The sequence below is a fragment of the Phasianus colchicus genome, chromosome 1, assembly GCF_987193195.1.
Source record: "Phasianus colchicus chromosome 1, bPhaCol1.hap1.1, whole genome shotgun sequence".
Taxonomy (NCBI): Eukaryota; Metazoa; Chordata; class Aves; order Galliformes; family Phasianidae; genus Phasianus; species Phasianus colchicus.
The window spans coordinates 52911670-52983758 of NC_143436.1; the positions used below are offsets into that span (position 1 = coordinate 52911670).

The 72089-nt window shown below is 41.5% G+C and overlaps 1 protein-coding gene across 1 annotated transcript; it reads right to left on the reverse strand.

Annotated features, from left to right (window-relative positions):
• Window positions 1–16845: 16845 nt before the first annotated feature.
• On the reverse strand, window positions 16846–42807 carry ISX (intestine specific homeobox). The gene is made up of 5 exons (XM_031599999.2): window positions 42550–42807; window positions 36330–36572; window positions 23202–23353; window positions 18435–18551; window positions 16846–17729 (listed from the first exon to the last, which is right to left on the reverse strand). Exons 1-5 carry the CDS (start codon window positions 42716–42718, stop codon window positions 17502–17504), a joined length of 909 nt encoding a protein of 302 aa, XP_031455859.1. The 5' UTR covers window positions 42719–42807; the 3' UTR covers window positions 16846–17501.
• Between the last annotated feature and the right edge of the window lie 29282 nt (window positions 42808–72089).

Below are 72089 nucleotides of genomic sequence, written 5' to 3' on the forward strand. Positions count from 1 at the left end.
ATTCCTGGTGTGGCAAGTGCTAGCAACAGAAAATAGCACACTGGCAAACAGAAAACAAGAAGTGTTATGGATGTGAGCACAGATATTAAAACCTCTCATTTGCAAGGCTCTTCGTGTTGGATTTCCAAGGAAACAGTTTGCATGGGTCAGTTTAGCCTATGAAAACGATCTCCCTCTGCACTCTCTGTGGAAGGTTTAGAGCACTTAAAATGGAGTCCATGCTTTTGTACGGTCTGTTGAGGGGGCCTGAAGTTTTACCTAGTATGTGAGGTTAAGTGACGTGCCAGCCATAGCACCTCCAGGAGTCCTGGTGTCTTGATAAAAAGCAACCAGATAAATGCATACAAGGAGCATCACACATAAATAAAAAAAATAAAATGCTTAGAATGCACTGTACAGTTCTGCTTCCTGGGAAATTAGAAAAAAAAGTCCCTTTCATCTTTATGTTTACATAGACACAGAAATAGAAGTTGGAAAAGTGAGTCGGCTGACTATTATCTTCACTCTGGAAAGGGGCTGAGGAGTGTTTGAATGGCAGAAGAATAGTTCCCACTGAGGCACTTCAGGGTTAACCCTTATGGGCCATCTCATTTTTTCCTTATTTAGCTTCATGCTCCTTTTCAGCTCTGCCAACACCCCTGCCTGGTTTATGACCTCTCTCAAATAGTGTCTTGGGACTCTGGAGCTGTTAGGAGCCATTGTATAATTGTAAATGACTTAAGCTGGTAGGGAGCCTAATTGCTGCTAAACGACTCGATTGTCTTGTACAGATAGCAAGGAGATCTCTTTGCTCCCATCACAAGTGCACAGTACAGGACTGGGGTCATACAGCAGGTGGCTGATAAAGAAAATGCAAAGGCAGCTGGCCTGCCGGGTCGGTTGGACACCTATTTCCAGTCTGGGGAGTTATCTGTCCTCCTCGGCTGGACTGAGAGAGATCTGGGTCCTCCTGAGCTGGTCCCACGTAGGAAAGCCTGTGCAACGAGCAGTTTGCTGTTGAAGAGTTCTGTTTCCCTCACTGGATCGCCTAATTGGCAGGGTGGGCTGGTGCTGTCACATGCAGGAGCAGTGGGCAGCTAGTCATCCAGCTCTGATCTTTGTATCTACTGTTTTCACTACTGGCAACTGGGAAAAAAATACAGGTCTGATCTATGGTAGGGACACAGATTTTAAGTGGTGCTGCCACATACCTGGCTCAGGGAGTCAAAAAGCAAGGGCTTTTAGGATTTACATAATGGAACAGCAGTGCTCAGGGTGTGGGGCTGCACCAACCTTCCCCAATGGCCATCAGTCTGCTTTGCCTCACCAGCTGAGATATTTAGGAACAGCATCTTTTAAGAGAGAGGATCAGCATAGGCCAGGCTGTATTATGAGTTGGCACGTGTATTGCATTTTCCTTCCACTCAGAGTCAAATATAAGGCTGAATGGACTCTAAAGGCAGGAAATTGAAGATACAGGGCAACACGTGGTAAAATACTGAACTCCACCATTCAGTAAACCCTGGATTTATTTTATTTCTCCATGGCATTTTGTGAGCATTGCCACTGTGTTGGGCAGTGCAACCACTGCTTAGAGCATTTCTTTTAAATGTGAATTTTGTTGCAAAGGAGAAAAAAAAAGTGACGTAAAAAGAAAGATAAAATTTCAGTCTGTAGTAGGATAAATGAGGTAATGTTTAGATTAAACTATATTACCGAAGCAGCATTGATTCTGAGAGATGTTTCTGGGTGTGAGAACTGCATGCTATTACAGAGCTCAGCAGCAGAAAGGCAGTTGTGATGCCTTCAGTTAATGAACATATTCCTGCTATCATCATTCTGGATGCTGGCTTTACATTATCTGACTAATACACAAGGTTGCCTTGAGTTTTAATGTGGTTCCCACCTAATGTATTGCTTCCATCTGAATTTGGCTTTGATTTTTGTAGCCACAGAACAAAACATTGGGGTTTTGAAATCATTCCTGCTTGGGGGAAAAAAGCCCATTACTGCAGTCTTGTGCAGGAGCCTGTGTTCAAGAAGAGTGGTGGCATTGTGTTCAGTGTGATACTGTGAGATGTGGCAAGATAAATCATTTTAATCACAGAGCCAGCACAGAATGTTGCTTTCTCCCTTCAGATATCCAGATGACCCAGGTGTAAGAATGAAGGCAATTATCCCTTGAAAGGACTTGTAGCTGCTACAGCAGCAAGATTTAAAGCACCATAGAATGGAAATACATGGGAAACATCTGTCAATGCATCGGCATTTTAAAACAAGGAGAGGAAAATAATAAAAAACAGCCAACAAAGAAACCCCCAAGTGGACAAAATGGAGTCTGGCTGAGAAAAGAGAAGGACCAGCCAGGAAGAACGTTGCTTTGCTTTTGCTGAGATTTACCAAGCCATAAACTCACTTTGTTGTCCTTTAGTTCTGTGTTTCCTCTGCAGTACTCCCAGGGGACTCCACCTAAAATGTCAGAGGTATATTTACAGCAGGGAAATTGGAGGTTTGCAGGAAGCTTTGTAGAAAGCCCTGAAAGCACCCCAGTGGACTTTGGGTACTTTAATTATTTTCTTTGGTAAGGCAGTGCTGTGTGAAAGAAGGCACAGAGGGATGAGTGCTGGTGTCGCTCTGCGGAGCCCGGGTGCTTTGGGAACGCTGCCATTTTCAGGGGTCACAGAATCATATAATGCTTGGGTTGGAAGAGAACTTAAAGCCCACTCAATCCAATTTCCTGCCATGGGCAGGGCTGCCCTCCACCAGCTCAGGCTGTCCAGGGCCCCATCCAACCTGGCCTTGAGCACCTCTAGGGATGGGGCCCACAGCTTCTCTGGGCAGCCTGTGCCTGTGCCTCACCGCCCTCTGAGTAAAGAATTTCTGGTTAACATCTTGTCCTGGTTTCAGTTGGGCCAGAGTTGATTTTCTTCATGGTGTCAGGTATGATGCTTATATTTTGATTTTAGAAGAAAAACAATGTTCATAACAAACCAGTGTTTTTGTTGTTGCTTAGCAGTGCTGTACAGAGCCAAGGATGTTTCAGTTCTCAGCTTCTCATGCTGTCCTGCCAGTGAGGGAGGTGAGGGGGCACAAGGAGCTGGGAAGGGGCAAAACCAAGACAGCTGACCTAAAATGGCTAAAGAAATATTCAATACCATATGACATCATGTGAAAAAAAACCTGTAAAACTGAGGGGAGTTGGTCATGGGTGGAGGTGGCTGCCACTGCACGTGGACTGGCTGGGTGGCGAGCAATTGTTCTGTGCATCGCTAGTTTGTAAATATATATATGTAAATTCATATATGATTATTTTTATTTCTCTCTTCTTTTTCTGTCTTTGTAAATTGTCCTTATTTCTATCTTTGAGTTGTTATTTTCTTTTTCCAGTTCTTTTCCCCATCCCGCTGAGAGGGTATGTGTGAGTGAAAGACTGTGTTGTTTAGCTGTTTGCCAGGTTAAACCACAACACGTCTAACCTAAATCTCCCCTATTCTAGTTTAAAGTCATTCCCTCTTGTCTTACCACTATTAGACTGTGTGAAAAGTCAATCTCCCTTTCGCATATGAGCTCCCCTAAAGTACTGGAAGGCTGAATGAGGTCTCCTCTGAGCCTTTCCCTCTCCGAGGTAATCAAGCCCAACTCCTTCAACCTTTCTTCATAGGAGAGGCGCTCCAGCCCTCTGATTTTCTTTGTGGCACTCCTCTGGACTCTCTTGAAGTAGCTCCTCATCTTTATTGTACCAGCGTCCCTACGCCTGGATGCAGTAGTTCAGATGGGATCTCATGAGTACAGAGAAGAGGGGGACAACCACCTCCCTCTCCCTGCTGCCACCCCTCTTCTAGTGCAGCCCAGAACACTGTTGGCCTTTTGGGCTACAAGCACACACTGCTGGCTCATGTCCAGCTTCCTGTCCACCAGGACCCCCAAGTCCTTCTCCACAGGGTTGCTGGATCACCAGGAGTAGAATCCAACTTTTAAATAGTTAAAAACACATCTAACTTTGGGTAGCTGGTTGACTTTATTGATGAAGTGTGAACTACCTGACTGTAGAAAAGAGCTGGTGGGAGGAAACTCTTGCCAAGCTGCCCATGAAATGCAGTCTGAAGTGTGCCTCTGATAAAAGGCTCCCCTTAACAGAAGGATGGCTTCCTGTGAAAGTGAATGCAAACCAGGTAATAATAAGTTAATAGGTGGGAGTACAGCCAGTTTTCTGTTTAGTACATGCAAAGTAGCTTGCCACACCTGAAAAATAAGGTCCTTTGGGGATCAGCCAAGGAAAAAGGCCTTTGTTTTCTGTTAAGAAGTTACTGTGGTCTGAACACACGTAGAAAGATTTCTTCTTGATACGTATTTAGCAGCAAAGATCACCATTACCAGTAGAGAAATTCGGAGGCTTTTTTCAAAGTGATTTTTATTGTCACATAGATCTCAAAATTGATAGCATGTGCAAGGGAGAGATTTTATTCACTTCAAGTACAAGCAAGAAATGAGTATGAAAGCATGCGTGAGTGACACAGAGGTGTGCCAGCACTGTCTAGGGAACTACCTGGGGCCATCTGAAGAAAGGAGATGTCTTTCCTTAGATACAGCTTCCAGGAATATGGTTCAGTAGTGGACTCTATGTTGAAACTGGCTGGTGACTCAACAGATTATTTGTCTACATTGGCTCTAACTAGATGTATCTTGACTCTCATCATAGTATCATAGAGTCGTTTAAGTTGGAAGAGACCCTTAAAGGCCATCAAGTCCAACTCAACTGAAATGAATAGTGACACCTACAGCTAGATCAGGGTGCTCAGAGCCCCTCCAGCCAGAGGTTAGGTATCTACAATGATGGAACAGTCACCATGTGCCATTTTACTGCAAGGTGACATTTTGCATGACTGGTGCCCTGTGATCCACTCTGTATAGAAATGTAGGCATGCCAGTGATATTTCTGAGCTGAAATAGGTGCTATCCTTGGGAGAGGTAAGTTATTTGATGTATTTAGCACTTGCTTTTAAATTTTTTTTTTGCACTGGGAGCTTGTAATGATCCTAGTGAGTTAAAATCAGATTTTCAGGGGTGGCTCTTCACTGCCAACAAAAGAAAAAAATCATCAAGAGGTTCTTTGCTGCTAAGAAATACTCACCCCTAGGGAATGATGCCAGCTGAGGACTGTGAGTGATTCTGGAAGCAGTAGGCAGGCAAATCACTTATTTTATTAGCTATATTTTGCAGCCCAGTATGTTTGTATAGTAGATACATATTTTGCATAAAGTCTGTGGCTGATGTTGTGCTTTTTATCAGGGAGTGCTATTTTTTACAGCTGCTCTTTTAAGTGTCAGCACTGAGCATTTGTTGATGTCATCATCTGAGCTTTATACTGCTTTTTAAAGCAATACGACTGTTCCAAAGCTTTGTACTTTGACAGGGAGCTCACAGTTACTGGTGAGACATGCAACCACACTTGAAATAATTTTCACTCTTTGCATGGCCACATTTATGGCATTTATAAAACTCGGTGCAATTTTATGGCATTTATAAGGCAGTCCTGTTTTATGGCAGTTGGGAAGAACTTTGTTTTCTGTGAAAAATGGACTACATTTGTTTCAGTGGGAGAGTGTTTCAGTGCCACAGAGGTATGAAAAACACACCCAAACTTTCTGGGCACAACAGAAAACTCTTTTGAGGATAGCAAAACTAAAGTGTTCTCTGCCTTTGGTGTACAAGTGATTATTCTTTCTGCGGTAAACAGCGTTTGCTGCTTTGCATGATATGTATGAGAAAAGAGTGCAGCAAAAGAACCTCTGTAGTTAAGAATTTTAAAGCAGAACCTCAAGAAAAATGTATGTTTATACTCACACACGTATGTGAAAATGTGCAATCATATCCAGAGACTGGTAATACTCTTGCACTGACACTGGTAAAACTTACTTCTGTGCAAGGAGCCAGAGAAGAGGCTTTGGAACTTTACTCTGCTTAGTATCTCCCACATTAACTTGTTCCCTATTTGCAGGATGCTAATGCTCTTTGGTCAGAATTAAACAGGAGTGCCACTGAATACCTCAGTAATTTTTATTCTTTGCAGCTGTGTAACCTTCAACACCCATGGACAACTTCCCCCCTACTCACCTCCCTTCTGAGGGCTTCACCCTTCGCCTTAATTGGAGAAAAAATCTGGAGAGGGGCTGGAGGTGAGATTTCTTAGAGCTGCTAATTAGCTGATGCCATCACATTAGAATTACAATCCAATTCCTTGGAGGGCTCCAGAGCCTCTTCTCCCCATCTCTGAGACACATGGGAAATTTACCCTCAGAAAACAGGGACAGATGATTAGCACCAACACTCTCAGTTCCCTGAACAGTCTGGTAGAAAATGGGTTGGTTTAAGGACCTTGACTGGAATTAAAGAGGCTCCTTTCAAGTTTCTTTTTTCTTTTTTCTTTTTTTTTTTTTCCCATATCCTTTTTTTTTTTAAAAAAAATAATAATAATAAAAACAGTTCACAAGCTAACTGAACAGAATGCAAAATTTGATGAGAGAAATTTCCTCTCCAGAGCTTCTCTGTTTGGGAGGAAGGGAAAAACAACAGCAGCTCTGCTGACAATAAAATTCAATTAGAGTTGAACTACCATTGATTGTTTTGATTTCATTTGTGTTTATCTTTTAATTAAGCCTTCTTCATCTTATTATTTTTTTTTTTCTTGCTTTTTTTGGTCCTCTTTCTTTCTGTGTCATTCAGGGGCAGCTGTCTGGTTAGCTGGAATGAAAAGACATACGTCTTTTTTTGCTTTACTTGCCATGCTGCATGGTAAAGACAGACTTCTAAAAAGACAACTATCAAGTTGGAAGGAAGTGTTGATCTGCCTGAGGATAAGGAAGGCCCTGCAGAGGGATCTGGGCAGGCTGGCTCAATGGGCTGAGGCCAATTGTGTGAGCTTCAACATGACCAAGTGCTGGGTCCTGCACTCTGGTCACAGCAACCTCATGCATCATTATAGACGTGAGGCATGGCAGCTGGATAGCAGAGAGGAGGAAAAGGTTCTGTGTTAGTTGACAGCCAGCTGAACATGATCCATCATTGTGCCCAGGTGGCCAAGAAGGCCAATGGCATCCTGGCTTGTATCAGCAATAGTGCAGCCAGCAGGAGCAGGGAGGTGACCGTCCCTCTGTACTCAGCTCTGGTGAGGCTGCATCTTGAGTGCTGTGTTCAGTTCTGGGCCCCTCACTACAAGAAAAACATTGTGGAGCTGGAAGATGGGGCCTGCCTGAATTAGGGATTTAGTTCCCCTGTAAATTCTGTGGGAAGAACTAGGTGCATTTATAGACCCAAATTCTCTGCATAAAGTGGGAAGCCTACTCAAACATTTCAACATGGCACATGACCTGTCTCAGAGGCAGAAGCAGGAACTATTGCTGAAGGTATCTGTCAATACCAGTGTTAAAGGTGAGGCAATCGCCACTGCTACAGACCCTAGGCAAAAAGCCATGGCTGCACCTTAGACCCACTGTTTACAGCTGTTCACCAGGATGTGAGTTCTTCACTTCTGTCTGGAGAAAGATGGGATGCACAGCTCTGATTTGGGGGAGGAATGGTTTTGGGGATGGAAGGGACCTCTACAGATTAATTGCTTTTCAGTCTGTGTCATGGTGCTGACAGGAGTGCCGAAGTTGTGGAGTGAGAAGGAGAGCAAATGTGAAAGAGCCTAACCAGGACCCAGTGGCCAGGACAGTGCACTGAGAGAAGTGGGACTGGGGCTTGTCTCCTGGTTTGACATCCCTTCTTCTTGGAAAACCAAGGCACAACATTTTTTCTTCTTTTTTTTTTTCTTCTTGTAAATACTTATACTGAGCAAGAATTGGTTATTGTGTAACCGTATGATAAAACATTTCCTGGGGTAGTGTTGAGTGCTGCAACAGGTCCTACAAGGGCTTAGAAGATGTTTCCCGGAAGAGAAGGAACTAATTTTCATAGTTCCTTCAGTGCTATTGTTTGCTGTAACACAGAGTACAGATTTAATGTTATGAAAGCAACATTGCTAAGGTAGCTCAGCTAAGCATACAGAAAATAAAAGATGTGCTACTGTGTGCTGTTGTTTTTGTACGGACAGCAGCTTTAATACTGGAGAGCAGTAAATTGCCTAGAATGATATTAAGTCTTGGAACACTGTGCTAATGCCAGTTTGCTCTTAAATAACCCCCAGTGCAACATCAACAGGCCGATGGCTGTAGTTCTGTTCAGTAAGTAGGTATGAGAAGTTTTTTTCCATCATGCACCTATGCACCAGCCTCTGGTTCTGCCAAAGATGATGGAGATTTTCCTGTTTTCTTGTTGATCTCAACAGGGACTGAGTCAGACTTCCATGGTCACACTTACAAGCTTTCCCAGAGCCATCCCCTGCACACAGTTACAAAGTGCTGAACAGCAGATTTTTTACAAAGTGTAGACCGGGTACAGTGTTTCTGCATAATACCTTACTTGTTTTGTGACTGGTCATATAAAATTATTGGTTATATAAGTAGTTTGTAGGTTTTGAGGGTCAGTAGAGGTTCATGAAACCCAGGGAATGTTTTGGATATTTGAGGGTTGAAAAATCATAGAATCACTAAGGCTGGAAAAGACCTCTAGAATGCCCAGTCCAACCACCAGCCCATCCCCACCATGCCCACTGACCATGTCCTCAGTGCCACATCCACACGGTTCCAGAACACCTCCAGGGATGGTAACTGCACCATCTCCCTGGGCAGCCTGTGCCATTGCAGCATAGCTCTTTTCCTAATATCCAATCTGAACCTGAAATGGATCTATTTTTTTCAGAGCTTGCATCCACCTCAGATTTCAGTCAGTCCTCAGAGAATCTGAGTGAAAAGTGGGTGTGCCGTGAGTACCTTGTAAGGCAGGTGCTTGTGTGGGATGAAGGGAGGCTCTGCATTTTTGCTCTGGAATAGGCACAGGCAGGAGACTGTGACTTGAAGGCATTACATAGAGGAGGAAAAGGATAATCCTGGTCATGGAGGGTTTCTGATGTCAGGGGATGTATCACAAATAGAAGTTGATGCCAATGACAGAGAAGCTGCTGTTGAGAAATGTTAGCAATTCAGGTTGCTTGTGTGAACTGGATGAAAGCACAAAATGGACTTGATGCACAACAAGGAATAGCAGTGTGACTGACGCATGTACCAATAGAATTTATTCTTTAACCCAGTAGACTTTAAGCAGTTTCATTCGAGAAACACGCATGTACATACACACCCACGTTTACAAACACACATACACTCATCAGATACATACATTTATATAACATCTTATTACTGCCTTTCAGTAAGTTACTACATAATTGGGTAATAAAATGCCTCCTGCTCTAGTCAGAATCTTTCCATCAGAGTCAATGAGAATTTTTAGCTTTGTTCATAGCGCAATGAATTCTTATCCTCATCATTGTTTTCCCCTCTCCAGTGACGCTCTGTGCAACACCACAGGCTGAAGCTGAGTAAAGAAAAAAGTAGCTAAATCGAACAGTATAAGGCATAGGAAACCCCAAGAAGGTGGAGTGAATATTCTGTTCTGCCCTCTTTTGTGCTTGTATTGTGACAGTCCTTAATTAAGTGATTGCCGGATGCTTTTTTCCCTGTGGGATCTGATTTTATTGAATGCATTGGATGGAAGGACTCACTGAATGACAGGTCTTATGCAGGACCTCTTCATTATTAATTGTGAGCTTTCAGCCCTTATATGCTGCCTGCTCTGGTGTTAGAAGGATTTTGAGACCCCTGAGCTCTTCTCAGGGGCATCTGAGCCCCACAACATTCAGGTGAGGGAATGTAGTCTCTCCAATGCAGGAGGGAATCAAGAAAGGCACAGGTGGAAAAAGCTGAGAGCACTCCTGAGCTTTGGACACTGCCATCAAGTAGTGTCAAGTAGAGCTGTAGTGTGACCCAGACAAGAAAAGCATGAGGAGGAGCCTTCCACAAGTGATCCCCAAAATTCAACCACCAGCTAAGTATTTCCTGGGAACTCAGTGGCACAAACGTGAAACTCATCACAATTCAGATCAACTCCTGTCTCTGGTTCATTGCTATGCAACTGCCCTATCTTGGCTCCATGAAACTATAGGTGTCCTTGCTGGTAGCACCTCCTTGGCCTCCCATCAGAGCATCCTCAATCAACAAGCATCACTCTTCTATTTATACCATTTCTGTTTCCCCTCTCCACTTCCCAGTCATCCTTCAGCCACAACTTCTTGCCAGCCCCAATCTCCTGAGGGATTTTTCCCCACTATTAGGTAGTGTGTTGCCCACAGCAAGCTGAAAATTGAGTCTGTGGGGAAGTTGTGCTGAGCTGTCAGAACAAGCATTGCACAGAGCATCGACTCTGTGCCTTTATGGCACTGAGGGACATGCTTAGTGAGCATAGTTATGAGGGATTGACGGTTGGACCAGATGATGTTAGTGGTTTTTTCCAATGTTAAGAATTTTATGATTCTTCAGGGAATGTAACTGTTATAACTGGAAGGACTGGAAATAAACCTGTGTGAACTGATTCTCTTCAAAGACTGATACTTTGCCCAGATGACAGTTGTCGGTGGCAATGACAGCAAAAAGAACAGTTGACAGAAAAGACTGCCTCCGTGCCAGATTTCAAGCTCCTGCTCTAAGCACTGTTCCCTTTTGAAAGGGTACCAGAATTTTGTCACAATGAGCAAAACAGCATGTTTTCCCCAGACTCTTTCTCAAAGAAGACTGAATCACTTAAAGTTAAGACATCGGCCTGAGGCAGACAGGTAACACAGAAAACTGTTAACTTGAAGGTTAAAATTTGGTAGAATTCAAAGTGTCTGAGAGTGCGGGAATTGCACGGAGGAGTGCTTGTTAAATGCCATCAATAAAAGATAGCACAAACACCTGCAATGCAGACTGAGATTTAGGACTCCTTGATGGGAACCTACATTTCTTTAAATAGAGGAGTGGATAGCCCTGGCAGTCATATGGTAGACCATGAACACTAGACACGTACCCATGGAGTTATAGAATCATTTGAGTTAGAAGGGACCCTTAAAGCCCATGTGGTCCAACTCCCTTGCAATGAACAGGGACACTTACAGCTAGATCAGGGTGCTCAGAGCCCCTCCAGCCCGACCTTGGAAGTAACAGGGATGGGGTATCCACCATCTATGAGGGCAGCTTGTGCCAGTGCTCCACCATCTGGATTGTAAAAAACCTTTTCTGTATATTCAGTGTAAATCTCCCCTCTTTTATTCCTCCTTTTTTTGGTGAAAACTGGGGAGAAGGCCTCTCCTGAGTAGCTTCCTACACCATCAAGTGTTTCATGGCAGTAAGGAGGTACTTTCCATTGCCTGGTGCCCTTACAAAGAATGTGCACCCACTCTTGTCCCAGGAATCCTGGAAGCATTGTGAAGGATAGCCCTATGTTCAGGGCAGTAAAAAGAGATTAGCCAAGGAATAAAGCAAAAGTAGCAGTAGTGTCTGTTCTCTAAATGCATATAGGCAGGCAAAAGAAAGGAGAGAGGGAATAGCAAGGCTTCAGAGAGTAGAAAATTAGAGACAAGCAAGGTTGATGTTGCTGCAGGCCCTAAACGATTTCTTAGCTTCAGCAGACACAAACAAAGCAAAAGGTACCATCCCGGAGTCAAGAGTGTGTTTTCTGCAGAGAAAGAAAGAGAAGTGTTAAATTAGCTCCTTCTATTGTTGAGGAGCAGATGCAATGGCTCTTTCTGCTGTTGGAAGTGTTTGAAACCATTAAAAGCTGACAAGGCCTGAGGGGTTTGTAAATAGCATCACCTACATTTAATTGAGGATGATGAAGAATTCGGTGAGTTTCTGCCCTGTAAACTTGACATCAGCTGCATGACAAAGATGAGGAATGCAACGGCAAAGAATGTGATTATTAGAGACATTTGAAATGCAGAAAAAGGGGCAGCTGCTATGAATTCATGGCACTTGGTTGCTGGCTGATACTCTTTAATCCTTTAACAGGCTGCAGATCATTTAGGTGGCCATCATGTATCATGTGATGTCACATGAAGGCACACACTCTCCCTGAAATGACTGTGAAAACAGCTATTTGGGTAATTAATTCTTTGCCAATTTAAGATGCAGATATTTATTTTTTCTAGCTGATAAAAAAAATAAATCTATTTAGGTTTTCTTCTAAAACGTTTATTCGAAAACCCCTTTGCAACTTTGACACCGGATTTATTTTTGATCAAATGAATGAAACAGCTCTGGAATCTTTTGAGAATCTCCCAGCTCTGAAGAGATGGAATGAAAGGCTCTTTCCCTTCTTGCCCTTTCCATTCTGACAGGCTTTGGGAGGCCAGGGGGGAGCTTTTATTGCTAGTCCCTTGAAAACAACATTAGTCTGCGCGGGTATGTTTGGATAGACACTATAAAAGATGGATTTCAGCAAAAGTAAGAATGTGTGAAATGGCCTGAAAGCTCAAAACTGTCCCAGGGGCAGAACAGGTTTGCCTGAAGACACAAGCAAAGAGGTTGTACCACAAGAAACATTTTTGGAAAGAAACAAGATCTCCTGGCTGGATGAAAATCCACCTGAATTAATCCACTAACCACTATGTTTCGAATTAAGCTCTTATTTGCATCCAGACTTTTTGGTTGACCTCCCTGAGGTCATGTGGTTCCTGAGTTAAACCGGTATAACTTTTTCAAATACAACAACACACAAAACTATTGAGAGTCAAAAAGGGAAGAGAAAAATAGGTGAGACCTGAAGACCAAGCTAAGGGGAGATGTGGGATGATGGAGGAAGGGCACGCTGCAGTTGCTTAGCAAAGTCAGGTCAGAGCATAGAGTGGGAAAAGGATACAGATCTTGCTCAACAAGCATGAAGAACCAGATGTTTAGCTGCTTTAAATCACAGTTTTTTCTGACCCTAGGTCTAGTGCGTACCTGTTTGGAATTGCAGAGCAGCTGCACTCCCTCTGCATGTTCTCTTTCTGACTGTGGTAATCACAGAAAGGAAAAAAGAACAAACTCTCAAAAGTAAACAACTCCTTGCAAACCTTAGCTCTTTTTTCCAGCCACCCCCACAAAACAACAGCAGCACTGATATCAGAAAAGCTTTCTAGAACCCCCTGGGGTCTCTTACTATGGTGTTGGTAAAAGTCTGCCAATTGGGAAACTCCAGCTATGAGAAAAAAAGAAAAAAAAAAGGAAAAAAAAAGCACAACAAAATTACAAAATTAGCTTTTCATCAAAAGAGCAATCACTGTATATTTCTCCTTGCTCTGCCCAGTGATGTCAATTTCAGTCTCATATGTAGCCAGTTTTCCACATTAAATAGTCTAAACAGGAGTTGGGCAGCCTCCTAGTCCAGTTTCTATGTGGTATTCAAATTTCCTCCTGTACAGCCGTGCCCTCTTCCCCTCCAGCAGCACAAGGCCACCTTTCCCTATTAGCTGATATGTGAACAAAAGCTGATCCTGATCCCGCCAACTCACTTGCTCTCCCCATTCCCTTCTCCCTGATGCATATTCACCAACTTCTTTGGACTTTGCTCCAGTCTCCACCTTCTTGATTGGTGCTAATTTACGTCGGTTCTCGGACCTTGGTCATTCATCTAATTGTTTTTGATCCAGTTGAGAATCTTGCCCTCAATACCTATGACCCTAAAGGATTTACATGGAAAGATCAAGGACACAAGATAGGTGAAATAAGCCAGGGCAGTCTGAAGGCTCAGAGATGTCTACGGTGTGCAAATATCATTGACAGGATTGTCTTTCTTGTGCTGAAGAGGGCTAATTTATCTGATATTGGTGGCCTGGCTCATTGAGACAAGTCAGTGTGAAAATCAAAATCAGGGCCATAAGGCAGAGGAGGGGAATTGTGAAGGTTATAAGGGGTCTTAAACACCTCCAGCGATGGGTACCCTCAGTTTCTCTGGGCAGCCTGTGCTGTGCCTCATCACCCTCAGTGAAAAACTTTCCCCGATATCTAATCAAAATCTCCTCTCCTTTACATTAAAACCATTAGCTCTTGTCCTATCACTATCTACTCATGTAAAAAGTTGATTCCCCTCCTGCTTATAATCTCCCTTTAAATACTGGAAGGCTGCAATGAGGTCTCCCTGCAGCCTTTTCTTCTCCAGACTGAACTAGCCCAGCTCCCCTAGCCTGTCTTCGTGCTCTAGCCCTCTGATCATCTTTGTAGCCCTCCTCTAGACCCTCTCCAACAGCTCCACATTTCTTGTATTGGCGGCCCTAGGCCTGGACAGAAAGCTCCAGACAGGGCCTCATGAGGTCAAAGCAGAGAGGGACAATGTCGCATTGCCCTTTGCCTTGGAGAAGTTATCCAGATCAGCCAAGGGAACAAAATGTTGTGACCAGATTTGAGCCTAAGCTCTCTGCTGGGCCCCTTAAATAGAGATTATAATCACACTTTTTTTCAGCTATTTGGCTGCTGAGATGGCCATAGTTCTTCTGTCTCAGACAACCATAGCAGAGATGCTAGATTCTGAAGCAGTATAGTAAGAATTGAACACGTCTGACTCTTTTTCCCTGATAAATCCCCAGATACCTACAAAGTAAGTAGAATCACCAGTGCTTCTACTTTGAAATAAGGCTTAAACCATTGCTGCAACTTGGCAGGTATTGCTAGTGTGTGGTCAGCTTCCTCTGACTTGCTCCTCTGACAGCCCTTTGTCAGGCAGGTTTAAAGTATATGTGTGCCCAGAACAATCCTATATATCTGAATGACTTGGTGGGGTATAGGGTGCCCCTGAGTCTGAGTGTGTCCAACTTGGTATTTTCTGGAAACGCTACAGTATAAAACAATGCAAAAATGGCATTCTGAATACCACAACAGATATGAAATTAGTGGTCTCTTCAACTTCTTCCTTAGAGGATAGATACAGGATATGGTGAAGGAAAAAATACCAATATCACTGAAGATAAGATGAAAACTGGAAGTGCTGGAATTTAACAAGATGCCAATGACAGGAACTGCCCCACACCATGACAATTTGTTTTGGACGCACCTCAGAATGAAATAATGAAATCTGTAAAAAAACTAACTGTTACTATTAAATCTCTCTGGAATTTGACCAGCTATATCTACATGAGTGGAGATGCTGCACATTTCCTGAAATCTAGATCTGCTGTTGAGTGGGAAATTTAGGAATTTTATAAATAAACAAGAAATCCCAAGTAAAAATCCCAAATCTGTTCTACATCAAAACAAAATCTCCAAGTACTGGCACTGTGAGCCAAAAAAAAGTGATTCCAAGGCTTTCATTTTTCAAGATGAAGCTGATGAAACTTACTCAGCAGCACTACTTCTCACCTCTGTGCCCCAACAAAGGGCTTCTAGATAACTTCTGAGATGTGAAGCAGAGTTTCCAGATTTGGGGCAGTCATCTGGCCATGTAGGGACCCTGGCATTGGGTTTATCAGGTACACATATGGACTGGTTAGAAAATAAACAGTAAGAGGAAAGTTGTTTGATTTCATTTAAAAGACTGGTGAAACTGAAACACTCAATATCCTAAAAAAGAAAAATAACCACATTATGACAATTACAGAATCGTCGTCAATGCTCCACAAATTACTCCCCAAGATGAGCTGTGCTGGCTTGCAGCCCTGGTCTACTTCTGTGGAGAGTCATGCCCATAGTCATCTAAAGTCTTACCTTCATGTGATTACAATGCCAATGCATATTCCATTTGACAGTGACAGTTATGACCCTGGAAGCTTCACGAATGCATGGGCTTTATCAAATCTAGAAACTCAAGTGTGAGCATTTTCCCTTCTATAAAATGAGACCAGGGTGAGACTGCAATGCAGTCACCTGAAGCTGAAAGAGGTGAATACCATGACTAATTCCAGTTGATTTTAATCAGCTAACTGTTTTAACCTTTTTGTGATTCTGAAATCCTGTATCTGACTTGATTGTCCTTTAGATGATAGATAAGATGCCAGGGATGAAGAGGATGTAAAGATTCACTCAATGAGGAAAAAGGAAATGAAGCACCTGTGGGAAATGGAATAATATATCTGATTTTTGATGAACAGTTGTGGCCTGGAGAAATGAAGTCCATACAAGGCAGGGTTTTGCTCATTCATTTTTTTACCCTGCAACAATCAACTACTTACTTGTTTACAGGTCTCTCAAATGTAAAATATAGAGACAGCTGGTACCAGCCAGACAACAAAAAAGTTATTAATTCACTGTGAACCCTATGTAACTATCAGTGACTGGGAAAAGGCTGAAGATCTGGCAGCTGGATTCTATCCAGAGAGATTTCTTAAATGTACAACCTCTTCAGAGGCATTTACCTATCTGCACTGCCACATGCACAGAGCAGACTCTTCAGTAAGCATTCAGGTGATGATTTGCTTTGTATTTGGACTGTGTCACAAATGGCCACCCTTACAAGTAATATGTCTGGGAGGGAGTCCACATTTTAATGCCTTTGCTCAGCAGTTTCCCCTATTGGTGTACAATGTGTGTTGTGGCTGCAAAAGAGAAAATGATGCAACCCTTTAAACAATGCCTTTCAACAGTGTTTCCCATAAGTCAGTGGAGACATCAGCAGAAGGAGCACTGGACCCTCGACAAGCAGGAAAAAAGCCATATGTTGGAAGGAGATTAATATTATGCAAATAATAGGGCATATAGACATTTTGTAAATGGGCAGGCCGATCTCATTATTGATCTACAATTAAGCCAAACTGTGGGGTCATAACATCCTATTATGTCTAGTAGATTAAACTCAGTTAGGCCGTCTCTTTGTTATTGTTTCTGATGGAGTTTTAGAGCTTTCTTAATTCAGGTCAAAAATTGAGAGGCTTCTTCATAAGCATTTTAATTAACCAACTGAAGAATTCTCTTGCCCCCAGAGACTCACAGTACCAAATCCGGAGCTCAGCCCTGCTGCCCCTCTCAGACTGTTGTATTTAAGCTCAAATCATGTTTCTGTCCCTTTATTCAAGTCAAAAACACAACCATCAAACCAAACCCATTCCCTTCCCTCACCAAATGCTTTGGAAAAAAGAAGTATCTTGAAAATCTAATATTTTGACCTAAACATGTTCTTTGCTCCTCCCCAAGTAAAGATCAGCATGTCCAAGGAAAGCAACTTATATCTATGGTGGAAAATCCTCTTTGGCCCGACTTTGGGGCTGCATACTCCTCACAGTATCCCCTTCTCCAAGGCATTGGTGCAGTTGAGTCATGTGGTGTTATCTCAGGGCTGAGTAAAAGCCACGTTCTTTTGCAGGACCACTCTGTTCAGTGCACTGTCTCTCCAGGGAGATGCTCTTGGTTGAATGGCTTGGTTTCTACACAACATGCTGCTCCTCTGGTCAACAGGGATCTCCTTCCCAGTCTGTGGTGGCTCTTGCCAATGTTCACTAGACTGCAGCTTCTTGTGTTGGTACTCATGAAGCTGACTTCATGCCATTTATCATCCCAGCACATTTGCTTGAGGAGAGCACCTGCCCCCTGCAAACTGTCACTGATGATAAAAGCATGCTCCCCAAGTCCCCTGCTCCTCCACATCCTTGTCTATGTAGAGATACTGCTCTGTTCCATCTTGTGGGAGCGTGGTGCACTGTAGGCGGGGAGGACGTTGAAGAACAAGTATGGTTTTGGGAAGGGTAGCAGCTCCAAGTGGTGGGGGATGTAGGAGAGTGTGCTGGGCAGCCAAGTAGTTGTCAGCTGCCCTTGCAGTGGTGAGTAGTATCCTATGGAAGGGATGGTGGCTGCAAGCTTCCTCGGCATCAAGCTAGGAGCCTTTCAAGAGTAAAAATGAGGTCTTAGATAAATCAGTACTTACTTTTACTTATATACAATTTGCAGTCAACCTTAGTTGTTTCCTTGGTGCTCAGTAATTAGAAAAAAAAAAAAAAAGTAGAATAATAGGCTCCCTAAAACCCTGAAGTGCTGTCACTCAAGGATCAAGGCAAAATATCCTTTGTTATAGCTATGGAAACGCTACTGACAGGGAAGGAGTCTGTGTGCCAGCCTAGTCTAACTGTCCTGGTCCTAAAAATGGCAGCGGTTGAGGGCAAAAAGCACAGATCAGTCTAACAAGGCTGGACATTGTGAAGGGATACTGGCTAAAGAAACACAGCTTTGTGGTTGGAAATGTCCTGTTCCTTCCTGTTCAGGACATTGCCTGCTGTGGTAAAGATGTTTTGACCCAAAGTATGATTTAAAGGGAATGTAAATCAATGTAAAAAATTTAGTAGTAAAATAGGGTAGGACCACCCTACAAGAGAGACCTCATAGCATATTTCTGGAACATGTTTAGGAATAATACTTACTGCTACAAAAAATATATTCATTGACCACACTTGTTGGGATTTATCTGGATCATAGCACCATTTTTTATACTTTCTGATTCTCTCTCTCTCAGATAGTCCCATGTGACAAGGTGACCTGATGAAGGATACCTGTCTCCCCTCTCTGGCTTTATATATAGCCACCAGTACTCACTGTAATATCTGACTTGGGAGCAGGAATGAAATCAACTTCTGTCAGATGCTGAAGGCCACCAAAGTTGCCAAATTTTTCATGTTTCCTCCACTTGGCTCGCTGGTTCTGGAACCAGATCTGGATATAGGCAAGAAAGGACATTGAAATGAGTAGCTGTTAAAGAAGAAATTGCTCACATCCAACTAATTTTCCTGTTCATTAAGTGAGGTTCAGAGAACATTGACCTCTAGCTTAGCATCAACAGAGGCTGAACTTAAAGAAAAACATTGGGTTTGACACAGCAGCTCTTGCACTTTGCATAGCATATGGAATCTCTGCATAATTGGAACAGCCACGTTTCTCTCACAGAATCACATCTTCTAAAAATACATATTATAATATATAAATATATAAAGCAGTAAAGACTGTGTCACCAGTGGAGCTATAGTAGCAGGGTTTTTCCTGTATTTGGCTTGTATGAATTTTGAAATTCATGTAAGGATCCCAAGCAAAAGATTCAAGAAGATGCCACCTTTTGAATCACTCAGCACTCTCAGTATCTGCCATATCTTTTGCCCATGACGATGACCAGTTTTCTCAAGGCAGTTTCTTTCATCTGTCAGCTGCTTTGACCTGTCTGGCTTCTGGCCGAGGCACAAAAGTATTAGTTGTGTAGCCACAGTAGTAGAGATCTTGTTGCAATGCTGTGAAGGTTGAATTCCCTTTCCATTGTGGGACCAGCTGTCTTAGTAAGTCGTTGTTTGAATGTAAGCATTTCTTACTTGGCAAATGGTTCAAGTGAACACAAGGTGTTAGTGATCAAAACCAGATGCTGTTGGTTGTAAATATATATGCATTTTAAATTCAATAATGAACAGCTCAATTATTTCAGCATTTCTTGCCCAGGAAGTAATGCGAATGCCAAGAGACCCGTGCTATATTGCTGATAGTTAGCACTATCTGAGGTTACTGAAAGGACAGCCTTGTTTATCTGGGTTTGCATGTGTTCGAGAACTGCTTAGTCTGTATGAACTGCTCCATTCCTTTTCGACCAGGCAGAAGTTATATGGTGAAACAGTACCATGAAATGATTCCTCTTTATCACCAATAAGTGATTGAGGGTATGGGGTGTACTGAAGTCAAAAATTCAACCTTTTACGTGCTCTCTTTTATTATTATTTAATATTGGTACAGCTCTGTTTAGAACCCAAACCAACACCTTTTTGCCCAACTGGCTCTCTTACACCCCCACCCCTAGAATGATTTCTCAGTGTGCACCTTGGCTTTCCTTCATTGGGATTTAAACCTATTCCTCCAAGTTTTATCCACCGCAGATATCAACCTACTGATACTACTCTTTCTCTGCTTACTATTAACCTTCAATTTTCCACTGCTTCTGAACTAGCACAGAGACAAAACACAGCATTCTCATGTGTGCTTGTGAAAATCAGGGTCTGCTGCCTCCTTAATCTTGCCTGAGACTTCACAAAGGACTCATTTGTCCTCTCAGAAGTAGCATTAGCTAGGAGCAGGATGAGGGAGGTTGATCAGCAGGGTATTTGAGGAAACGAGGGCTAAAACAGAGTGCAGAGAGACGGTGGTGTCCTCCATGTTGTAGGAATGTCTTCCATCTGTTACTTTGTGCTCGTCCCCATATTATTCTCTTGCAAATCCATGACTAATGAGACAGAACACGCTGTACTAAAGAATCAACTTTTCCCTTATTTACCAGTCCCCTATCTTCTTACTATTTCATAACTCGATTATTAAAGATTTCACCGATTAGGCAGAACGAATTGACCTTTGTGTCAGTAAATGGTTTCTATGAGAGACCTCCTTTGAAATGTCCTCGTTTGCGATTGGACGCCTGCTGCACATTCAGCTTCTTGTGTACTAGCACATGGCGTCTTGATCTTAATCCAAGAGCAGCGTAAGACCAAGGCAAGGTCCTTGCAGTCACACGCCCTCAATGTTATTAACTCTATCAATCAAATATATAATCTAATAAAAAAAAGATGAGTTTGATGGCATCGTTTTCCATAAGCCAATGATGAAAAGCATTAGATATTTCACTCTTATTTTAATTCATCATTAACAGAGGCTCATATCAGCCTTTACATTGTTTTGCCAAAATCAATGTTTGTCTCACAGGCCAATCATTATCTGGTCATTCTGTCTACACTTTTAAGCACTGACACAATATTAGCTCTTTTCCAGGTCCCTGAAATATCTCCTGGGCTCCAGGACTGACTGAATATCAGACTGATGACCCAAGATGATTCTCAAGCAGCTTTTTAAGAGCTACTAGAAGCAAGTCACACAGATTCTGGATTTAAAAATGTCAGACTGCAGCCACTGTTCAACATTGTCCTGATGGAAAGCGTCTCATAACCATCATGTGATACTACCACCTTATCTGACATATTTCCAAGGACAGAGATCTGCCAGTTCTGCATTATCTTTGACAGTCCCGCTATGTCTACTGAGAAGCAGATCAATATAATTGTTCCCTTCCTTTTTTTTTTTAAAAAAAAATTTTGCTCTAAATGTATTTTTATTAAGTTTCTGATGTGTGATGATCCTTTACTTTTTTGACTACAGATTTGGCCTGTATCACTTTGCACTGCTTTATTCATTTTTATAACTTCCTGTTTCTCATGTTTACCCACTTAGCCTCTTTCATAGAATCACAGAATCACAAGGTTGGAAAGGACATACAAGATCATCTAGTCCAACCGTCTTCCCATTACCACTGCTACCACAAAATAACCCATATCTCGTAGCTCCTCATCCAGACGCCTCTTGAACACTGCTAGGGATGGCAACTCCACCACCTCCCTGGGCAGCCATTCCAGTGCCTGACCACTCTCTGAGAGAAAAAGTTCTTCCTTATGTCTAATCTAAATCTTGCCTGGTGCAATTTGTGGCCATTTCCTTGGGTCCTGTTCGTTGCATGGGAGAAGAGGCCAAACCCCTCATCATCACAACCTCCCTTCAGGAAGTTGTAGAGTGCAATGAGGTCTCCCCTGAGCCTCCTCTTCTCCAAACTAAACAGTCCCAGCTCCCTCAGCCGCTCCTCATAAGACTTGTGCTCCAGACCCCTCATCAGTTTCATTGCCCTCCTCTGGACACATTCCAGGTCCTCAATGTCTTTCTTGTAGTGTGGGGCCCAAAACTGAACACAGTACTCGAGGTGTGGCCTCACCAGAGCTGAGTACAGAGGGGTGATTACCTTCCTGCTCCTGTTGGCTGCACTATTTCTAATGCAGGCCAGGATGCCCTTTTGGCCACCTTTCATTTGTGTTGCGAGTAGGCACAAACAAGTACAAGGTTATTTTTCCATTTGTCCACTTAAATTGTTCTGCAAGAATCACAGATTTGTTTCTTGATTGGTTTCTCGCACGGTTATGAAATGTTTCACATGGTTACTGCAGTGATTTCTCACTTTTTTTTTTGTTAAATTCTCCGAGATGATTTGATTTATAGCTGATTTTAGCCTTGTCAAAGCTATCATTTCAAAGCACAAAAAACATACGTGAATTTTATGCACTCTTTTTTGTTCATACATAATAAATACTATCAAAATTAAAATAATCTTGTACTTAAGTTACCACTAGTTTTTAGTCCTGTGGCCAATTTTTATCAGTCAAGAAAGGGATAAATGCAGAACTTCTATGTCAGATCTCCTGTCTGCACAGGGAATTTGCTGGAATTCAGATGGGCTTTTTCTTCTTTCTTCTACATCTCAGGTTGATGTTTGCCATGATAATTCAGTTTATTTCCTTCTGTCTTTTTCTCTACAGACTATAAATTACTTTTCTTTTACATGGAAGATGGTTTTGTTCTTTCATGTGATTTGATTTTCAGGAACACTGACTAGTAGCCCAGCTCATGCTTCATGCCGTTGGAAACGTGTCATGTGTGCAAAGATATTGCTAGTGGGCACACTGCAGCTGTGCTGTTCCAATGTTCCCTGTCACCTAACTCTGAAGCAGTATCATCACAGTTAGTCCATAGTCCCAGGCATGTCACAGTCAATAAACTGCACTATGGTGAACTTTGATTGTTAGAGTGGGATATGTACACAGAAATACACTGATGACTTCAGTATTATGACAAGTACAGAAAGTATAAAAATCATCACAACCATTCTAAATAGAACACTGATTTGCAAAATCCAGTGATATGTATATTTCAATGCATCATATTTCACATACAGCAGACATATGGGGTCAATGTTGAGCTCTGCCACCAAGATGACATTACAGCTGGGGGAAGCTAGGTCAGTTTCCCTGCACTGAAATTACAGCCAGGACATTTATAGTCTGTGATATCAAATTACAAAACATTAATAAAGCACTTCCATTTGGGCAGTTATTTTCACTTTTTTGAAAACCTGTAGAAGACGGACAATGTGAATTACAATGAATTACATTGCTTATAAAAGGTTGATAAATGATCAATATAGTTTTTTTCATAAATGGCAGTACTGTTGCTATAGAGTACAACAGGTTGCTTATAACCATCTGTAGCTCCTATTTGCTATGCATTTAATATACTCAGAGCACCTGTTAACCCTTTGATTAATCCCATTTGGTTAATCCCACCTGGGTGACAAATGCTTTTTACCCTACTTGTAAAAGGAGAATAATGATACTGGCCTCTCATGTAAAGCAACAGAGAGATCACATATTTCATTAGTGTTGTCACTCAGGCATAAAGTACCTAGAACATATCCTGAGTAAAGAATTGGTGCAGTGAGTTTAGCCCTTTGGAGACAGAATGTACCTGAACTCTGGCTTCTGGTAGGTTAATCTTTGCTGCCAACTGATTGCGAATATGGACATCTGGGTAGTGAGTCACTTGGAAAATCTTCTCAAGTTCCTGAAGCTGCTCAGCTGTGAACGTTGTCCGGATTCTCCGTTTCCCTTTCCTCTCAACTGTGCAAAGAAGGAAAGCTATATTGAATTTCATAGGAAATGGCCACAGAACCACAAGAAGATTCAGAGATACAGAAATTTCTGCAAATTGCTGTGCAGCTGGGATGGCATCTTCCAACAGCTTCTAGAGATGTACATGCATTAGATGTTTGTCTCCTAACTCAACACTGAATGTGGACTTTAGCTTTCAAGAAGAAAATCAACAGTGTCTACCTGCAGCGCTAATTCCTCTGATTCACTGCCTGCCAGCGGCTACAGAAATGCATATATTTTAAGCTTAAAACCTTATGCATTTTAACCACATTATCTTTTTGTCATCTGAGTCCTTTAGTGTTGGATGAACCTTTGATCTTTGTTGCTCATCTGTCACATGCATGCAGCATTTGTTGCTAATTTGTAATCCTTTATTAACTGTTTGTGAGCAAATCCTTAATGTAAAGACAATGAATAAGTAGATCCTCCTTTTTGTCTTGGTGCTGTTCTCATACCTGTGATAAATCACCATTTTTCTTTCAGCTTATAAATTTTCCATCCCTCTTTTGCTGTCATTCTGGTGTTACTATGATTTCCCCAAGCTCTGAGGTGTAGCACCCTCAGAAGAGTGGTTTGAATATTCAAGGTCATCTGTAGCTATTTGCTAAATAAAACAGAAGTCCATATTTTCCTTGGACTTAAAATGAATTTCTCCCTACTCGGGAGGCCATGAATCTTGTTAGGCAGTGAGGGGATAATGAATGAATGTGGAAACCTTTGTCCATAGATAAACTGTGTCAAGCCTGGCCTGCTTCCTCTCCCTGCACCAAGGCCCTTGTTCTCAGACTATTTCTTTAGGATATTTGTCTAAGTCTTTGCAAAGTTGCTGAGATCTACTGCAAAGTCTGCAGCTATTCCTTATGCTCTTTTGCTCTGTTTGCATGAACATGTTCATTCTTGCCTTAAAAGTTGTCTCTGAGTTATTGTGGAAAGGGATTGACTCTTTGTGAGATTGAGCCAGGAGCTTTTTAGATAACTGTAACCTTTGTAAGCAGAAAAGAACTGTTGGAGCTTATGACAGTTACCTTACAATCAACATCTCCATCTTCCCTGCACCCCAGAGCACTAGTAACTTCTTTTCCATGTCACCTTGTCACTGGACATCTCCAGCAATTTCTTGACCCATAACATTCTTTGCTGATGCCACACCAGCTCAAGCCACTTTACACTACAGCCAGTGTTGGAGTGATTCATGGTTGGAGAACATTAGAATAGCCAGCTTCAGAAACCTGTTGCACACTAACTAGATCAAATCTGCTGAGAAATTACATATTTAAATGAGTTTTCAGACTGCTCCAGTATGACCTCACAAACAGGCTTTCCCCTCCCCTCAGCACTTCTACAGTATTTTAAAAATGCCCTCCCACACGAGGGTGTTTTATTTAGATCATGAACTATGTATGCCACTTGGTGTAAGTTAGAATAAAGACTGGATTGGTCTTAAATGATGCTGAAGGATTGATGTCTTGTATAGAGGGTGAGAAAGAAAGTAAGCTGTAAAGCAACTGACATGCAGAACATGGAGTTCAGCCTCATCCTATGTCTGGAATCCTCTCTGATGCACAAATGGAGAATGTTCCAGCTGACATTGAATGAGCAGTGCAAAAAGCCATGCCCCAAGTGTTGAGAGTCACAGTTATTTTCTTCTTCTGACCTTGTAAAACTGCAGCTTGATAGAAGAATAAAAATTGAAATCTGGTAGTGCCTATAATGAACTTGTTACTCAACAACCTGAAGTAATTGGCAATGATGCAATGTTGCTGAAGAAAACCCCCTTTTGGAATAATCGCTTTTGGCTATCCATGGTCTGATGACAACTACCAGTGCATACGATGTAACTAGATGCTTGCATTTCTTAATGGAAACAGTTTCCCAGAGACCGTTAGCTAGCTCCCTCAATAAGAAATACAGTCTTTTCCTCTTTAGCATTAACGTAAACTATTCCTAGCTGGGGCTAAATCAATGAAAAAGGTACCTAAACACCTCAGACAATATAAATCAGGCTCTACCCCAAACAGAATATGACAGTTTCCATTCTGTCATGGAAATTTTATTGTGACTCTGTTGACACAGAATATAAGGAATAAAAAATTCCGCCCATTGATCCAGATCAAGGAAGATGCCTACAATGCAATATTTGGAAACCATAAGTAAATAAGATCCATTGTGAATATTTCCTCCTTTTAAATGTTTCAGATACTTTGATAAGGAGACCATTCATACAAGAATAACTGAGAAGAGTCATTTATCATAAACGCTGTCAATACTCCCATATCTCAGGAACAACCTAATAATGCTCATGTCCAACAGAGTTAAATCCATATCATTAGACTTTTCACTGGCCTATCAAAGTACTACTCATTAGACAGAAGACCTGGCCTCAGCCCCAAGGGAAAAATGTCATTCAAACTGAATCTTGCTGACACCACCAGGGAAAAGATTTGAAATGAGAAGTATTTTTTGTATATATGGTGAAGATTGCAATGGGCATCCTCTTCTAGAAGCTCTGATTACAAAGTTGCATTGACTCGAACCTTCCCAAAAGGTGGCTGTGAGAAAAGGAGGATTTATTGCTGTATGAATTAAAAAGGGCAATATAAACTATCAGTACTGAGAATATGAATTTCGAGACATTATGTCCTTGGGGATAAGATAATACTAAATTAGTCCACAGTGTTTCTCGTGTGAAAGATTTTCACCTCACACCACTCTGTGGGCATCGCCTTCCATATCTTCCTGGGAGATACTGCAGACAGGTAAGATTGAGTACCAAGGTGATATTTTGTCAAGTACATTATGTTCTGTCATACAGTAATGAATCTCTCTGCTACATTTTTATCTTTACAATATACGGTATTATATTTCTATAGCACAGGGCAATTCACATAGTGGGTCCAGAAAACAAGAGATTTTTGCCCTGACTTTGTAATGGTCTCAGAAATTTGAGGTCTTCTTGAAATGTCCTGCGTGTCTCACTGAAAACTGATTTGAGCTCCTGCCTTTTGCTGGAGGGAGAGATTGTTCTCCATACCTGGACGAAGCAGCCTACCTCCAACATGGGGGAGCAAGTGATCCAAGCTGAAGTGTAACCACCTCCTTTTTCATATGGTCCCAACTGCACATAAACTTCTGGAATACTAGAAGAGTTTATCTCCTGCCAGGCTTTGTATAACATGTCAGTCTATGTAACTTCTAGCAGATAGAAAGCCTTCAGGAAAAACAAACAAATGCGACTACCTCCCAGAAGATTTCAGAATTAGCAAAGAAAAAGACCCATGTGTTTTTAGTTCAGGTTTTTGGTTTTTTTTTTAAGTCTTATTTCAGTGAACTACAACATAATTTGATAACTATACAGAGAAACTTTCTACATTTTAAAATCTAAGATCTCAAATATCTGAGAAAATAGTTTGTTTTTTTTTTTTTTTTTTTTTTTAAGTGTTCCATCACAATACAGCAAATAATTATTTAATCCAGTATAAACTCTTCTGTCTCATATGTTGACCAGACCCTATGGAATAAGAATGGCTGAAGTGGCCCATGATGAGAATTAAGTGATTGGTCAAGGATCATCTGGATCTGATCCCATCACAGTGGGCACCATATAAACAGCAATCAGTAGTTCTTATCCGTAAACACCATACAGATGAAATAAAAAATGAAGGCAAAATTTTAGTCCCCAGACCAGAGAATATTACTTGAGATAGAAAGGAATGTTTTACATTATCAGACTTTGCCAGCTGTAGGATTCTCCATAGACAGTATGTTGGTACACACTGTAGACAAAGATGATGATGTGGATATCTGTCCTGGGCTGTCAGCTTAAGAATTTTTGGGTGCTGGCCGTTCAGCTGGTGCAGAGTTTATTGATCAATCAACCTAAGCTAACGCCTAGGAAAATCATCTGTAACAAGCAAAACAATACTATTTCTACAGGGATGGGATATGGAAGACTCAGTAGTGAAGATCATGAATCTAGAAGGAGCAGCAAAGTCTACAGAGACTATAAAGGGTCTACAGAGAATATATGAAAATAAGAAGACAAAGGATGTGCATAGGTGGTGTATATGTGAGAAGAAACATTGTGAGAATTGAACATCTTACATTAGCTGAAAGCCTGATAGATTGCCTTGAACCATTCAATATTTTAAACTGTGATATAGAGGGGACAGGGAACGGATCTGCCAGATTGTCCATCCAACTGACAGCTAAGATGTGTTCAGGTCTGGACAGTGCAGTTTAAAAGAGAATAAGTTCATGAGTTTGGAGTGTCTCCAATCAGTATTTTTTGTATGAAAATGACCCAGGTGATAGGCAAAAGAAACACCTTGTCTCTCACCTTTTCCACATTTTTCCTTCTTGAAAGGGCACGTTGAACTGTTTTTCAGACAAGACTGTTACATAAGGGAAAGATCTACACAGTGCTCAGAAGTGCCACTTCTATTGAAACCTGATTTTTTCAAAGTTTGCTCTCATCAGATTAAACAAAATAAAATAACAGGAGGTCAAGTATTAGGACAGTAGAGACTGAAGGACAGGCTTTGATTTCAAGTGGAAATGAAATTAAATTGCTAACAATAGAGACTCCTGTGAACTAATTAGGACTTTTGCCAGTAGGAAGTGCATATTCCTCTATAAGTAATCAGTCATTCTATTTTTGATTAAAAACAAAAACAAAAAGACAACAAACAAAAAAATCCATGAAAAACATAAAAAAAATCTGGGCTTGTATGTTAACATTTTCCCTTGCAAGATGAAACTTTCTATGACTGTAGCTTTGATACTTCTCTTTGCCTTGGGACCTTGGCTTAGAGATCCCATAGCAAACAACAGCATTCAGAATTACTATCTAATAAAGAATGTGGGTGGAAGATATAGGACTAGAAAGTGTTGGAAGTCTAACATTGGCTTTGCAAACATGGCTTTAGAGTCTCTGGGGAAATAAGACTTTGTCTGAGTTTCCTGAGCTATTTTCTATGTAAAAGCTGGGATATTCAAGTGTGCTTTTATGCTCTGTGAAAGTCATTTACAGGTTAGTTGACTGCTGAAACCAAGCCTGAAAAAAACAGGCAGCTAGATATGTCAGCATTTGCAGATGCTTAAAAATACAGCTGTCTATACATTGCCTTACTGTTGACATTGGAAGAACCAGATGCTCCATGCTGATAAAACAGTATAGCTTCTTTAAATTCAGTAACAGGCACATTTGTCCTCTGCAGATCTGGCTTTATTACTAGGTCAGACTTAGAGAAAGTTGAAACACTTGAGCTTTGTTGAAATGCTGATTTTTCTTAAAGGCATGCTGTTAAAGGATAAGATCAATCGGTAGAAACTGCAGCAAGGAAAATTTTGATTAGATAATAGAAAAAAAAATATTTGCACCATAATGTAGTGCGATCTGGGGATATAGTCATGGAGAGAGTCTTAAGTCTCTATCCTTGGAGATATTCTAAACCTGACTTGACAAAGGCCTGTGCAATCTGACCTAAGTTGGTCCTGCTTAAAGTTGGGGTTGAACAACTTGGTTTCCACAGGTCATTGTGAAATTTGGTCATCAAATATCCACCTCTATCACTCCTTTCCTAAAAAGCAAGGCAATTTAAGGCTTTATACTACTCATAGCTGAAGGAGTTTAATTTTCAATTGCCTGTTTACATCATTGTAGCTTAGCTTAGTGTATAATGGCTTGTTTTCACCACCCACTGTAACACAGCTGCAAGGTGTTAAAGCTATGAGCAAATAAATACTGAAGATTAGTGCTTGTACCTAAGTTTGCTAAGTAAAAGCTGTGCATCTGCACCAATACTGTACTCTGGCAAATCCATTCTGATCTGTGGTTCGTAGCAGACAAATAGACTACAGTTTATTTTGCTGTGCCTCACCTGCATACCTGAACCAGCTAAACAAATGTTACCTGGGAAGACCTCTGCAATGGTGCAGTTGCAACTCCCATTTGCACTTAGCTTGTTAGCAGGCTAATACTGTATCAAGCCTACTTGATCTCATTACTCGGGGCATTTGCTGGAGAGATAAGGAACAAAAATCCCAAAGAAGGGCTACCAGTCAGTGCCGACACATCTGTGTTTTGAAGTATGTAATCTAGGTAGGTGAAAACTGGTGGAATCAGTTTATCTTGCTGCAATCCTCTGTCATTTCCGGACAGACCCTCCATCAAGGTACGTGATAACCAGCTTCAAAGATTTTGCTGCTGCTTTGACAAGACGAGAGAAAGCAGTTACATATGCAAGTAGTGACTTCAGCTTCATATCCTCAGAAATATGTTTTTCTCTGTGTAACAAAAATGTCTGTATCCCTTGTTTCTCAGAAAGAGCCTTGACGAAGAGCTTCATTGTATCTTATTGAGTTCTGTTTTTCCCCTTCAACCTCTTTGAAAGAAGAATGCTCTCTCTTCTTTTTAATTCAGTCAATTACAGATATTTGAACCTCCCAGCTGGTTCCTTCCAGTAACTTTTTTGAGCACTGTTCTCCTGTGGTGACACTCCATTCATGGTGGTCAAGCCAACAGCAAAGCAATTGCAACTCTAAAAAGGAGTTACTACAGCATGCTGATGGCATCAGGACAAAACATGCTCGTCTGGGTATTGAGATATGCCCATGGCAGTCCTTCTCCTTGCTGATGAGGTGTTTCAAGGCTTTCAAAAGGGCTTGTGCTGTACTACATAGGTGGGAACGTGGCACTGTAGCTAATCTTTATTAAAGTGGTTTTGTAGCCACTTTCAAGATGGACTGGCACAGCCAGTGAGACAGATCCTAATTGTATGTATACGCTGTGTTCTGGATAGAGCCTCCTGCCAGTGAAATGCAGCATTAAGCACCCAGCTGCTGGGCACTGAGGCGTGGCAGAATTCAAGGTATAGCAGCAGGACTGGAGCATTTAAAGGCTTGACTTCCCCCTGTTCGGTCTGCAATTCCCTGACAAAGAGCTGCGCTCACTCTACTGCAGATGCAGTGCTTAATCACCTGACAGCAAGGCTGAAATGCAGAGAGGCGCAGGCTCTGGGCAGTGCAAACAGGAATGCTAAGAATGCTAGGCCAGCAGTGGCTGCAGGATTTTCTCAGTCTCATTTTTAGAGGAGTTGGCGGGGAGATAGAACAACAGAATCATTAAGGCTGGAAAAGACCTCTAAGATCATCTAGTCCACCTATCACTGATATTGCTCTCAAATGACACACATCAAACCATGCACATGGATAGTTTGTTGTCAAGGATGATACTCACCATCAGCCTGAGTCCCTTCCAACTTAAACCCATCCCATCCACCAGCAAAGAGATGACGGTTAAGTATGGCACAGTAATTTAGCAATAGTTCTCACTGTTGCATACAGGTTCCCCACTGCTCTCCCCATATTCTCTGGTTATGGACGTTTGTCATAGCCCAGCTCTCCCATGGAGAAAAACAAGCTTATGGCAGGTTGCACCGACAGCCTGTTTTCTGCTTTATTTCTGCTCTTTGTGATTACTTGTATCTGTGCAAACGTTGAGACATCAATCAGCACACTTGTTTACATCCCTGCCTCAGCGTCTGTGCTCCCTCCAGGAAAGCATATTTCCATCATTATTTTAGTACAGTGTTCTCTGTTTCTAATTTCACCATCAAGCATTTGCTCATACAGTAGGTAAAAGGCTTGCCATCAATATTAAAGAACAGTAATTAAAAGCATCAGATTGTACGGGTGTAAAGAAAAGCTCTCAGACAATTTGGGAGAAGCCAATAAGTACTTGTAAGACCTTTGAAGTAAATTTATCAAGATGTGCCATCAACTTTACAAGTGGCCACGTTACACAGATTTGACTTGCAGGAACAAATTAACCTCTACCTGCTGTGTAATGTGCCCTTTGGATCTGAAATTCCCAGAAAAGAAGGAGCTGCTGGAAGAAAGCACTGAATGCAAATGTTTGCTTTAACTGAAAAAACAAAACAAAACCCAAAAAAACTAATGCAAGTAGATATTATGATAGTCTTCAATGTTTCTCAATGCATATAAGAATTCCATCCCTCAGAGACACAGGATAGCAGGGACTATTCACACTGACAAACAGAAGCCTGGTAAGACAGCCAGTGGCAGCAAAATTATATATACAGGCATTTATTTTTTTCTTCTGTTTTTCCTTTTCATTTCAAATTGCTTTATTTAGTTGTTCAGGACAATGGGATACTTCTGCCCTTTTTCTCAGTCCTGTTGGCATATTCTAGGCAGCAGATATTTATCTGGAATTGTGATTATACAGTGTTTCAGTGTCTTTGGGGAGTTCTATAAATGCGTTAAGTCAGCATGTTGGGGAAAGGACTGTTCTGTGAGTGATAAAATATGCCATTTCACAGAAGTACATGGATTTGACCATATCGTCTGCAAATGAACAGAACAAATGAATTTATGGCTTCAGAGAAAACAAACACCAAGCTAAAGATGCCTGGCATAAATGCAAAAGGGACATGGCTCATGGCTGAAATTTTTTCAGGACTGGGATAATCTCCATATTTTCCATTGTCTTTATGATAATTGCCTCCAGAACTTGTCAATATGCTTCAGGATCAAATATATTATCATTAAAATTAATCTGTAAGAGTAATAAAAAGATTCTTGTGTTCTCAATCAGCAATGAGCAGAGGGTTTCTGCTATAGAAATACTTGAATGACTTTTACTCACTGTGGCAGGATCCTCAACAGTGAAAAACAGCGATGTGAGCTGCACGAAATAACACTGTCTAGTTGTTCCATGCCCTGAATTCCCCAGTTCCTGCTGAAATTAGGAGCCAGGTCCATTTGTGGAAGCCTGATCTACCTTGTGCTTGAACTATTGCCCAGAGAAGAAGTCCCAGAAGACTGGGCACCTGCCAGCATATTAAGGTGATGCTATTATCTGTCTTCTCTGAAGCACTGACTGTTCCCTGGCTGGAGCAGAGCACTGGAATCATTACCCATGCTTAACAACTAATGAAATAATTGCATTTCTGGGAACACTCACCCACTGCATTTGGTTGTAAAAAGTTACAGGAGACACACATACACAAATATATATAGCCAGACTAAGCCTAAGTGAAATGCACTGCAGAAGAATTGCCCACAAGAGCCTGAACCAAGCTGGGATCCTGCAGCAGGAGCTGGCATAGGTGAAATGTTAAGTCATAAGTGTCTCACACATGGCAGAGAGGAGGAACAAAAAAGAAAGTGGGTGCTCAGTATTTAACTTGGGTGTTGACATGGTTTTGGTGCTATGATGCTGACTGATGGCCTCAAGAGTTTGCTCTGCTTGTTCCTAAGTTCTGAAGACACCAGCAGTGATGGTGGCTGCATATAGCAAAATGACAGCCATCTATAACCACAGCTCCAAAGTAAAGCCTCTCTCAGTCTGGTCTTTTTCTAAATTGGGTCGTGCCAGTGCTGCTTGTGAGATCTGGGTTTTATGAAAAGGTTCTGCTGAACTTTTCATGCAGTTTGCCACAGGTGAAAGCATTCAAGTGCTGAATGAAATCTTCCACATTCAAATGGAGGCTCAGCAAAATTAAATGGCACTGCATGCGTATCTCTAACATATGAGGGCTCTTCTTCTTCTCTCTCTTTTTTTTTTTTTTTGCTTACAACACAGCCTCTGAGTTCAGAGTGCAAGAAGTACTTTGTGATAAGGGCATAGATTTCTATTGGGTTTAAATGACACTGCATTTCTAACCCATTTAGTTGCAGAAGCCATCTTGTGGGAAAAGTAAGTTTTTAGGAACACTACAGTGTTACAGACTTGTTTGGAAATATACTCCAAATCCAAACTCAAGGGTCACTGTTGGAGTGCACCTGCCATCTCAAAGCATCTGCTCATGAATTGTGTATTGTCATAGTCTCCTCCTCATCTTTCTCCTTCTATCTGCAGAAGCACCAAACAAAACACATCTCTCCCTCCTCTGAAGTGATTTTATTGCACGCTTGATTCTGCTCCCTGACATCTGCACAAATGTATCTGCTCAGCCAGAGCCATGTGTATTTTCTCACAAATTGTGTAGATATTTTATATAGATAGAGAGGTGAGAGACTTGTCCTCCATGTCAGAAGGCTCTCCTGCTGGTGATGCTGATGTTGTTCTTTGACACCACAAAGATGTCTTTTTAGCGGGCTCTGTACTTGGCACTCATGAGCTGCACCTCAAGTGCAGTGTTCAGTTTTGGGCCCCTCACTGCAAGAAAGACATGGAGGCCCTGGTGTGTGTCCAGAGAAAGGCAGCAGAGCTGTGAGGGGTCTGGAGCACAAGTCTGATGGGGAGCAGTTTAGGGAACTGGGGTTGTTCAGTATGGAGGAGGCTCAGGGGAGACCTCATCGCTCACTACAATGACCTGAAAAGAGGTGGAGTGAGGTGGAAGTTGGCCTCTTCTCCCAGGTAACAGCGATAGAACAAGAGGTAATGGCCTCAGGTTGCTCCAAGTGAGGCTTTGGTTGGGTATTATGAAAAATTTCTTCTCCAAAAGAGTGATGCTGCAGTGGCACAGGCTGTCCAGGGAGGAGGTGGAGTCGCCATCCCTGGAGGTGTTCCAGAGCTGTGTGGATGTGACACTGAGGGATGTGGATTGTGGGCATGGTGGGGATGGGTTGATGGTTGGACTAGGCGATATTAGAGATCTTTTCTAACTTTAATGATTCTATGATTCTATGAGTGCTTTCAGATTCCATGTAACCAGCCTATAGCTACTGTGAAAGCACACCTGGAGCACATAGTCACTATCACAGAATCACAGAATCACAGAATCACTAGATATGGTAAGAGAAGTTTAAGTGCTATTAGCTGTAACTGTAAGGACTGCTGCTGGGGATGATGCCAGCCTACCTCTCCTGGAGGCACTGCTGCTGACCACATCTAGAAAAGGTGATTCCAGCTGTAGCTGAGGCAGGAGAAAAAGAGCTGCCAGCTCTTTTCCATCAGCAGAGAGTGGAGGATGGAGATCGGAGCTTATGATGCTGGAAAGGATTCTAAACCCAGGCCTCCAGCTCTCTGTTAAGAATGACACAGTGTGTGAACAGGATCCGAAACATCATTGTTTGTGCACTGTGGGGAAAATGCCAATCCAGTGCTTTTGGTTCCTCCCTCTCCTTCAGCCAGTTTCTATCAAAGACTCAGCAACTGCGGGAACCAGTAGCCTAGAAAATGGCACATCATTAAAGCTCTGCTTGGTTTCAAAACCCCACTGCCTCCAGGGAACAGAGGGATTTTGTTTAAAATGCCTTTAAAATACAAGTTGTCATTGAAGGGGTCAGCTCAAACCAGTTCAGTTTTATACAGGTAATTACATGCTTTATTCCCGCTTTGCTTATCAGGTGGGTATTGACCACTGTGCCAGTCAATGAAGCTAAATGCTGAGCTGAGACACTTGCCTACCTCCTCTGCCACCCTGGGAAAATGCTTTCCCCATGGCTGGGGACTCCCTCCTTCACAAAATACTCTCCTTTTCAACACTCATAGGCAGCTCTGTATGCCAGAGACATGCATCCCTGACCCCTCCTTGAGGATGTAACATGGGATTTTGCCTTCATGTCATTGACTGCCTGCAACTTATAAGAAGAAAGTCGGCTAAAATATTCACTCATCTTACAGCGCTTCTCTCTGCATTAAGACAGACCATCTCATGGAGAAGGAGGAGGTGACAGCAGTTACTCACAAGACAAACCATGTGGGAAAGAAAGATCTTGCTACTGCTACTAAGAGGCTGTTTTCTGACGTGTAGTATTATTGTCCACATTAACCTTTCTGGAAACTCAACAAATTTAAAATAGCACTTGTCACATCCTACATGCCAGAGCTATTGCAGATTGCCTGTTTGCTTGTGTCTGTGCTGCTGACCTGTTCACCACCTGTGCTATGGGTCCAGGGTGTGTGCAGTGCATCAAGCTGATTCGGCATGTTCGACAGCCTTGCTCATCATGTTGTGCAATATCCATTTCCTGCTAGCTCTGTTGATTGCCACCCAAAGTAGGAGAGCAATAAACCCCCCAAAGAGTCCCTGTCATTAAAACTGATAGGATTGACAAGCCTGAGCTACAGCTTAGCTCAGAGGGTAAGCCTCCGAGTTTTTGTTGGTTGGACTGAAGAATCACATACACAATCACAGAGAATCATAGGGGTTGAAAGGGACCTCTAGAGGTCATAGATGATCTAAAGATCAAGTCCAAATCCCTGCTAAAGCAGGTTTCCTACAGTAGGTCAAGCAGGAAAGTGTCCAGACAGGTTTTGAATATCTCCAGAGAAGGAGACTCCACAAAATGCCTGGGCAGCCTGTTCCAGTGCTCTGTCACCCTCAAAGTAAATATGTTCTTGTCTGTATGGGACTTGCTGTGTTCCAGTTTGCACTCATTGGCACTTGTTCTATTGCTGCATACCACTGATATGAGTCTGGCCCCATTAACTTGAATCCCACACATTAGATATTTATAAGCAGTGATTATATCCCTCCTCAGTCTTCTCTTCCCAGATTAAAAAGTTCCAGAGTTTTCCTCATAAGGGAGGTGCTCCAGAGCCCCATCATCTTGGTGGCACTCCACTGGGAACTCTCTAGATATTCCCTGTCTTTCTTGAACTGGGGAGCCCAGAACTGGACACAGCACTCCAGATGTGGCCTCAGCAGGGCAGAGCAGAAGGGGAGGATCACCTCCCTTGACCCACTGGCCATGCTTTTGGTAATGCACCCTATATACCATTGGCCTTCTAGGCCATAAAGGTACAGTGCTGGCTCGTGGCAAATCTGTTACCCATCAGCAAACCCAGGTCCTTCTTCTTAGATCTTTTTTCCATCAGGTCCCCTAAATTGTACTGGTGAATCACACCTGTGACTCAGGCAGGAGCTTAGAGTAGAAATATTCGTGATATCTGTTGTTAACTATCGACATGTGAGATAACAGCTATCATTTTGAATACTCTAGGAAAAAGTTTTGGTCTGGAGGCACTCACCATGAAGTGGATGGTCCACTGGGAAATCACACAGTTGATCTTCTTCTTCCTCATGTTTTCTTTTGCCTTCCAGGTGTTCATGTCCTATGTCCTCACCCAGGAAGGAAGCTGGGCTGTCAGTAGCTCTCCTGCAGTGAGCTGCTTGCACTTTCTTTGCTCTGGCCATGGGGGTAGCACACATGGCAGGGAGAAGTATTTTATCTGAAGGGAAGTCATTCTCTAATTGATTCCTGTTGCTGAAATCTGCGAAGGACACAGTACAACAATGCTTTGAGAAAGCAAATGTAATTAGGTGCACTCCCCTGTATGGGTGAAAGAAAGAAACATGGGTCTGGTCTAGCTACTTTACCATTCCAACTAGATCATAGCTAAAATGAACATACTCTGTGTTTTGCATCATTGTTAGGATGACCCTAAGGTTGCCAGGGTGTGATCCTGGTAAATTCATCCCCTAGAATCTAATCTTTTCCCTGCTTTCTTCCACCTTAACACTCTAGATGATCCCTGTGAAAGATGTTCAAAATATGAGTGTAGCAATAAGGAGATGCAGCCAAATGATCAAGAAAGATCATTCTCCATGCCAGAAACCAAGTCATCAGCTGCCTTTTCTGAAGCACACAGAAATGCAGTAAATGTGGAGCTGCTCTAGAAATCTGTCAGCAAGGTTGCCATAGAATTTCCTGGATGCCAAATGCTTTTAGAGCTCCGATCCTTTAACACCTGTAGGTATATCTATTGTATAGGAAGATGGGCCATATAGCAAGCTAAAGGTCAGTGTCTTTCTGGTTTAGGACCTTTTGTCCTTTTCTATACCTCTGACCAGCTTGCTACTCAGATTTAGGTATCACCTTACTCTAATGGTAGCCTTTGCCCAGGCTGAGTCAACATTTCCCATCTACCTTTGTGACGTGACACTGGTGCATAGTGCATTACAAACATTCAGTGGAAGTTGAGGCTAATATCAAGGCTCAGGCTTGACTCTCTGGAGACAAGATAATTGGGTTTCTGCTGTTTTAATGGGCAAACCTAGATTTTGATCTTATTTTCCCCCTTGTCTGGACTTCTTTGCTTGTAAGGGCAGAGTAAGAGGCAACGCATAAATTCAGTAAACTTTGTGAAATTTAAGTTCCATGGTTAACTCTGGACCAAAGATAATGTTCCAGCACAGATCTGTCAGTTATTAATACCAAAGAACATTAAAATATTAGCATAATAATGGATTGAGGAGTCACTCACATCTAGACTCTGGGAATTGCAGCACATTGAGTTATACCATTCTCCCCACTCGTATTCATACAGCAGTAGGTATGGGCCCAAATAAGCTGTGCTGGCAGAAACTCAACTTTTAATACCTATTTCATTTCTGATTCAGGATATAGCTTTGGCAAATCATCTAACTTTGTAGAGTTGACAAAGTTTGATTTTCTGAACAAATAGCAAGTTCTATTTCTAACCAGCCTTGAAGCAATGATAATTATAACATCTGGAGATGAAGTGACCAATTCTGTCCTCAGTAAAAACCTACACAAGAGGAACTGTACAGAGAGATGATGCTGACATGAAGAAAATACAGTCACAGGAGCTCTGGAAATTAGCCAAAACTTCTTTTCAGTGATGAATGATTATTCAGCTGTTATCTTTTCAAACTATTTCAGATCTCCAGGGAATTTCCAGGAAAGCACAACTGTGTATGCCCAGTCATGCTTACCTTAAAAATGTGGTATGAGGTCCACGTCTGTTTTTGGGGCATGTCGTGCAAAATGCAACTCCTTTAAGTCCTTTAGGATTAAATCATTTTGAGTTTTCTGATTAGAAAACAGATGATGTTTTGAGCGACATTCATGGGATAAGGGAGAAGAATAGATCTGGAGATGGACACTGGTATGAGTCTGGAATTAGATAATTTGCTCAAAAACTTTGATGATGTCAGTGTTAGTGTATATTCCTAGGATTTCTATCTCAATCCTCCATAACTAAATATAGGACTAGTTGTACTCTATTGCCAGATGGGATGCTATAAAGACGAAAATGTTGCAAAACTGACAGCACTTTCATCCTACAGTAATGAAGAATTCAAGGGTGTCTGAGCAAGGTGCTTTCAGAGACAGCCATTAAGCCTTCCTAAGAATGACACTGGCATTTTCCAAATAATGATTTTTTTTTTCCAAGTCTTTATCTTCCATACACAACTTTTCCTGCTCAGAGTATTCCCCTGAGATACTCACATACCCTAGTGATGGACATAACTCACATATGAAGACATATAGAACAATTATAGATTGACAAAGAGAAACCAAGGAGGGAATGGGAGACTGTCCTAAGCAGATGTGTCTGCATGAACTGGTAGAAAGGAGTGGAAATATCTGCTTTTTTTTGAGATCAGAAAAGCAAATTATAGTGGTATAAACCTCATGGAGAGGTTGGAAAAATGCAGGGAACTTTCTGGAGCAGAAGACTGAAAGTGGATGACACTGAGTTTAAGGCACAGATCTGAGAGTTAAGAGTCCCAGAATCTAGTCCTACTCTTCCTATTGCAACTTTCTGTGGTACTTGTTCACCTGAACGAGCAAGGGCTCTAGCAAGTCGTAACTCTTAAAGTCAGACAGTATTTTTCAATGTGTATTCATTGGCTTTGACTCAGCCTAAAATGACCTTTTTGGTTTGACTTTCAACTATGTAGGAAAGGATGGAAAACTTCAGGCAAGCACATAAGGTTTGGTTTTGGAAACAGGAGGTTATTTCCAATACTGTAAGTCCTATTTAAGCCTCTTTGTGTAATCGCTGGAGAGAAACTGACCTGTTGAAGGCCTCAGGCATTTTAGGGTCCTACTAAGATGGTGAACAGGGACCAATCTGTCACTGAGAACTGCAAGCAGCTTTTTTTGTGTGCTGTTTTTCTCTTGCTTCTATATCTTTTTTTAGGTAGATGAGTTTTTCTTGTGAAAGGTGGGGTGAATTGTTGATATTGGCCAGATGGTATCTATTCAGTTATATGCCTTCATCTTCTGTTTACTCTTTCGCAACAAATCTGGGTGGAGTGTTGCTATGGGTGAAGTAAATATTCACCATATTGACACTTCTGTGTGAAGCGGCAGTTGAATTCATATTAATTTGCATATCCTTAACACAACAGGGCACAATGCCGACAAAATAACATAATTACTGTATCTATTACTGCTTTTACTATTAATTTCCCAGGTGTAGTGTACTTATCCCAAGTTCTCCTTGCCTTGACAAAAGACCTCCTGTTGGTGGAACGTCACTGACAGAAACTGGGGGAGTAATGAACAATTATTTCAGATATACTTTCAAGCACGTTAAAATCAGGTTCCCAGGGATTTCAGAAGAGGGGCCAATTCACTTAACAGATGAGTGACTCGTTTAGCAGACTGGCCCTTTTTCTAAAACACACCTGCTAGTCCACCCTGATTAAAATGAAAGATTTGACATTAGGAAGGAGACCGGTACTTGCTGTTTATTTGTGCCCCTTGCAAAGGCCGTGGTTACTCTTCCCAGGCAGTGCAAAAAAAAATTAGAGGGGAGAAACAAGCTGAATACTAAAATGTCTTCTTGTTCACCATTCCTTTTGTAACTTTGTATGAGTCTCTCAAAAATCAAAACATTCAGTAGACTTCAGGTAAATAACTGCAGTTCCAGGATGTCTTGTAGTTATGTCTGTGTAGTAATCACACAAATGTCTAATGCTGCAAACAGGCTTGTTGGAAGACTACACTCCTCATTCCAAATCACACTGAAGATACCTTTAAAAAAATCTGTGAACTTAGGAATAAATCCCAGAAATCTTCTTAGATGTGATCAGCTCCTGCCCCAGCTTTCCATGAGTTGCTGTCACTGTACATTGCATTCTTTTTATCGTATAACAACTTAAATTAGAACTAACTTCTTATGGGCATCTAGTCCTGTGCTCTGAGTTGCCTTGGAAAAGGACTTCAGGGTAAGCTATGACATTCTGAATCTCCTGGTTCCACAATCTTCTCAATGCTTGAAGCCTAGATTTAGGATTTTTAAGACCAGTATGACATTGGTCTCCAGACTGCCTGGATCAGTAGGCTGGCTGGACAATTGTTTTTAGCGTGGGTATCTACTTCATGGGAGATATGGGTATGTGTATGAGCCATTTCTTATTCTTATAAATCATAGCTTGGCTCAGATACATAACATATGGGAGGTGGGAAATCTACAGTAAGATATGACTCAGCCCTGACCTTAGTACTTCCTTCTTTGCTGCTGCTGAGCTGTTCTGAGAGAGCAGCTGGATTTGTATCCTATCGTGGAATTTCCAACAAGTTCATTTCCCTCATTTCATTTCCCTGACCTTGGCCAAATTATATACGGCTAAATATTTACATAATTTATTTAGTGCCAGTGTTAAATGGCATGAAGTTGGATGGCTTTGATGAAACACAGCAATTATCCCAAGATGTAGATCATACGGTGTTACAGTTTTGAAATAAATCCTAACTGCAAAAATTGGCAATTCTGGGAAAGTAAAGAGCAATAAGCTAAAGTATCTCTTTGGTGTTAGTAAGAAATCAACAGTGAAAATCTTCATTTTCATTCTATTTTTTAAGTTCTTTGATCAATTGCAAAAACAATGTAGAACAACATTTTGGAATTTCTGTACAGCTTTCCTATGTTTTCTCAGTTTTAGAGACAGGCAGGTGAATATTCATGCATACATGCCTCTTTCATTAGTCAACATTTTACACTGCCTTAGGTAAATTAATTCAGTCTTACTTTTTAGCAGAAAATAGAAGGGTCACTGTATTCTCTTGGTAAGCTAGTCTCTGACTGGATGATGATGTAAAGTCAAAGGCAAAGCCATGCTGTTATGCCTGCATCACTTTCAAAGTGGAAAAGTGACTGTACTCTCAGGTGGAGCAGATTAGGATCAGACTGTACTGCCGGTACAGTAATGCAATTCCCAGAACCCGCCATGTTCTGCATGTTTTGTCAGTTCTTGAACTTGGAGTGGCACACTTTCTTTCCCGTCCAGATCAGAATTCCATTTGGACATAAAAAGAGCTGAAACTATGTGAATAAGCAATGGTTACTTGAACCATCAGGTCTTCAGAAAAAGACTCTCTTACTACTAGTTCACCCAGTGTTCAGGGGAATGGGGTAGTGATCCATGAAGAATTTTTCTGTGTTACAAAAAATAAACTGTATCATTAAGCTTTGTTGAAAGCAGTTAAGCAAAAAGTGAATGAAAATCTTCCATCGAAACTCCTGATAATTTTTTCAGTTAAGTAAAGATGCCTGAATACATAAAACACCCCTGTTTCATGGAAAGTGTAGATTAAAAAAGAATAGTAAATACTAGATCCAGAAAGTGCTGGTCATTCATCTTTGTTAAGGAAAAAAGGAGACAGTTTCAGAAGGGATACAAGTTCACTCATGGCCGAATTAACTTAACTGAGGAAACTGAAGTCAAAAAGGCTAACGCACTGCTGCTTTGCTATGGTCGAAGTCATGCTAGTTATCTGCTGGTTGGTTTTATTCAGTACATGAAAATGCCTAGCGTCCTTGACAATAAGCAAAAATGATTAAACACAGATGATTTTTCTTTTCTTGTTCCAGTGAGTTCCAGGAGTTCCAAAACTCCTTAGCGACCAATACCCTTTTTCCAGACCATTTCTCCTGCCTGAGGATGAGTGGTCAGATTTATCAGAAAATGATACCAATATGAGATTTGACTATCACTTCAGACCACAGTCAGCTCTTCATATAAATGAAGCTCAATCATCTTCATTAAGTTGCAGCAGTTTTAGGGCAGCTTCCTGAGTTTCAGTCTGTCTTTCCTCGTGACAAGCAACAATGATTTTTTTTTTTTTAATTAATAGTAGAACCATTGCTTTTTAAAGGGAAATGTACAGGATGTTCTATTTGTTTTCAATAAGGACACCTCACTGTTACTGAAAAGAGCTATCTGCAATGACTGTTCAAGCTGCATAACCATTTCTCCACTGATATTGGTTTGTACAAAATCCCTTCAAAGACTGACACCAAAGCCCAATCTGCTGTGAGGCTAGAAGGACATTAATTTTTAAAGATAATTTCTGTAATGTAATGAATGATTTGTGCCTGACCATGGAAATCCCAAATTCCCAAAGAATTTAAGAATAAAAATTCTATCTAACCAAACCAGGTAGTTAAACAAAACAAAAAGCTATTTTTCATTATGTGAACTTGTACTTACCAAAGGCCCATGGTGATTCTGCTTTTAGAGCTGGAGATCTCCCAGCATAGTTATTCCTGCTCCTGGTTTCATTGCTGGTAGTACTGGCAGAAGGTTTCTTTAAGATCTCCTCAATGGAAAAGGACAGGCTGGGCTTCCTCTGGCTGGCACATTCACAGGGGTCCATCATCTTCCTACCAGAGCAGCCCGAGGGTAGAGAGTCTCCTCCTGCTTGCCCTGCTCTCGATGAGCCCCAAGAAACATGCAGCTGGGAAGGTGTGCACCTCTCCCTTTTTCTGCCTAGCCAACCTGCAGGAGCGTAGGAAGGAGAAACAGAGGCAACCCCGTAGTGAGCACACGTGCCTGCTCCTCTCTGCTGGCCAGCTTGGGATCTAGAGCTGTGCTAGCATGCCTAGGAAAGCCAGCATCAGAAGCTGGAGGTGAAAAGTCTCACCAACCCCACCCACTTCCAAACAGCCCCACGTCGGAGCAGATTTACAGAGCTCTGAGCAATTGCATTGCCATCCCTGGAGGAGGTGTAGTTCTCACAGACCCAGGTGAAAAAAGCCCTTGAAGAATTGCTTCATGTTGGTAAATCCTGTTCCTGGGGCAATTATCTTCCTTTTCTAGTTTCAGGCTGCAATCTTTGACAACTTGTTTGATTTTGTGCTATCATGAACTTAAGAAAATAGTTGGCAGGACAAATACTTGTCCTTCATGCTGTTTACTAGCAAAGGAGACACTTGGTAAACTTCTCTGACATACAAGGAGGTGTCACACATGGAAACTTCCCTTACCAGCACTTCCCAGGTTATCCTTCAGCTCTCCCCCACAGCCACCAGCTTTGGTTCAAATTCTTTTCTCTCACTCTGGAAACCCTTTGAACTTTCCAAACAGGTGCTTTTCACCAGCGTCCCACCTTATCAGTCACAAGAGAAAAAGAGAGGCCCCTTGCAACACTCTTAGGAACAGGAATTAGTGCCCTCTACCCCCCACCTCTACTCCTAGAGATAAAACATTATTTTCTTTCCCGAGAAATCTAGCTGGAGAATCATCCCACTGGCTGGCTATGCCTCCCAGTCAGGCGTCCATCATGACGGGAGATTGTTGATAAATGCCAATGATTCCACTCCTGAGGCCCCTCTGTCTTCTTGTTAATTTTTATTTTGGGAAGAATGTGTGGTTAGACACACTCCCGTTCCTTCCCTCTCCCTGTCCCCCGTGGCATTTTGTGTGTCCTTTGGGATTTCCCCTCACCTTTTAGATTGTTACGGTTGTGTCTCCCTCTCCCGCTGGTTCTCTTCTGTGCCTTCGTTATCAGGTCTTATTACTGTATCGGCAGGCCCTGCCTTATTTGTCCAATGAACTGACAATTCTTGAGCTGATATCCCATCATATGACCTCTTCATTGAGCAGAGACCAAAATTACTGTGTAACCAGGGGGCAATAAACCACATCTGATAAGATGAAAGGCTTTCGGCTTTTTCCAGATTCCAAATACTGGAAAAGAGGTGGGGGTGGGTGGGTAAGTGGAAAAAGAACAATGAAAGGCAAAAAAAAAAGTGATGCAGACAGTTATAACGAAGACTATTTAATCATCTGATTTTATTAATCAAGTTTCTCCCCATGCAAGAGGTTAGACAAGAGGGTGTCTTTTGCTTTGATGAAAGGGAAGAAGTAGAGAAGGGCTGTTCTTTGTTCCCAGTGCATCCCTCTGCCCAGTGCCTCACTGGGGACATCTGTGTGAAGGAGGATCTCACCCTTCTCACTGCCCGATGAGGAGGCAGCTACTGCACATATGCAAGAGGTCTTGTGGGATTGCAAGAAAGACACCTTGCCTATAAATTCTATATGCATAGAGAGGTGCTGCTCTGGTCAAAGGCAGCATCATCATCTTCTCTTTCCTTTGGGTTCTGTCAGTGCCTATAGTTCTGGCTAGGATCAGTGAATGATTTCTTCCCATTTTCTGCTTAGTCAGAATGAGAGAGAGGATAATTTGTGGGCTGAGAGCAGATGAGCACACTGTTGAGGGAGAGAGGAAAAAAAAAAAGATGCAGTGAATGTACACGTTGGATGGAAACGGCCTATTTAACAAAAGGGCTTGCCTTTTTGTTCATGATTCCTGATTTGAAAATCAGTTGGAGATTGAATACCATGAAAAAGCACAAAGAGGAACTCAGCTCAGCTCCTACAAACGCCTTATTTTCCCTACTCAGCTTGCCTGGGACACTAAAACAGGGATTAGTGTTCTTGTAGTGGCTTAAAATCTTACTCATTTCTCAGATATCATGAGTCAAATGAAATGTCCTTGACCCAGCCTATGATGTATTAGTTCAGCATATATGACAGTGTCTGGACTCTCTGCTATTTACTGCACTATCTATTACCTGAAAGATTTCAGGCACACAGCAAACATCTCAAGGGACTGGGAGCCTCTGTTTTTTTTAAGCTCCCTCTTCTACCCACCTTTCCAAAGGCTGTACGTAGGTGCAGGAGTGAAACCTTGTCTACTTCATCTGACAAATGAAGCCCAAGAAAGGACATGCTTTCCTTAACTGTGAAAAGCTCTCTTTGGTTTGTTATTAGAGCCTATTGGTGTTCAAGGGGCTCATTTCTTGCTGCAGGAAGATGATTCCAGGAGCAAGTCTAATGGGTTCCAGAACTCCTTATGAGAGGACTCGTATCTTTGGAGGTCTCAGGCTAGATCTGGGACCTGGGAGGTCCCAGGCTTAGGGCGAAAAATCTACTTCCTATGCCTCCTCTGCGCTCCAGCTCTGTTTCTGCTCAGCTAAACACATACCATTTTGAAAAGAAGAGACACCAGCCTCTAAAGAAATACAGGTGTCTCTGTGTTAAAAAATACTGCAAAGAAATAAGAGGGGAGACAGGCACATTGTGAGTTTTCATACCTTTATGCAGTGATCACACTGACAACACGTAACAAGTGAAACTGGAATCTCTCATTCTCCAAAATATACACTGCCTGTCTCCACTGCTGAGTCTCTCTGGATAGGCACCTGCTGAGACAATACTGTAGTCCCGTGTTTCAAAATCAAACTCTGCATGTTTGTGTAACAATTCTGTCTTAGCTTGTGACTCTGAACCTCCCTGTTGCTTGCAGGGGCAAGATGATTTTCTGGCTATGTTTGGGTTTAAATGGGATGCACACACACAAATTTATAACTTGAAAGCTTCCTCGTGAAGGCTTTATTTTTGTTCTGTCTTATTGTATTGTTCTTTTTATTAAACCTGAAGGCAGTGCCAACTGAGAAATATATTTTTGTTCTTCTATATAGAAAAACACAAGCTCTAAAGTAGGAAAGAGAGTGAATAAGTGACAGCTCTTGAAAGGAGATTACAAAGCATCAGTGTAATGATGCATAAATCCCATGTTTTGCATACAAAAGTTTCTTCAGAAAAAATAAGTAGATTTGATGTCAAAATGTTTAAGTAATACTAGAAGACCTTAGCATTTTCATATTTCTTTAAATAACAAAATGGAAAAAAGGACTATATGTACTACTTTATTAACAAAAAAATTTGAACTCTTTCTTTGTAATGACTGCTATGTTGGATTTTCTTTTCTTTGTATTGTATTAGAATAAAGAAAAGGGGAAAAAATAGGAACTTGAAATGCAAATGAACGTTTTACAAATTAAAATATTTCTGTCGACCCCTTTTTCAAATGACGGAGTTGCTGAAATGTAACAAATTATTTATGTTCAAAACAAGGAATGATTTACTTTTAAATTAACGAAGAATGAAGAAGTTATTTTTCTGCCAAATTCTAATATGATAGCTTTTGTAGGGAAGTTTGGGGATATTTTTATGTTTCTGCTTGACCTGGAAATGTAGATGACTCTCATTTGTTACAATTACTGTGCTACCTGTCTAATTTAGTCTATAAACTCCTGCAGGTAGGAAACACATCTTTCCTCAGAGGTAAAGATGTGGCTCTGAAGGCAACTCCTCACACCAACAGGCAGCTGTCTACAAGAAAATCACGCCATGCTGATTTTCTCAACTCTTCTTGTCCATGTCAAGCAAATCTAGAAATCCACATAGTGAGCGAAACTTTTAAAATATGATGTGCTTTCTGAAAGTGAAGACTCCTAAATGTGCTGACTCAAAATCATTTTGAGATCAAACCTTGGGAGCTCTTTGCGCTATATCGCCTATCTCAAAGAGGAAAACAAATTGCACTTATGCTGTTGCTTATGAAGTGTGCCCTTTCATACAACTGTAGAATCATAGACTGGCTTAGGTTAGAGAGAATCTTAAAGATTATTGAGTTCTGAGCTGCTGCTATAGGCAGGACTGCCACCCACCAACTCAGGCCGCCCAGGGCCCCATCCAACCTGGCCTTGACCCTCCAGGGATGAAGCACCACAGTTTCTCTTGTCAGCTGTGCCAGCACCTTACTGCTCTCTGAGTGAAGAACTGCTGTCTCACATCTACCCCAAATCTTGCCTCTTTTAGTTTAAAGTCATTCCTCCTTGCCCTGTCGTGTAACAGGTCGCTCCTCTTCCTGCTTTTATAAGCTCCCTCCAAGTTCGTGCCCTAGTGGTCTCTTCCCTGCATAGAGATGATAAGGGGGCAGTGTTTCACCTGGTGCATGAAAGTGCCTCCTTCAGCTCCCACTTCCACATGTGATGCAGAACCAGAACAGTCTGGTGCTTATGTTCAGCACAGAGGCCACAGCTCACAAGACCTCCCCTCCGAGGCCTTGTGCTCAGCCAGCTAATACAGAGCAAGTATAGGCTTGTAGTAAGAGGCCCCAGTGCTAAGGTTCACCAGAAATTTCTAGCTATGGCACAGCTGCATATTTCCCATGTCCCCTCTGGAGCTTCATGTTCTTGTAGGCTGTCTTCCATGCTTTATGCCTTACTGGACTTAACAACCTCCCCAGTGACAGCTGCTCCGATCTTCTCAAAGTTCAACAGCTGGCAACGATCTAGCAGAAAACCCACACAGACTGCCTTCTGCAGGCCTTTTAACCTCAGATTTATTAGCTTTGTTGTCTCTGCAGATTTCTCAACGAGCCCATAAATTAGAAATATTAATAAAAGGGACACTGTGGGTCTAAACTGATAACATTTATAATGGTTCTTTTTTTTCTTATTATTATTATTTATTTTTATGGCACAATTATTATCAATTGACATTTAAAATGGCATCATAATCCATCAAGGTGAAATGGACTCAAAAAGCCATTTCACCCAGGCCAAAAGTAATAGCAGCAGCAGCAGAAGGACTGCAAGACAAAGAGCACACAAACAGCTTGAGCCCAGGTCACTGATTGCATATTTTGAAGGTATTTGTTAAACAGTTTCATCCTATGTTTAACCCTTTCTCATACTTCATAGCGCTGCCTCTCCCCTGTCAGTTCCCTCAGATCCCTTATGGAGGTTTTTTTCTGCCCAAAATATTTACCTAATCCATGACTGGGAGCCTGACTCTTTGCTTTGAACGAGCAGGAGCTGTTATATGTGGGAAGGGCTGAAGAGATCAAAGGTTGGCCTTTTCGTAGCAATTCAGGCCTCTGAACAGCAATTGCCATGGAGAACTGTCCGGCATGGCCATAAAACTGGCTTTGATCTGTTGTTTGGATGGTGGATAGTTAAAAACAAAGAGAGAATTTGCTTAATTTAGCCCATCCTTGCAAACACTGGAAGAACAGTTGTCTCCTTACCTACTTAAGGAGGCTACAGAAACTGCTTGTTGAGAAATAAAAGCAATTCTTCAGAAAGAAAGAAAGAAAGAAAAAAAAAAAAGATGAAAATGCTGCAGGAATCAATAACAGAGTAAAACAGAAAGTTCACGACCTCTAACTCGTTATTTCAAATCAACTGTTGTTGCACAGTGAATAAATGTCGTTAGTGATGCATGAAAATGAACTTCCTGTGTCCTAGAACAGTTCTTCATCATCCACATGTGGAGAAGGTACCAAGACTTTCCATGAATCACTAGCACTGTATGGGACTATTGTTTTAAAGCTGTATCTACAATTAAAGAAGAAGGCCGTCACACATTTTCTATACAATTCTGCCCAGCAGAAGTTAATTTTCTGGACAGTGCCATAGTGAGTTGTGTGGTTTTCTAACAGGAAGGAGACTGGCACTTCCAAATGGGCAAAATACCTGAAGAAGGTGTACCTAAGTTCCCTCTGGAGGCACTTATCTCCATTCTTATAGAATCATAGAGTCACAGAATCATTAAGGTTGGAAAAGACCTTTAAGATCACCCAGTCCAGTTGCCAGTCCATCCCCACCATGCCCACTGACCATGTCCTCAGTGCCACATCCACACAGTTCTGGAACACCTCCAGGGATGGTGACTGCACCACCTCCCTGGGCAGCCTGTGCCACTGCAGCACTGCTCTTGCAGGAAATTAATTCTTCCTAGTATCCAACCTGAACCTCCATGGAACAAATTAAGACTATTACCTCTCATCGTTGTCAAGATGACAACTAGTTTAGATGAATTATCAGAAAGTCAGGTGCCTAAAGTATAGAACCATCCTCCCCATCACCTTCAAATTAACCATACAATATATTGATTACATTGGCTTCAAAGCATGAGAATAACTTTTTTGTCCCACATACTTAACCATATGTACATGGTATTATTTGTTTTCACAGATGTTTTTCTCAGTGTGCTAATATGAAAAATTATGCACAAAGTTAACCTAGCAATAGCAGACATCAGTGAGGTTAAGCTGCCCATCAATGTCATTGCTATATGGGAAACATTTATGCTATGCTGTTGGGGTGGAGCTGACATCTATTGTCATCATCCTGGAGAAGACTGGTCCAGTCATTCACATCCTGCATACAGTTATATGCAAAGCACCTTTCCTGTCCTGGCAGTATTTCGAGATTTCAAGCAGTGCTCCTAAACCAAATTAGGATGAAAAATTAAACTGTCAAGGACTCAAAAAAATCATCAGAAAGTAAACTTTATTTCCGGTTCTTTAGTAATAGTGCAATAAAATTGGTTCATTTTGATCACAGTGAAATGCTTTATATCTTTTGGTTATAATTTCACTATAATTAATACATCTTTAATGAAAATGTGGTCTCAAACAAACTTTTTTAAAAACTACAAGAACTGAATGTTTCAACAATGCTCTGTATGCGCATTGTAAATACATGTGTTTGCTGCTGACCCAGTTTCTTGGTCACTTAGATGCAACTGAAATATCAACTGTTTGCTAAATGCATTCAGGAAAAGTTAACATTACGTATGCCTTACATAAAGCTGCTGTTTGTCCTGATTAACAGGTGGCATAGTTAACCACCCAGTCACGTTACACCATTTTTCAAAGCCCTTTCCTCTATCTCGTTAGCTATTTCTGTAATCCAGCAGTCCAGTCTGGGAGGCATCCTGAAAAGGAGTAATTGCGTATATACAGATAATTTATGTGGGAATAAAGAAATTCTGTACTGCATGCATAATAGGGCTTTAATCTATCTGAGATGGTCACAGATAAACAAACTTGACAATCCTACCTTTCTCCAAAATCACTTTGATTTCTACAGGAAAAAAAAATAACACCATGCTGTGTCATAAAGTTCCCAGACAGCTCTGACACCCCTTAAGAACTTTAATTAGTCAACACCTTACACACAACAGGCTTTGCAAATGGTTTTGTGAAATAATGCTTTTGTTACCAGCAATTAATTCAGTGTTAGGAGACAGAGCTGATATTACATGGTCACTGCTTGAACTGTTTCTTCGTCTCAAAGCCAAGGAGAGGGCATTGTGCCCTGTGGGACAGCATCTCTGGGCTGCTACAAACCAGGTGGGGAAATGAAAAATCATCTTACATGCTTGTCCTCCATTCTAAGTCAAGTCATCCCTGTGGTGAACAGATGTTTCTGGGTAAGAAGTGAGACTTTTATCCACCTGATTTCTATGCAAAGATTCTCCTGCACTTAATTGACATACTAAATCCCATGATTTACAAGCCAAGAACAACCTTGAAATTTTGCATATAAGGGCTTCTGCAACTTTGCAAGTTTTTATCAACTTTCACAGAAAAAAAAACAAACAAAAAACCCAGAAAAAAACACATTCATTCTAGAAAGCTGAGAGTTGTCCCCACTTCTTTAAATGTCACACTTCCTGGGGTCTAGATATAAAGTTTAGAAGATATTAATAATGGGAAAAGTGACAATAATTCATGATTATTCATGTAGAATATCTCAACCCTTACTTTTTCTAACAAGGTATAGGAAACGAAGTGATTGCAATCCATTCTGTTCTGGGCCTCTTGCCTGATGATACCTTAAGTGTAATTTCATAATAGAAAAGGAGTTGGGATGATTTGTATTGTCCAATTTCTCTGTAGGTCCTGAATAGAAATGGTAAGAGGACATGAAGATTTGTCCTCAGGATCGTACAAATGGGGTCCCAAAAGAAGAATAAACTGTGTTGACAGAGGAATGAGAGTAGTAGACAAAAAAGACTTGGAGAAGATATTGGGCAGGAGCAAGATAGATTGGTAGAGTATACTGGGAGATATTATCCTTGCAGCCTGTCTTGTCAACACATCATCTTTGTCATTTGTACAATTCAGGTCAAACTCCATGAAAAGGGAGCAAAAGAGATTGCACTATAGTGATTCATTAGTTCTGCTTACAAAACCTGGAGAAAATGTCACTTCTAAATTTAGATAATACATCAAAATTTCAGTCTCTGCCAGGGATAGTTGTGTCAGACTGGCCAGATGGCAGGATGGCAGACCAAGCAGATCATCCACTGAGCCCTGCAAAATCTTGGGAGAGAACAAGATACCTGAATACAGACCTGAGAAGGAAAAACACCACCTGAAGACACACCAACAGAGATGTCTATTCAGATAGTGGGAAGATATGACTCGCTCAAGCCTGGCAGTGCTGTCCCCTCTTTGAGCCAGTCCTCTCTCAGGCTCCTCCACTTCACCTAGGCAGCATTGCAATTTTCCCCCTCCTTTCCCTGGGGATCCTGAGAAAATGATGAAGTGTACAATATTCCTAGGCTTTCAGCGTTTTGCTTTGTTTAATGGGCTCCAGTGGGAGCTCCTATTAATCCACTCTGGAAAGAAGAGTTTTTGTTGTTGTTGTTGCTATTGTTTGCCCCCTTCTGCCTGAGGCAGGTCATGAATTATGTGCCTGATATTCCTCCTTAGCTCCTGGACTTCCCTCTGTTGTCCCGTGGGGGCCCATTAAGAGCTTTCTTGCTGCATCCCTCCAGAGAAAGGCCAAGTGCTGAAGTGGCAGATGTAGGGGAAGAGAGGAGCTCTTGTGGCTCAGAATTACAGGATCTTTGGAAGAGAGAAGGAAGCCATAGTTAAGATTAGGATAAAACCAGGACATCTCCATTACTACAAGGGCTTGTCTGATGGGGGACTGAGTTGCATGCCAAAATAAATTGTCCCATTAGAGGGCAAAAAGTGTGGTTTGGGTGTTTTTCCTTCTCAAATTGCCCTCTGAATCATGATATTTCCACTCATTTGGTTGCACAAGAACTCGAACTTCAGAGAAATGGATACCGTTGACCTGGAGCTGATTGCAGGTCCTTTGGTAGATCTGGCACCAAAACTACACACATCTAACCTGAAGTATAGCTCCAGCTGCCAAACCTGCGTAAATCTTTGTGGCAGAAATGCTCTAGCCCAGTAATCCTAGGTAACACCTAACATAGCTATTTTCATGCATTTCTAATCTTCCACTAGGAGACAACCCATTTCTTTTTGTAACCACAGAATTTTTAAATGTACTTCTGTAATTTCTGATGTGACATTGCCATATGCTATGAAAACAGTTTGTGATATATAGATGGTGTACATGTGTTTGTCTTTTTTTTTTTTTTCCTTCTTTCCCTCCCTCCCCCTTTTTTCTTATAGTCTTTAGTCAGAAAGCAACCATTCTGTAATTGTGTGCCAGCCTGTCCTCTCTTCAAGTGCACTGTCTGCTTTTTATCCATAAAATCACATACTGGAAAGTCCCTCTCAAGAACATTATTAGCTGAGGCTGCAGAGTCAAGTACTGGAAAGTTAAGGTAATGCCGGACTTAAGATTGCTTCTGCTCATACATTAAGTGACAGGTGCATTAGGACATAATAAAAGCTTTTGGAGATGGTCATACTCTTGCAGAAGGCACAAGGATGTGTGTCACAACTAGCATTATCAATCGTGAGTTATCTAGCTGCATGAACTGTCCCTCACCTGCGGTACCCAAGCCCCCTTCTCTGTGTGAATTTGCCCAATTGTTTGTATCCTCTGCAACATCCAAGATGTACTAAAACCACAGTGTCTGTGGCTCACATAGCAGTCTGCAGCAGACAAGGGTAAGAGAAAAAAGAGGAAGAAGCAGTTGGGTTTTATTTCCCTGCTTCCAGCAATCTCTGAGAAGGATGAAATAGTGTTCTTTCAGCCCAGAAGGCAGCAGAGGCGTTTTGAGCCCAACACTCCTGTTTGAGAACTTCTAGGTAGATCACAGCTGCCTGTGGTTTGATTTGTTCGTGGCTTATTCATTCTCCTTTGGTGATGGGATGTCAGTCAGTGCAGGCAAGCCATTGAAAAAGGGCTGTAAATGTAGTGCTATTTTCTGGCCCACCCTTAAGAGAGAAGGTAAATTTTTCCATCCCGTTCAATGGAGTGCAGAGCAGCTGCACTATGCATGGACAGAGCAAGGCAATGTGAAATCCCCTTGACTACCTAAAGGGAAATCAGGCTGAGGATGGGTAACAACAGTTATGAAAACAGCATTAAAAATAAACAACAAACATCAACAAAACCAAACCAAAACCAAAACCTTTTTCCATCCTGTGTATTTATTTAAGATAAAAAAAAGTACTTGTAATTTCCCTTTAGCTTTAAATACATCCCTTCCCTCTGCTGGATGCTGACAGCAGACTCAAGCAGATGTTGCTATATCCATGACACACAGGTTGCCATTTCCAGCTTTCCCTCATGGCCAGGAGGGCTAAAAGCATTTCTCAGTAATGAAAAGAGAGATGTTGTCATCAAAGCAGAGCTGGAGCCCTAGGCACATGCCTATGCTTTAATCTATCCTGGGCATCACATAGATTTGTTCCTCTTGCCTCTGCAAAGGCAGGTACAGCTTTGGATGTGCTTTAGCCACAAGAACTTGCCTGCAGACACCAAATACTGATTGTCATCCCTATGTTGTTGACATGAGTGGATGAATATATAAGACAATCACTGTCAGCTTTTCTTTTCTTTTTACAAGTACTTTTCTAAATTTGATTTACATGTCAGTACATCAGTGGTGGAGGTGAGGATAAGATTCAGTTCATAATTACTCATCAATTCCCATTTTTATTAATAAATTTCTTTTACTCCCTTGAGGAGCCATGATGAATATGGAGAACTCATATTACTTTACATCTCCAAATCTGTCACTTATCAGTCAGTGCTGGTCAATAACACATGTAAGCTTTCACCTAACAATAGTGGCTGCAATGCATCTAGCTTTTAATAGAGATATCACATAAAAACAAAAAATGCACCACAGAAACAACAAGTTAGATGGCAAAATATTCACCTAGCTCCACCTTAATTCAAGGCTATGTAGCAGTAAGAAGATTGCATGGACACACAAAAACAAAGGTCTTACATTGCCAAGAATCGTTTTCTCTTGGTAATTCAAAGTAATAGCGATACAGATGGCATTGCACAATTCACAAAAAATGATAAGACAGCTGGCACTGAATGCACATGAAATTGGGCAGAGAGCATACAGAAAGGGTGTAACAGAAGAGACCATGTCAGTGCAGACAAGCCTAACCAGCAGAGCCAATGTGCCACGTGGGACTGTGCAGTGGCACGCAGATGACCTGTCTGGGTGTGCAAATAGCACAGCTGTTCATGTGGAGCATCCACAGGTGACTCTGCACAGTTAATAGCCAGCCTGAATAATGGGCATACAGAGAATGAAGGAGAGCTGCAGTATAATCTCTTCATTTCCTGCTTCACTCTCAGAAAAGATGCTCTCAGACTTCCACAGAAATCCTTCCATTAAGAAATTTTCACCACGTGTCACTGAACTATTCACATCCAGAACAGTTCAAAGAAATGCATGAGTCTTCAGTTTGTGGACCTGCGAGATCTACTTATTTTATAATAATAAAGATGAATGAAAGATGAACACAGTTTGTGCACCTCTTCTACTTGCATATAGAGTGGGGAGAAAGATGGGCAAATGCCTTAAACATCATGTCCAAGCTGGTTGCTTAACCTGACTTGTGCCAGCATGGTTCACAGTTGCTTTTCAGTGCTAATGCCCAGTGTCTCTTCCCTCTTTGGTCTCTGTATTAAATTGTTGACAGATCTTTCCTGTGACCTTTTAAAAGATTAAATACATAATAAGTGTTTTTAAAAGTGAGAAGGAGAGAGACAGTGAGAGAGTCTATATGGGCTTGTGTCTGTGATGAGGAAGCTGTGAAGAATTCAGCTTAAGAGTATTTTTACTTACTGAGAGAGAGAAAAAAAAAAAAAGAGAGGGAGGGAGAATGACAATAAGCACGTACTTAGTAACCTTTTTCATGACAAAACATGGCCTGTAAATGATGTCTCTATTTTTAATGTCCATTCAGCCAAGATTCCTGCCTGGATTGCTGACTTACTTACTTGTCCAGTGCTTACAGCTCAAGTACTGGACTTCAAGTGCACTGGAGACCTTCACATGTGGAAGAAATTGGGCTAATGCACCTTCTGGCTCTGCTTTTGTAGGCTTATTTTATGGCTGAGAAAATCAGTGGTGTTTGGCTCACACTAATGTATTGAGAACATTAGAGAGTACACATTCAAAAGGAGCCGAACCATTTGCAATTTGTGCAATGTACCTGATTCTTGTGTTGACTGGCCTGAAATATTAATCAGGTAAATTTTTGCTTTTTGGCTTATAGTAGCAGCTTTTACAAATCTTTCGGACTGAAGATGATTTATTGCCTCATTTAGCACCTGAAGTTTCGCTCATGCTAAACAGTGCATGTATTTAGTCAGAGGAAAGGGGAATGGCTCAGTGTCTGCCCAGTTTCACCTTCACATCATGGCTGCATTCAACCTTGCAATAGGTCTTTTCCACACAGGGTTCAAACATGTAATTTGCAGACCAATAATATGCAATTGCAAATAGAAATTGGAAGCTGTGGGTTGGGAAATGTGCTCCAAAGCATGTCATGCAATTTTCTACTAATGTGCATACTGTAGACATTATTCACTGGACTTGCAGTCTGTGTTTGTTTAAGTCTTCTAAATGTAGCATAAATCTGGACTCCTCAAAACACTACACTGAGATTACAGAGCACCTCTCCTCTAGTACTTAAGAGCTACCTTGTACAAATACACAACAAGGAGACACTTCTGAAAGATGAGAGATGTCCATATGAAAATAAAAATAATAGAGAAATTTTTCTGTCTTCATGCTTCCTCTGTTGGGCTGCCCTGAGATGAGCTAAAGCATGGCTGTAGTTCGGCCATTTGTATCTAAACTTCTTTCTGGTTTCATCAGAGTATGGCAGCACCATGCAGTGCAGAGATGTACAAGCTAGCTTCAAACATGCTGGTTCATTCATGTGGGATTTTGCTGAACTTTGCTGTGCTGAGATTCTGCTTCTAAGAGCCATGAAAATAGCTGGGTTAGCACAGTATCCTAAACAGGCTATTTAGTCCTGCTCCAAGGAGTGTGCCTAGTGAGTGAGTTACCTTTTCAGCATTGGCTTTTGTATGGATACACAGTGCTGTCCAGAGTGAGGGAGGTGAACCCACAGTTCTCTGTGCCCTCTCTCAGAACAAGTAAAGAATAAATCATACAATCGTATCATAGAATCATAGAATGGCCTGGATTGAAAAGAACCTCAATGATCATCTAGTTTCAACCCCATTGCTGTGTTCAGGGTCACCAACCACCAGACCAGGCTGCCCAGAACCACATCCAGCCTGGCCTTGAATGCCTCCAGGAATGGGGCATCCACAACCTCCTTGGGCAACCCGTTCCAGTGCATCACCACTCTCTGTGTGAAAAACTTCCTCCTAATATCTAACCTAAATCTCCCCAGCCTCTGTTTAAAACCCTTCCTCCTTGTCCTATCACTGTCCATCCTCGTGAATAGTTGTACACCCTCCTGTTTGTACGCTTCCTTCAAGCACTGGAAGGCCACAGTGAGGTGTCCCTGGAGCATTCTCTTCTCTAGGCTAAACAAGTCCAGTTCCCTCAACCTTTCCTCATAGGAAAGGTGCTCCAGCCCTCTGATCATCTTAGTGGCCCTCCTCTGGACTCATTCCAAGAGCTCTGCATCTTTCTTATGTTGGGGTTCCCAGGCCTGGACACAGTACTGCAGATGGGGCCTCACAAGAGCTGAGTAGAGGGGGACAATCACTTCCCTCTCCCTGCTGGCCACCCCTCTTTTAATGCAGCCCAGAACACAGTTGGCCTTCCGGGCTGCAAGCACACACTGCTGGCTCATGTCCAGCTTCTAGTCCACCAGGACCCCCAGGTCCTTCTCCTCAGGGCTGCTCTCAAGGAGATCTTCCCCCAGCCTGTATAAATACCTGGGATTGCCCTGGCCCAAGTGCAGCACCTTGCACTTGGCCTTGCTTAACCTTAGTAGGTTCACATGGGCCACTTCTCCAGACTGTCCAGGTCCCTCTGGATGGTTTCCTTTTCCTTCAGTGTATCAACTGCACCGCTCAGCTTGGTGTCATCCACAAACTTGCTGAGGGCGCACTTGATGCCATCATCTACATCATTGACAAAGATGTTGAAGAGCACCAGTCACAAGACCGATCCTTGAGGGACACCACTTGTGACAAGCCCCCATCCAGACACAGAACTGTTGATCACAACCCTTTGGCTGGTTGATGAGAAAGCTGCTTCTTTCTGGCATTTCTCAGTCTGCACTGTACACCACAGATAGCTACCCTGCCAGCAGTTAGCAACATGGTGACAAAAGCACTGAGGTCTGAGTTATAGCAAAGAAGGTCCCAGACAAATGGAACTGTTGGGACAGGGTTCTGGACTCCCTGTTCATCATTCCTTTTCAAGAGCTTGAGGTTCATTTTCTTCTCCTATATCACTTTGGGAAGAGCAAACAAGTGTTTTTGTGCTTTGTTGTTGTTGTTTGTTTTTGTTTGTTTCTATGGGAAAGAATTCCCATAAATGTATTAAATTCCTGCTGTTTCTGGACCCCACATTAATTCTAAGAGTACCACTATGGTGCCATAGTTTGGCTAGGGAATAGATCAGTGAGTGCAGCACCAGTTGCTGGCACTGCTAGCAGGAGTTGGAATGGGGAACTGTATCAGTGACAAACTCCCCTCCAAAAGCTTCAAACTTTAAGCTCTGGAAGTCCTTCCTGCCCTCCACTTGCAATCTGGGAGCAGCTATTTCTCAGCCTGGCAGCCTTCCTTCCTCCCCCTCTCCTTTTTGACAGTGATTCGTTTCTTGATCCCGTCATGAGCAAGCAACCCGGAGGCATGACCATGTCAATCCATCTGCGGCTCCCTCCGGATGGCTATGCCCACCGGTAGCCGCTAGAGGGAGCCATGCGCACGGCCGGGCCGCGGATCTGTCGATGGGCTCAGCCGCGCCGTGCCTCGCCGGCACAGAGTACCGGGACATGGGGCACACGAGGGGTTACGGCGGCGGCATGGGCGAGAGGAACTTTTCTGGAGAGGCTGGACAAGACGCAAAGAATTTCTGCCTCTACACGCATCCCTTACTCCCTCTAGGATCTCTAGATCCTCCCTAGGATCTGGAAGCATGGCTTTTGGGATGGACAAAGGGGGTTTTAAGATGGGAAAAAGGTGTGGATGAGTGTGGGTCTCTATAAGCAGAGAACTCTATATGCCCTGGATACCCCAGAGATATGGCACAGCAAAGGCACTGTCAGGATGTCCCAGTGCTTTAACAGATTAGGAGTAAGAAGAAATTTCACAGCAAATAGGGGTTGTTGGTGTGGCTCCACAGGCACTGCTCAGCCTAAATACTTAGTTTGGAAAAGAGGAGGATAGTGAGTTGGCACAGCCAGCTGCTGACACAACATTATTTACAGCAGTCAAAACTAAAACTGTTTGTGAAGGCTTGCAGAAGGAGCTCGAAATACTGAGTGATTGGGTAATAAAATGGCAGATGAAATTCACTGTCAATAAATGCAGACTAATGCATATGGAGGAGAACAACCTTAACTATATGTGCACAGTGATGGACTCTAAATGAGCTATTACCATTCAGAAGACAGATTTTGGAATCATTACATATAATTCTTCCTAAACATCAGCTCAAAGATAGAAATGGTCAAAAAGACAGATGGAATATTGGAAATTATTAGGAAAGAAATAGAGAACATGGTAAAAAAAAAAAAAAAAAAAAAAAAAAAAAGGATTCTTTTTGTTAACATGCAGTTTTCACATCTTGAATACTGTGTGCTGTTCAGGTCTGCTGTACAAAAACAAAAACAAACAAACAAAAAAAAACACAACAAAAAACAACAGCATCAAAAAAACCTTGTGGTGGATGTGGATAATATAGAACTAGAAACTTAGCATACAGAGTGACAAGGCTGACAGCAGGGAGGGAACAATTTATTAGACAGCAGGTTCAGTAGAAACCCTGTAAGTATTCAAGAGACAACAGAATTTTGGAACTCATTGCCACGGGAAGTTATGAAAGACCCAAATGTAATCAATTTAAAACAACAACAGTTAAATAAAGCTGAAGACACTAGGCCAAAGAATGGCTAAATATTTGGAATGATGGAGATACAGTTCAAACTCATGAAACTGTGTAGTTTCCAGATGCTGGAAATGCATGTGGGGTCAGCATAGATACTGTTCCAGCTCTACTTCTAGCACTGTGTTATTTATCTGTTGGACTGAAAAGACCTTGGCTTTGAACCTGCAAGGACATATTATATCATTATGCTAAAGATACGGAAATGTTTCGGTCCTAAAGAAAATCAATGGCAGAACTCATTGATTTAAGGAATAGGGAAATCAGTTCTACCACTAGCTGAGTCATGTCTCACTGTGTGAGGTGTTACATTGACTATAACAAAGTTGCTGGCACAGCATGAGCAGCTTGTAACAGGTAGCTCTGACCAGCCCAGAGAGTAGTAAGGAGTAAGAGGGGCATTCGTGTCAGCTACCCTTAGCTGATGTTAAAAACTAGGTTCTTACTCTTTAGGCAACTGAGGTTCTCCCTCCTGATGCAGTGTTTCCACAGTACTAGGTTTACCAGAGGAAACGAGGACAAAACACGTACTACGTTCCCAGAACGAAAAGAAATGAGAGAACTAAGAGCATAAATCACCTTTCCTGCTTTTCAAAACCTGAAATAAGAAATGAAGGTAGTAGGGTATGGACATTTTGGAGTGAAGACATTAAATAAGAACTTAATTTCCCCAATGAAAATAAATCTGATGCTTTGGCCTTGGGATGTAACAGGGTGCCCATACTTTTCAGATGTCTCAGAGAAAGGACAAATGAATAAAAGCCATAAATGTTTTTTGCACTAGAAACATAAATATTTTAGTTTGCTACAGGGCTATAGAATAAGGATCCCACTTTAGGGCAATAGAGAGTTGCAGAGTTAAAACTGCATTGACTGGTCAGGATTTCATTCCCAGAAAGAACTTCTACTAGTGAAGTTCTCAGAACTGGATCCTAACTACTGCAGCAAACATGAGTTAGATTAATAGTGGGCAAAAAGAAAGCAGTGTGTTGCAGAAGACAATATAGAAGAAAAGATACTTGGCAGGAAGAAGAGTGCTAACTGGGGAATGTTAATCAGAAATTCGTTCCAACGATATAGAATATGTCTTTTTGCCTTTTGTTGTTGTTGTTGTTGTTGTTGTGTAGTGGCTGATTCTGCTTGCAGTGAGTGTGAGTTTTTTTGTTTGCTTTTTCAAGAGACTTGAGCAGTAATAAAAGCCTACCATATTTTTTTTTTTTTTTTAATGGAAGATAGCATTTTAAAATCCTGAAAATTACACAGTTTAGAAACAGTACTTCCATTCTCTCCAGATCTCAAGCTTTTTTTATATTACTGTATGAAGCACAGTCACTAAAGTTTTTCTGGGGGAAGCAAATATTACACTTATTTATGTATTTATAAGCAGAAAGAAGAATAAAAGAATAATCTTTTCAAGTGTAGGTATGCAAAGCCTGTCAGTCATCTGGTTTCTTTGGTATACACAATTAACTTCTATTAATTATCATGTATTGCACTGGTGGCTTAGCAGATGCCACTAAAATTGAAGGTCCCTGGTGCTGGATCTGTACAAACTCAAAAGAAGCGTCATAGCTTTTAAGCCATCAAAGCTTAACTAGGCAAGAGAAGTCATAACAGAAGCTCCTCAGTTTAATTTCCTTGACTAGCTTTTCGTAAGGGATCATCCACCCAAAGCAGTGCTTGATTAGAGATTCCTGACCAAGCTAGTGCCTTAGAATGGCCCTGAGTAGTAACATGCAAGACACAAGCTTCGAATCCAGGAAATCTTCACAGATGGAGTGCCAAGCCTGTGTTGAGTCCCTCTTCTGCCTCAGGCCAGTACATGAGAGCTGACTTGCTGGTGTATCCACTGTGTATCCACAGTAAGTCTGTAGAGCATTGGTTGGAGCACTATCACTCATCTTCCCTGGAGTAAAAAACATGCAGATGAACCTGCCTACATGCCCCAAAAGAAGAACTCCCATTACAGCATGTCTTAGCCACAAGTATGGTCACATCTAATTCCATACCATGTACTATAGAATACCAGCTTTGGGAAGAAATCATGTTTTCTCAGTGTATGTTGGTTTTGACTACATCTACTATTTCAATATGGTTACTGAATGTCACCTTTTATTTGTTAAAAAATTGCTATTAGAATTCAGTGTCATTTCAAATGAGAGTAATGCGTGCATTAAAAATGCATAGGTGTATTAGATATTTAACATTCAGTTGTAGTTCTGGCACAGTCTGAGGGCATGAACTGTAGCCAAGAATATATGGATTCTTAAAACTGTTTCCTGTGCTAAATCTCAGCATCAGGCTGTCCATAAGTAATGAGGAGAAGGATGGTGTGAAATAATGGCATTGTTCACATAGTGTCACCTCTCCCTCCCCCACATTTTTTAAAGAAATATATTGCGAACATTCATAACACACCTGGCCATCTTTCTCATGTCTTTCTTTCTTTCTTATCCTGATGGAATCAGAGCTCTATATTACTTCTTAGATTCAAGAGATTATAGCAATCTTATCTCTTTTTCATTAGTTGAACTGATTCTGCGCAAAAGCTGTTTAAGATTCATGAGTGATCTTGCCTCTACAAAGGATAGGAATGCAGCTGAAGTGGAAAAAAAAAAAGAGATTTTCAATATTCCAGTCTGACCATGGGATACTGATGAGAAGCATACATACAATTACCTTATGATGCAATGCAACAATTTCCTGCTTCAAGACTGTCCCCACAAACTGAGGTGCGCCCAGCTCACTGCATCCAAGCCATTTTCATCCTCCCTCCTGAGCAGAGGGTTGTTGCTTAGCCATATTTATGCTTTACTGGGTCTCTGCAGAGTCATAAGCTTCCAACAATTATCACATTTTTTTTCTTCATGCTGAGTCTGTTTAGGTTTGGGATTTCTGCAGCCAGGCCACATTGCTTCAGGACAAAGTTTCTCATTTCTCATAGCAGAAGACTTGGAGACAGGGCAAAATTTCCCATTCTGTTTGTTATTGGTCCTTAGAGGATGGAGAAACATAATTCCTCTGTCTGCTCACAGGTCAGCTACACAAGCTATCTTGCCTATGTATGGGACATATTATATAGGTGCCTGGTCAACTGTCCAATCCCTAGCAAAGGGTGGACTTGGGCTTGGATAAGTCCTAGGTTTTGTGTCTGCCTGTAGTTGCCACTTCACACTTCTCAGTGGATGCAGGGGTCATTTTAACCAAAGTAAGCTTACTATCAAAAGTACCTCATAAGAAGAAGAGCAGAATAAGTAACAAGAGCCTTGCTCCAGTGAACTTACCATGCTTACAGGTGCCAGTGTCAGCAGCCCAATGTGGTGCAGTTCAGTACAACACTTTTGTGCTTCCTGATCCTCCAGGCAATGGTGGAGACTGATACGAATAGTTTGCATGTCCTGGATCTGTTCAGGAGACCTCTACTCCCAGCGCTGTTTAACATCAGCTTTTTCATGTGGGGATCTGTCTGTCAAAAATGTTTGCAAATAACACAGATTTTACCTCCCTCTGGGCCTTCCCATCCTATTACTTTCTGCAAGATACTTGGAGAAGGAGTGTATCACTGAACAGATAGGCTGAAGAATTACCTTCAGGCTTGCATTTAGGCACTTTCATTACTTTCATTACCTCATTACTTTCTTGGATCAGGGCCTTAGCACCCTGCAGTCACCAAGTGAACAGCCCTATTGTGAAGCCTATGCCAACTATGAGGGGCTAAGCAACAGAACTGGCACATTGTATTGATGCTATCTTCTTCATTAAGAAAGATGATTCAAATATCATTATTTCTTGAAAACCGTCCAGCCTGTGAAAAGACTCAGACGCTGTTGATCAAGTTACCATGGATTTCTTTTGAGACATTCAAGCTATTAAGAGCAAGAATGTTTTGTCTGAAATACTATACAGAAACCTACTGATAGAAATAATCACTTTCTAGCTGTTAGCTTTCATCTTTTGTACATGAGTAGAAGTTTACCATGTTCCTAATTAGAGTGAATTAGTTGAATTTGTCCTGGCAAATCAGGCAATTCAGAGTGTGAATATTTTTTTCGAAAGCGAAGAGCAAAAGAGCCTTCTAACAGTGAGTCCAGAAGAAAAGACTGTGATATGGACAGACATGAATCATAAAGAAGGGTTGCTGTAGGTGTCCTTCATAGCTCTTTTGAATGCTTTTTCTTCTTGTACAAAGGAAATTAGTAACATTGTACACAGGCAATAGCACATCTTCATTTGAGATCGTAATTTATTGGAGCTTTTAAGAGAACCACTCATGAGTTCATATAATGAGGATAGAAGCCTTTGAGGCACCTTGGAACATGCAGGATCCATCAGCCACAGAAGGGTCATTTCTACTGTCTCATTTCACTCCAGAAGGTTTCCCAGATGACCCCTGTGACACAACTGTAACTCTAGAAGTAATTATTTTCTCTACGTGTTGCCAACAAAACTAAAGGAAGGATTGATATAAAAAATGTTTTCGGGGTTTGTTTCTCATTTACGAAAAAGCTCTTTTTACAAATTAGGGTAGTGTAAAATTGATCAAAATGTGGCCACAATTTTAGGAAGTGCAGAAAGAGGAGCAGTGGCCTCTGACTTGTGGCTAAGAATTTACATAGCACTGGTAAATGCTGTAAGCAGACCTGTAGACCCATCAATTCTTCTCCTTATTGCCCTAGCCCTGATGTAACAGCAGAGGAAAATGTATGAAAATTTTTTACTTTCACCTTAAGGTCCTACTCTATTGTAAGGATAATGGAAATAAGAATTGATGTCTTCACACATAAAAGTGCTACTTGTTACTGTAAAACGCTGCGCTGTCTTCCTTGGGGTTAGAGGAGTAACTGTGCCTGGTAGCACATTGCAGAGTCAGTCTCTCTCTGAAGCTGTTTGAGGTTTCAAAATTGTGTCAGTCCTTCCCCAGGTTAACACAAATATCTCCTCTCTTAATTTATGATCCAAAGGATGCTGAAATACTGAAACTGAGAGAAGCCCAGGTTTCACTCACCTCTCTGAATGCCACTTGTTCTGGGGCAGAACACAGTCGCGTTTTAACAGGCTGTAACACAACTGCTTAATTGGCAGGGGCAGGACAGGAGGTGACAGAAAATGTAAGAATGACTGTTTGGTGGGTGCTCCCTCCCACTCTCTGTACTGGGGCAGAATTACTAAGTCTGTTGCAATTTTCTGGGAATCAAACAACTGCAGAGGACAAGCTGAGGTAGAGAAAGAAGTGTCACATTTCTGCACGTCGCCAAGGAGACGTAGAGATTCATTTTTTAAGCTTTATGTTCCCACTGGGACTTGGGAGGAGGACTGTGATCTGCCCTCACTGAGAGCAGGGGGACCCAGCTAATAATTTCTTCATGGAGCTTCTCAGGGACTGCACTCCTGCCTGCAGCACAGCTCTCCAGCTTGGTCTGCTAATTCACGTGGGCTTCCCAAGCTCTCTGCAGCAGAGCTATGAGAAAGTTGCTGGTACATTTCATGTGTTGCTGGGCCTAGCTACCAACAAGAAGAATAGAAGATTGGGTTGTCTCTCACAAAGGTGGTACTACTACATGTCATCATTTTGACATGTTATGCATAGCGAACAGTGCATAGTAGCAGCATCTTCAACCAGCTGGTGTTGGGGAGGGGAGAGAGAAAAAAACAGCCTGCATCAGATCCTAAATGAGAAGAGCTGCAAGATTTGCTGTTCAGTCACTGACTGAAAGAAAACACGTGGCACAGGTTCAAGGTTGGATATTAGGAAAAATTTCTCCTCTGAAAGAGCGGTGCTGCAGTGGCACAGGCTGCCCAGGGAGGTGGTGCAGTCACCGACCCTGGAGGTGTTCCAGAACCGTGTGGATGTGGGACACGGATCCCTGTGAGGGATGTGGTCAGTGGGCATGGTGGGGATGGGCTGGCAGTTGAACTAGGTCTGGCATGTCCAACCTGTGGCACGTCCACCCTTCCCCTGTGCCATCATGGTGGTGACTGCCAGCATGCATCCATCGCTCAGCAATGACCAAACATCAGTGAAGTATTTACCTTATCTGGGCTGAAGCCAGGACAAGGAGTGGGAACAGTAATTTGAGCTAAATCAAGTTATGGCAAATAATTTTATTCAGTTTGATACCTGAACAAAACACAGTCCTGTGGACAGCAAAAAATATTCAGCTGTGCTTTCCACTGTGATAAAGGAAGTTGAGAACAAGTTTCAAGATTGAAATAATATTATCTTTTTTTTTTTTTTTTTTTTTTTTTTGTATATTTATGACGCCTTTTTCAGTCAGCATAAATACATGACCTGAAAATTTTCAAATGGAATCTATAAAGTTGCAATCAGACATTCAACTCAAAAATCTGATCATGTCTATCTACTGGACCATCCCAGTCTTAACAGAAATAAATATCTCTCGCTTCACAGTTGTGCCTTATTCACAGTATTGCTTTTTGACGGTATGTATATTTGAAAACCTGTTTTCAAGGATGAAGCACAGGAAAAATTAAATTTTATCAAAAATCTCCGATGAGCACCTTGAGACCTCACTAAGAATGTAAACCACTGCCATCAAACCAGAGTGATGCTTTAGTTTCACAAAAACAAGATCAAATATCCAGCTAGTTTTATGGCTTTGTTGCTCTCCTTATTTATGTTTTAATTAAAAAAAAAATCAAAAAGTAAAATGTAATACTTATGTACATTACCTATATTATATATTTTATGAAGGCAGCTCCAAAAGTAACTTCTCCTATTTTTTTATGTTGGCCCATGACATCAGAGGTGAATGTTAGTGGTGTGGCAGTAGAGGTTGAACCTTCCCACCAACGTTCTGTTACATGTTGTGAAATAATGCACCACCAAATGAGTGGCCTTTCTCTACATGCAGATAATGTACCTGGTGCTTTTGGGATCAGTCAAGCTTTCTGGATTATGTGTGCCATCCAGATAGTGTTGCCATGTTTCTGACTGGGATTTAAGCCATATGTGAATATCTAGGCACTCCCTGGTTGTATTACAGCTGTTATACTATACCCCCTATCATGGGATAAGCAGGAAAATCATCAGATTAGCAGGTCAGGCTTTTGGGAATTACCAGTGCAGTGTTCTGCTTTTATTTTTATTTTTTTTCCCAGCACCACAAAATGACTAGGTCTGATTTGACTCTTTGCTTTTGTTCTGCACCCAAGCATTTTATATATATCCTCCTCCTCAGCTCTCAGACCACTGCCTGCAGGCCATTCATTGTTTCCTTTCTGCCCAAAGAAAGTGGCTACAGTATTGCTGCCACCCCATATTTTAACCTATTAAACAAATGCAGTTGTTTTATTTGGCATAAATGAAGAAATATTGACTCTAACATCTGTAATCTCTGGCTCAAAAGGGTGGTAAACAGTAAGGGAGGGTGGTAGGAAGAGGAGAACAGGTGACAAAACAGATGAGCAGTTGAAGTAGTAACATCCAGCAGCGCAGCTGGATCTGAAGGAGGATGTTTGTCCACAGCCTTTGAAAGCAATTAAACCAAAGCCTTGGGTGGTCTGGCACATCTCAGAATGAACACTTCTTATTTCATTAATTAAATAGAGATTTGGATATTTTTCTTTATTTCCAGACTGCAACATTCATGGGCTTGTGTGTGCTGTGTAAGGGTTGAAGGACTGGCTGTTTTTATGACTGGTAATGGTCCCTTCATTAGATGCTGTGTGCCATGTAAGAAGAAGATGGTGGCAATTCCCAAGGTGAAGTGGTGGGAGGGGTAGTTTTGTCGCAGCTTCCAGAAATCTGTGAGGCAATTTTTTATCCCAAACCAAATCATCTAAATTCAGTGTGACATGGGGTTTCTGAAGAATTCAGCTTCATGAAAAGGTTTGTTTGTTTGTTTGTTTGTTTGTTTGTTTGTTTTTTGCAGAGTTGCTGCTTTCCTAAGGCTTCCATGTGAGTGCTGTACTACTCAGGGCATCCTAGGAAATGCAGCAGCCTTCGACAATGATCTTTCAAACATATCTTAATATAAATTGTGTATGTATATCTGGTGTACTGCCTCTTCTCTATCTATGATACCCAGTGCATAATCTCTTAACCAGCTCTGTAATTTTTTTCATTGTTTTCTTTTTATATTGCTCCCTTTAAGGAAACAGGAGTGCTAGGAAGACTGGAGAACATGATTTCAGGTTTCTATTAGATAATAACAATTCACCAAAGTAAAAACATTTTTTAAAGAATGTATTAATTTAATCTACATCATCTTGTGTGAAATTACTTTAGTGAGAATAATGGAAGTGTTTTGGTTAAGTTTTATCAAACCAGTTTTATCGCCAAGCTAATAGCTAAGCTGTACCATTTTGATTTTTAATATTGAAAGTTTATTGCAGCCTGTCATGCAAAATTGAAATGATATGGCCAAAATGGCAATCTTTATACCCAGTTTACCTGCACATGTGGTCACACTGTCCAAGGAGGAACAGACTGTCCCAGAAGGGTTCACACAAAACAACTACACTGACTTGTCATCCTGCCACTGGTTTGGACTGTGGTGATGATGGCCATATCTAAACTGTAGAAATCAAGACAGGCAAGGTGATTAGAATCATAGAATCATACAATATCCCAAGTTGGAACAGACCCATAGGGATCATCAAATTCAAATCCTCACTCCACACAAACCACCCAAAAATCAGACCCTATGTCTGAGAGCTTTGTCCAAATGCTCCCTGAACTCCAGCAGCTCAGTGCCCTGCCCACATCCACAGGGAAGCCTGTGCCAGTGCCTGGTCACCCTCCAGTGAAGAACTTTTTTTTGATATTCAACTTGAACCTCTTCTGTTACTTGCAGGTTCCTTTCACTCTGGAAAAGGTAGTATTAATTTTCTGCTGATCAATGTAAACATCTCTGTTGTCTCTTCGAGATGGTGTCCATAATTTTTTTTAGCATAGTGTCTGATCCCACCAAAAGACACTCCTTCCAGAGCTTCAGGCATGGTCAGGTTGGTAGCTTCTACTTAGCCCTGTGTGAACTCATGGAAAGCTTTATAGAAAAAGGTTTAAGCAGTCTCCGATAGAGTCTTACAGCAAGATTTTCTGGAGGCCTTTAAAAAGTATGGCTATGGTTAGAAATCTGTCCAACCTCCTCCAATCCCTGCCATCTTTTCTGCCTTCCCCTAGGCACAAGGCCAAAGGGTCAATACTATACATCCTTTTTAAATTAAAAACAGGCAATGTTATCTACAAGTATAACATTCTAAGATGTTTTTGTCATTTACAATACAACTATAGTAAATGATTTAATTGTGTGACACCCCTTTGCCCCTCACGGCAAGCACATAACACTTATTAGTTTCAGTAGGAGTTATGTGCACATAACTATGCAAGAAATGAATATACCCCTTTGATTACAATAAGGTTATAAGCAGCAGGAGTCCATTATGATTAGCAGTAACATCAAGAATTTTTCATCAGTCATAAATGTTACTTTATAATTTCCATTTCTCCTTATCCTTTTTCTCTGTGTGCATCTATAGATTTGTATTTTTGTCCTAATTCAAATACTTAGCAATTGTTGTGAATGCTGTTATTCAGTATAAGCCAAAATGAATTTGCTGAATCTTTTCTTTAATTTCCAAAGGATCAATTATACTAAAAAGGAAGGGAAAAAAAAAAGTCTAAAAGCAACAAATGTATTAAAATCACTCAATAATATTTACCTGAATTGGCTTTCTGTTTCTCTATCCTAGAGCAAGATCTTACTTGCAAAGTTTGCCATATCCTGAAGTCCTCATATTCCTAAAAGTGGCAATGAGGGCACTGTTAGTACCTCAACTGCTTATATCAGAAATAGTGCAGCCAGCAGGAGCAGGGAGGGGAACATCCCTCTGAATGAGTGGTGCTGCAGTGGCACAGGCTGCCCAGGGAGGTGGTGCAGTCACCGACTCTGGAGGTGATCCAGAACCATATAGATGTGGAACTGAAGGACGTGGTCAGTGGGCATGGTGGTGATGGGTTGGCAGTTGTACTGGGTGATCTTAGTGGTCTTTTCCAACCTTCATGATTCTATGATTCTGTGACTAAAGGGAAGGAAGAAAATGCTGCTAGTAATGGTACTTTTATAGCCACCATTCCAATAGTGCCTAAGGTCTGCCTAAGGTAGTACTATCTTATGTTTTTTCTTTTGATTGTGAATGTCTATTCTGGAAAAGTATTTTCTTATGTGAGGGTGAATGTAGGGGCATTACCTTTCAGTATCCAGGCCTGTGGAGGTAGAACAGTGGACTAGGCACACTGCAGGTCTACCATGGCAACTCCTGTATTTCAGATATATCTGCATAAAATAACAACTCAGGCCAATGCATATACTGTGCACACGGCCAAGAATTACATCCTTCTTTGACATTACACAAGACGTTTGTGCTGGGGGAACAGGGAATTAAAAATCAACAGAGAAAATCTTTGGTGCTTCAGATGGAGTTACATATCTCAGGAAAGGACATAGCATTTCTGTCCTGACATACAAAAAGGAGAAGGTAGGCTATGTTTCCCAAGAGCAGATTCAGAATGATATACTCTTGTACCAGGTATTGATCAGTCATCAGAAAGGATTGTAAAGACTGTTGTTAAGACTGTTGTTTCCATAGCTGCTTTGTTGTTTGCTGAGAAAGTGCATCAGACATGCTGGAAGTTGAATGAGGTTGTGGAATGCAGCCATGCCTTGTTTCCAAAGGGCCAAGACACACTACAGAGCGGCTCTGTTTCTATAGGGAATCAGTCAATATCCACTGTTAGACAATATAAATACTTCCTACTAAATGTTACATGGGTCCATGTGGTTGGGGGCTCCTCTCATTGGGCTGCAGTTCTGGCTTGAGGCTGCTTCTGCAGAGGCTTTCCATGGGCTGTACCTCATTCAGGCTTCATCACTGCTGCACTGTGGGCTCTTCCGTGGCTGCATGGGGAGATCTGCTCTGTGTGGTGCCTATGGGCTGCAAGGGGACAGCCTGCTCCTGCACAGACCTTTTCTGGGCTGCAGGAAACTTCTGCTCTATGCCTGGAGCACCTCCTGCCATGCTTCTGCAGTGACTTCAGGATCTGCAGGGCTGTTACTCTCTCCTTTCTTACAGTTGTGCAGAATTTTTTCCCTTTCTTAAACCTGCTCTCCCAGAGCACACCCAGCATCACCCATGGCTCAGCTCTTCACAGTGGTGGGGCCATATTGGAGCAGCTGGGGATGGCTTGGATCTGGTGTGGGACAGCTGCTGGGCTTTGCTCTCAGAGGACGTCCTAAAAACCCTCATACCAAAACCTTGCCACATAAACCCAGTACAGTTTGCAACAAGTAGTAAGAGCAATGTCAACTTAATGTAGGTAGTCTATCATGTCCACGCAAGTAAAATGCATATTTATCTATATGGATACAGACATATGGACATCACCTCAGGAACAGTGAACTAAATCCTGCTCTCATTAACTGTGGCTGGAACATGTGTAACCAAATTAACTGTCTAAATATTGCTGGGGTATTGTGCTATTTATCACAAAATAGAATCATAGAATTATGAAGTTTGGAAAAGACTACTTAGATCATCTAGTTCAATCGCTGACCCATCCCCACCAAGCCCACATGTCCTCAGTGCCACATCCACATGGTTCTGGAACACCTCCAGGGATGGTGACTCCACCACCTCCCTGTGCAGCCTGTGCCACTGCAACACTGCTCTTTGGAGAATAAATTTTTCCTAATTCCCAAACTGAATACTTCCTTGGTGCAACTTGAGGCCAGTCTCTCTCTATTTATCTCTATTTATCTCTATCTATTTATATATTTTTTTATATATTATATATAATTATATCTATTTATCTTTATTTATCATTTCAGGTCTTTTCCATAAGGTTGAGCAGTTTCCATTCAATTGGTAGAATTTTTTCCATTGACCTCAGCAGATGTTAATTAAATCTTCTGAGGAAATTAACAATCTAGCTGGAACACAGCAACATGAAAAAAATGATAGAGTTGATAGAGTTTCTCTTCTAAAGCTTTTGTAACACAAGCAGAGACCTATGCACAAGCTGAAGAATATGGTTAGTGATGATGAGTCTTCTTTTTTAGTGTAGGAAATTATTGTTTCAAATATTTGATTATAGCAGAATGATCCCACTGTAAAACCAAATAAGCCAGTGCCTTATCAGTTCTTCTAACACCTACAGTCTCTAATACCTCTATGCTTTCTGTGCTTCAGTTTCCAGAAGTGAAAGGAGAAATGCCCTGAACTTTTATCATGTTGTTTTCCATCTAGTTTCTTTTCTTTTCCTAGAAGACTTAAAAGCCTATAATCGAAGTACTAGATGCAAAATAGTATGCTATTTGTATATTTATAAAATCATATTATTGGATATTAAAGTAAGTGACAAGTAGCTCTATATTTAAGATGGCAAAATGCTTTTTTTTCTTATTATAAAGCTGTTTTTCCTTACAGTTCTACCTTGTGAAATATCCACCTTCCAAGCTAAAATTTGCCATGCTTGGTGAACAGTTTTGAAAAGCTTGCTTATAAAATATTCAGACCATTTCCAAGTGAGACTGAGAAGCAGAATGCATTTCTCCCATGTTATTTCTTGACACTTTTTATCAACTGTTATTGGCAAAATGGCTAACATTTGAAAACTCTGATTTGCCATGGAAATAGTTCTGCCTAGGTCCCAGTGTCCAGCCTCATTTTGAAGAAAACTGATCTTATTTAACTGTAAAAAAACGTTTGAAATTCTCATACCACCCATGCATTGTAAAGGCTTATTTATTTTTTATTTATTTTTATTTTGCTTCATGATCCTGATCTTGGGAAGACTTACA

What these genes read in the sequence shown, in the direction of transcription:
- ISX (XM_031599999.2), bottom strand. Translation starts at nt 42,718, where the DNA reads ATGATGGACCCCTGTGAATGTGCCAGCCAGAGGAAGCCCAGCCTGTCC. An exon ending in AGTGGACCATCCACTTCATG is followed by an intron (nt 23,354 to 36,329) that starts GTGAGTGCCTCC and finishes TTCTTTGCACAG; the next exon opens with TTGAGAGGAAAGGGAAACGG. An exon ending in TACCAGAAGCCAGAGTTCAG is followed by an intron (nt 18,552 to 23,201) that starts GTACATTCTGTC and finishes GCCTATATCCAG; the next exon opens with ATCTGGTTCCAGAACCAGCG.